Source organism: Bufo gargarizans, chromosome 2 (genome assembly GCF_014858855.1).
Source record: "Bufo gargarizans isolate SCDJY-AF-19 chromosome 2, ASM1485885v1, whole genome shotgun sequence".
In the NCBI taxonomy this organism is placed as follows: Eukaryota; Metazoa; Chordata; class Amphibia; order Anura; family Bufonidae; genus Bufo; species Bufo gargarizans.
Genome location: NC_058081.1, coordinates 413,952,633 through 414,024,721, shown reverse-complemented (window position 1 = coordinate 414,024,721; position 72,089 = coordinate 413,952,633).

Here is a 72,089-nt window from a genome sequence, read left to right as displayed (position 1 = left end):
ACCTTGATGACCTCATAGCCATGTGACCAGTAATATTGCTAGGTTACTGGTCACATGGTGATGGTGTCATCTCAGGTCCTAGAGAATCACAGCTCTCACAGTACGCTGCCTGGAGTGGTGGCAGTGCTAGCAGGGCTCAAGAGGCAGCTGCCTTAGGCCCCCCAGGAGCAACTGGGCCCGGAGCAGCTGCCCCTTTTGCCCCTTGTTAAAGACGGCCCTGTCCAGAGCATGCGCTCTGTAGTTTACCACACGCTAAGGGTACTTTCACACTAGCGGCAGGATGGATCCGACAGGCTGTTCACCCTGTCGGATCCGTCCTGCCGCTATTTTGCTGTGCCGCCGGACCGCCGCTCCATCCCTATTGACTATAATGGGGACCGGGGCGGAGCTTCGGCACAGCACGGCAGTTCGCAGTGAGAGGCCGCCGGACTAAAGAGTCGGACATGCAGTACTTTTAGTCTGGCGGCCTTTCGCCGTGTACTGCTGTGCTGTGCCGGAGCTCCGCCCCTGTCCCCATTATAGTCAATAGGGACGGAGCTGCGGTCCAGCGGAATGGCGAAATAGCAGCAGGACGGATCGACAGGGTGAACAGCCTGTCGGATCAGTCCTGCCGCTAGTGTGAACATAGCCTAATGCCGCCATGAGTGCATGATGGGGATCGCAATATTTCTGGTCAGTGTGTTTACATGTAGTGCCTTTACTTCCCTGCAATAGTATGTTCGATCACTTGCACATGATTTTATTAACCCTTGATACAACGTACTCCAGATTTGAATTCGATTTTATATAATAAGTTATGACACAATCATGTATTGTATTTTTATCAATCATGTCTATCTGTATTTGGCACAATATTTGGCACAATAATCATGTGATTCTGGACTTTTTTATATATTTTTAATTTGATATGTATTATACACAAAGTGTAATTTTGTGGAACCTGTTGATCATGTGACACTATGATGTAATCACGTTTGGATATATATTGCCCACATTGTCCTGTTACTATTGTGCTGCTCTATTTTGTACAAGGTGGATACCAGGTAAGCTTATTCCCACTGAGCCTGCACCCAGCCTTCCCATTTTTTGAATCAGTGCTGTCCTTTTTGATATACTGTGTATATATATATATATATATATATATATATACAAACCGGATTCCAAAAAAGTTGGGACACTATACAAATCGTGAATAAATACTGAATGCAATGATGTGGAGGTGCCAACTTCTAATATTTTATTCAGAATAGAACATAAATCACGGAACAAAAGTTTAAACTAAGAAAATGTACCATTTTAAGGGAAAAATATGTTGAATCAGAATTTCATGGTGTCAACAAATCCCCAAAAAGTTGGATAATATAATAATACAGGCCTCTAACTGTTCAATCGTCTTGGGCCTTCTTTGTTGCACCTTCCTCTTTATGATGCACCAAATGTTCTCTATAGGTGAAAGATATGGACTGCAGACTGACCATTTCAGTACCCGGATCCTTCTCCTACGCAGCCATGATGTTGTGATTGATGCAGAATGTGTTCTGGCATTATCTTGTTGAAAAATGCAGGGTCTTCCCTGAAAGAGATGACGTCTGGATGGGAGCATATGTTGTTCTAGAACCTGAATATATTTTTCTGCATTGATGGTGCCTTTCCAGACATGCAAGCTGTCCATGCCACACGCACTCATGCAACCCCATACCATCAGAGATGCAGGCTTCTGAACTGAGCGTTGATAACAACTTGGGTTGTCCTTGTCCTCTTTGGTCCTTTGATCTTCTTTAGTTTTGGGTGTCTGGACGGGGTGGCTTTTGGGTCCGACCATCCAAGCAGTATCTGACAGGACCGTTGTTTTGAAATGACTGCAAGCACTGGTAGGCATCGCGCATGCGCGATCCTTCACAGGAGCCTGGCCAGCAGCAAGATACAGAGAGAGAGGGTCAGGTACACATGCTCTGATGTCTTGTGTACAGAGCAGAGCCACTCCCTCAGGTAGGGATAAGTCTGTACACGAAACGTCACCACAGGAGCCTGAAGAAACCTAATGATATTGATGAAAACACTACATTACAAAAGTATTATGTGGTATGTTATAAGGCACGTTGTAAGAAATATATATAACTTGGATAACCTCTTTAAGAACGCCGACAAAGGTGGTGGAATCGTCAACATGGACCGTGACTATTACATGGCTAAAGCAAGTAGAATACTATACAATCTCAAATACTATAAGGTACTTGATAATGATCCCACTGGGCTTTTTGAAAAAAATCCCTTAGAGAACTCATTGATTCTGGGTACACACTCGGTATTGTTGACAAAACAGAGAAACAGTTCCTTTCAATACCACATCCATCCATATCCCGTTTTTATTTTCTACCCGAGATCCACAAGTGCGTATACAACCCCCCGGAAGGCCCATTATATCTGGCATTGACTCTCTGAGAGACACCTCTCACCTTATTGATCTTCTAGATTCATTCCAATGGCAAGAGGGGTTTCTATGGGTGACTTTAGATGTATCCTCCTTATACAGCAACATCAGACACGAGCTAGGTCTCCCAGGCATAAAACACTTCCTTGAGACTGATCCCACCATGCCCATTCTTCAAAAATAATTAATTTTGAGAGCTATCACATTCATCCTACACCACAACTACTTTATTTTAAGGGAACTGCGATGGGGACAAAATTGGCCCCCTAACACGCTAACCTCTTCATGAGGCTTTTTGAGGAGCAATACGGCCTACTATCCCAGCTCAGGTTTTTTCGTCACTATATCGATGACGTCATCCTTATCTGGGAAGGCAATCTGATGAACTTCAATTGTTCATCGAAAAACTCAACACCAATGATTGGGGACTCAACTTCAGCCTAGAATACAGCCCTACTGAAGCTATCTTACTTGACATACATCTCACTTCCACATCCGACAGAATCACTACGAATACCCATTTTAAGAAAGTCGACGCAAACAGCTATTTAGATTGCACCAGCTGTCACCACTTAAAATGGAAAAGAAACATCCTGTATAGTTAGATCTAAAGGATCAGGAAGAATTGCTCTGAAAAATTCCACTATGAAACAACTCCAGACCCTCCAATATAGGTTCAGAGAAAAGGGAAATCCAAAAAAAAAACTCATCAGCGATTCTATGCAAAGAACCATGAAGGAAAGCCAAAAAGATGCGTTAAAAAACAAAAATGGCAGACCCCAAAAAACAGAAAAGCACGAAAGACCCCCAATTCAATCTGATCACTAGATATGATGCAAAAAACACAGAGATCAGACAGGTATTGATGAAACATTGGGGGATACTCTGAAAAGACCCCATTTTGAAAGATACAATACCCCTCGTCCGTTGCACCTTCCTGCCCCAAGGTCAAAAACGATAGTAAACATACACATTGCTCCCTGAAGGTGAATGTTACTGTCACAAAAGGGGCTTTTAAATGTAGAATTAATAGATGTAAGTGTTGAGATATGATCACCCACAATAGAAAATATGTCATTATTCCCTCTTCCAAGGAAATATTCACCCTAAAACACTAGATGAACTGTGGCACTAGGAATGTCATTTATTTGTTACAATGTTGATGTAATTTACAGTACATGGGCAGAACAACCCAAACCCTCCAAGAGAGGATGAATGAGAATTGCTCCAGCATCAATCGTGGAGTACTCACACATAGCGTCTCCAGGTACTTTTCAGAACACCACGACAATAATCCCTCTCACCTGGAGTAGATTCCACATTCTTACCAACAGTTATATAGGAAGGAGATGTACTGGATTTACCGATAGAATACCCTATTTCCTTTCGGATTAAACAAATCCCAAGACTATGTCAACTACTAGTCGCTAGTCGCTAATAGCTCTCCACCGGAAATGCTAGCTTGACTCTTATCTTTTTTTAAAATATCACAGTACAACAAAAAAAAACTAAGCCGACATCTTATGTTTATATGTACATACATGTATAATATAAATATAAATAAATATTAACATATAATACACTGGATTTTATTTTTATATCTGTATATCTATATTTATATACATTTTTAAAGTGTCCTTAATGGTGATCAATTTCCCCCAACCAAGAATTATATTTTATTCATTTACATATTTATATATCTATATTTAAAAAATGTTATGTAGTCTCAACGGTGATCAATTTCTATCAGTCAAGAATTACCCCACTGACCAATCTGCATGTACTGTTATAGATTTTATATCTTGAACATAAGGTTGTACATAAATGTTCAAGACAAAATATTACATAAATAATGCTGAGACTTTGTATATACATATCTAAAAAGTATGTATATGTACATAAATCTATATTTATATTTTTATCCTAAGGTCCCCCCCCCCCCCCTCTGTTTTTACTACCACAATCTCTTTTATCACACTAATCTTTATTATACCAATCCTAATTCCCTAACTTAAGGTATATCGCATTGAGACTCACAAACTCCCCACATGTCACAAAATCACATTTTTCCATTCGATCAGTTATTCATTTTTTCATCAGTACATTTATTTATTCATTTATTTATTTTATACGTTTTATTCTCATTTGTATCTCCTTTTTATTATATATTTTTGATTATTGTAACAACCATTATTCCATTATCTCACCATTTTTCCAAAGTTCCCCAATTGTAAACTGAACATCTACTCCAACATCGATTTATATACAGTACCCATTCATTCTTAGCTATATTTATATTTTCATTATTTTATTAACTAATCCAGGCAAGGGAAATTCGTTTTTGTGGGTGTCTTGAGCTTATCTCACAAAACACCTCCCTGGTGAAGTGAGTCATTGGTTCACAATTTTAATTACAGTGATTTTAATACTTTTAATATTTATGGATTTCAGGTGGTAACACATCTCTTTTAATATGTAACCGTTGAGATATAAATGAGGATATATATATATATCCTCATTTATATCACCATTGTCTGTTCCCACCTGTCCTCACATATTGTGCACATTGTATACACAAGTGGGTTGGCATTTACATAGTGTTTTTTTTTTCCTGATATTGCATTCCAAGGGGCAGAAGGAATGAACATTACTATGAACTGTGGGAATGAATATTACTGGGACAGTGGGTGTTATGTCTTCATACATGTTCACACAGTGTGAAGTATGACATTTTTGTACAAACCGGATTCCAAAAAAGTTGGGACACTATACAAATCGTGAATAAAAACTGAATGCAATGATGTGGAGGTGCCAACTTCTAATATTTTATTCAGAATAGAACATAAATCACGGAACAAAAGTTTAAACTGAGAAAATGTACAATTTTAAGGGAAAAATATGTTGAATCAGAATTTCATGGTGTCAACAAATCCCAAAAAAGTTGAGACAAGGCCATTTTCACCACTGTGTGGCATCTCCCCTTCTTCTTACAACACTCAACAGACGTCTGGGGACAGAGGAGATCAGTTTCTCAAGTTTAGAAATAGGAATGCTCTCCCATTCTTGTCTAATACAGGCCTCTAACTGTTCAATCGTCTTGGGCCTTCTTTGTTGCACCTTCCTCTTTATGATGCACCAAATGTTCTCTATAGGTGAAAAATCTGGACTGCAGACTGGCCATTTCAGTACCCAGATCCTTCTCCTACGCAGCCATGATGTTGTGATTGATGCAGAATGTGGTCTGGCATTACCTTGTTGAAAAATGCAGGGTCTTCCCTGAAAGAGATGACGTCTGGATGGGAGCATATGTTGTTCTAGAACTTGAATATATTTTTCTGCATTGATGGTGTCTAATTCTATGACACCGTCACTCACATCACTCATCTTCCACTCGCGTCACTGCAGGTGCTACAGCTATGGGTCACCACAGGAGTACATTTGATTTTATCGCTCCATGACGCTCTATATTACACTGACCATCCGAGTATAATGGAAGTCAATAAGATGACCCTCCCCTCTTACTCTGAAGAGGGGAGGGTGCCTGGTTCATAGAAAAAAAAGTCATAAATTGATGGAAACACCACCAAAATGGTTCTGGAACAGCATGGGGAGGAAGTCTTGATGCATCTTGGACTCCGAGGTTGCTGCTGGGAACGTTGTTGTCTGAGTAGTACGCCACTTTTACAGACTAACAATAATATGCACAAAACAAAAGATAAAATCTTTAGAGAAAAAATTGGTAGGAAACATTCTTTCCTGTATATTTACTTACACTTTATATACAAGTGCTGCAGGAAATTACAAGCAAGAAGCACTCCGATACAACCTGTATATCACATAAAGGAGGGCCTCATTCACATTATGGTACAATTGTTCATGAAGTGGGACTTCTACACTCATAAAGCCTATGCACTAAGTGAAAGGGCTGCCAAAAATTACAAGGAACCGGCACTCCAATACACCCTTTGTGACACATAAAGGAGGGCATCATACACACCCTTGAGAAATTATGATTGATGGCCTGCTGGTGACCCTCTAAAACATTTGGAGCAAGGGCCTCCTAATCTGACCATCTAAAACATTAGGGGCGAGGGCCCTCTGCTGAGCGGATCATCAAAGAAAATTTGGTTGAGGGCCTAATGCTGAGCTAACCCTCTAAAACATTATGGTTGAGGGCCTGCTGCTGAGCTGACCACTGAAAAAATTTACAGCGTTCAAAGTAGGCCGGCTCGCCTGAATACTTCAGCTAGGAATAAATCAATAGGACTCCGGTTCAATTTTGTTTGAAGTGGGGCAATGATTAAGAGGGACGGCCGGGGGCATCCATATTGCGCCGCTAGAGGTGAAATTCTTGTACCGGCGTAAGACGAACCAAAGCAAAAGCATTTGCCAAGAATGTTTTCATTAATCAAAAACGATAGTCGGAGGTTCGAAGACGATCAGATACTGTTGTAGTTCCGACCATAAATCATGCCGACAGGCGATCCGGCGGCGTTATTCCCATGACCTGCTGAGCAGCTTCTGGGAAAGCAAAGTCTTTGGGTTCCAGGGGGAGTATGGTTGCAAAGATGAAACTGCGGCTTAATTTGGCTCAACACGGGAACCTCACCCGGTCCGGACATAGAAAGGATTGACAGATTGATAGCTCTTTCTCGATTCTGTGGGTGGTGTTGCATGGACCTTCTTAGTTGGTGGACCAAACTGTCTGGTTAAATACGATAATGAACAAGACTCCTCTGTGATAACTAGTTAAGCGAACCCTGGCGGTGAGGATTGTGTTGACCAGATTCTTGGATAGTGAGACTGGACTTGTAGGTGAGGGCCTGCTGGTGAGATGACCCTCTAAAAAAATTATATGCCAGGGCCTGCAGGTGAGCTGACCCTGTAAAAAATTATATGCGTGGGCCTGCAGGTGAGCTGACCCTGTAAAACATTATATGTGTGGGTCTGTAGGTAAGCTGACCCTGTAAAAGATTGTAGGTGAGGGCCTGCTGGTGAGCTGACCCTTTAAAACATTATATGCGTGAGTCTGCTGGTGAACTAACCATTTAAAAAGATTTATGATGCGGGCATGCTGGTGATTTGACCCTGTAAAAGATTTTAGGTGCAGGCCTGCTGGTGAGCTGACCCTGTAAAAGATTTTAGGTGCAGGCCTACTGGTGAGCTAACCTTGTAAAAGATTTTAGGGGCAGGCCTGCTGGTGAGCTGACCCTGTAAAAAATAATATGCAAGGGCCTGCTGGTGAGCTGACCCTCTAAAAGGTTGTAGGTGAGGGCCTGCACATTTAAAGTGCCGTTATGTTCATCAGCTTTTCTCTGGTGGAGTCGAGAAATCGTGGTCAATCCAGGCCTTGCTAATTTTAATAAGATTCAACCTGCCAGCATTTTTACCTCACAGGTGGATACGCTTATCTGTTATAATGCCACCAGCAGTACTAAATACCCGATCAGACAAAACGCTGGTGGCAGGGAAGGTCAGCACCCCCAAGGCGTAGAGCGCCAGTTCATGCCACGTGTCCAGCTTGGACACCCAGCAGTTGTAAGGCACTGAGGGATTATTGAGGATGCTGACACGGTCTGCTATGTACTCCTGCACCATCTTCCAAAATGTGACAGTAGGCTGCGCATCAGGGTGAGGGTGCTGGTGGGGTGTCATGAAACTGTCCCAGGTTTTGGAGAGTGTTGCCCTGCCTCTGTTGGAACTGCTGTGTGTTCCCCTTGTCTCCCCACTCGGTTGGCCAAGGAACTATGGACTCTGCCGCCAGAATTGTCAGATGGAAATTTTTGGAGCAATTTTTCAACAAGGATCTTCTGGTATTGCACCGTTTTGCTCGTTCTCTCCACCAGAGGAACAACCAGTAATCCGTGTTGTCTAAAATGCTTATAATGAGCGGGTCGCAGGAAAGGCAGCCTAACATGAAGTCAGCCATGTTTGCCAGAGTACCAACAGGCAAGACTTCGCTGTGTTTGAATGCCTGGGGTAAGGACATTTGGACGTTGTGCTGGGACAGGGAAGTGGTCACTGATGGTGCTTGCGAAGGTCCAGGTGCAGGCTGGAAGGCATCCGGACCTGCATCTTCAACAGAGGATTGGCCAGCATGTAACACAGGGGAAGAGGAGGCAGTAGTGTGACCCGCAGACACAGATTATGGACCTATGCGTTCGTCCCACTTGATGATGCTTGGATGCCATGTGGCAGATTATGCTGGTGGTGGTGAGGTTGCTAGAGTTCACACCCCAGTTTATTTTGGTTTGGCACATGTTGCAAACTACTATTCTTTTGTTGTCCACACTTTGCTCAAAACACCTAGCGCCATACTGTGGAACACCTACCCCTTGCAAGGGAGATTTTCCGCAATGGGGTGCTCCGTGGAACAGTTGGCGGGCCTGTTTGGAGTGGCCCGCTTTCTCCCTTTTGCCAGGGCAGCGCTAAATCCCACCCATCAGTGCCAGTGACATCACTGGCCTTCCTGGCAGCCCCATGGAGAGCCCCGGTACATCACCAGATCCCCCAAAAATGCCTTTGCCCTGCACGATTTAGCGCAGGGCAATCCAGTTGTCTAATCTTCCCTTATGTGAAACTACCCTCCTTACTTTGAGTCCCTGACTCCATTGGAGAGACTCCACCATCCAGTTGCTCTCATACCTCAAAAGATTATTCCCATTTATAGTTTTTTTTATATATAAATCTTTCTCTTCACATAAACTCTCATATCCAAAAATTTTATGTCATCACATAAAACCGTTTTAGTAAATTGTAGACCAGGTACTACCTCATTCAAATATTGATTAAGTATCTCCAACTCGTCCAATGTGCCTTTCCAAATAAAATAAAAAATATTATCAATGAAGCGCCACCAGCACAGGATACCACCCCAAAACCTAGAGTAATATACATACTCATCCTCCACCGTGGCCATAAAGATATTAGCATAGTTTGGGCCACATGGGACCCAATTACCATAACCAGTTTCTGCAACCCTTTTTAACACTCAGTGGGAGTATTGAGAAGAGGAAGTGATAGAGAGAAAATCTTGAGGAGAAAGGAACTAAGTGGATATTTGTTTGGAAATCACTGCAGCCACGAGGTATGAATATTGAATTCAATATAAATTATATTAATTAGATCTTTATATCAGTATATTGCTGAAATAGGAGAATATGGATTTGTTTTTAACATTGTTTTACGCTTCTGTTTACGCTCCAGTAACGGAAGTAAGGATGGCATGTTGTCCTTGTAGCGGGAGATCCAGCAGGGTGGCCAACCAGTAATCAGCATTGGTTAGAATGTGGGCACCCTGGCTGTCATTGCACAGGCACTGCAGTATGTAGTCGCTAATGTGTGCCAGGCTGCCCAGAGGCAACGACAACCTAACCAAGGTGAGTAGCAACCACTCACCCTGGCTAGGAACAAGTAACAACTTTTCTTGTCAACCACCATCTATGAGTGCCTTCTCCCCTTTTCTTTTTGGCCATTTAATCACAGAGGCAACGACAAGCTGTACTGAGTGGTAGGTGTAGTGTCTGTGTCCTCTGTATCCCTCAGCCACGCTCCAGTGATGCCCATGAGCTGATTTGGGTGCCACCCTGCTCCTTCCAAAACTGTGTCTTGGCTGGACAGTTGGATACCTGGTTGCTGTAGGTGCAGGAACCCACCTGTGGACGACTGGCCTGATAACTGTGAGAATGATCCCTGTTCCTCCCCCTCTTCCTACTGTGCCACATCCTCATCCATTTGCGCCTGAAGCATTATTTCAAGGAGACATAAAAGTAGGATAGTAAGGCTGATGCCGCTGTCATCACCGCTGGCCATGTTGGTGGAGTACTCGAAGCAGCGCAACAAGTCCCGCATAGAGGCCCACTCAGTAGTGAAATGTTGCTGTTCCGCCGAGCAACTCACCCGTGCGTGCTACAGCTGAAGCTCCACTATCATCTGCTGCTGCTCGTAGCATATGAGGCAGTGAGCAGGAAGGTCGAAGTTACGCTGCAGACCAGACAGGTGAGCAGCAGCAGGTGAGAACGTCGAAAGTGCACACAGACAGCCCTCACTTTCTGCAGCAGCTCTGACATATCTGGGAAATTCTTGAGGAACCTCTGCACCACCAAGTTTAGCACATGCACCAGGCAAGGGATGCTCATCAAACTGCCTAGCCTCAGAGCTGCTACAAGATTTTGCCCGTTGTCGGACACCACCAGGCCTGGCTTGAGGCTCAGCGGCACCAACCACTCATTGGTCTGTTCTTCCATGCCCCCCACAGCTCCGGCGCAGTGTGTGGTCTTTCCTCCAAACATATGAGTTTCAGAACATACTGATGTCATTTCCCCCTGGCTGTGCTGAAGTTGGTGGTGCAGCTGACGTGATGAGGAGGCGGTAGAGGAGGAACAGGATGAGGCAATATGAAATACCCAAAAACATCCAGCAATCCTCAGTGGCGGTAGGACATGAGCCAAACTACTGTCGCCGCAGGACCAGCCACCACTACATTTACCCAGTGGAAAGATTGGGAGATATAACGTTCCTACCCGCACTTACTGGTCCACATGTGGGTGATTATGTGGACCTTGCCACTAATGGCGTTGCACAGCGCACGCCTGATTTTTTTCCACTACTTGCTTGTGCAGGGCAGGGATAGCCCACCTTGAAAAGTAGTGGTGGCTGGGAACCACGTACAGTGGGACAGCTGCCGTCATTACATTTTTAAAACTGTCTGTCTCCACGAGACGGAATGGCAGCATTTCAAAGGCCATCCGTTTTGAAATGCTTGCATTCAGGGCCAGCGTTGGCGGGTGGTAGGGGGTACTTCCTCTGTCTCTCCAGCATTTGTGGGATGGATTGCTGAACTCTTCCATGGCACAGTGTGGACATGTTGGATGAGGGTGGTGTGGCTGCCACATCGTCTGTTTGCAGGGTGGCAGGTGCCATTGTCGCTCCCGAGGGGGATGAAGAGACCGAGACCGCAGCAGAAGAGGAAACAGGAGGAGACTTTGATCTTTTGTGGTTCTTGAGGTGTCTACTCCACTGCAGCTTGTGCTTTGCAGTTAGATGCCGGATCATGCCTCGCTTCCGGCTCTGACTGCACAGCGTGCAAACCACCTGTCCTGTCGTCAGCACACTGCCTGAAGAACTGCCACTCCAGGGATTTCCTTTGTGCTGGCTTTGGTGTGCTATGTCTCTTGGTGCATTGGGCAGTAGCAGGCGCACTGACTGGGGGATGACCGCTCTGCTTTTGCACCCTGCTCGCTCTTTTGCTGTGCGGCTAGAGCTGAGTGCCCCCCTCCTCTTCCTCTGAACTGCACACATCACTGGCATAAGATAACAATAAAAAGTCAGTCCTGTGTCCCAACACGGATGATTACTTGCGCTGCTGCTGGTTTCGGAGTAGTGTGGTAGGTAATTCACACTGGAGATGCAGAAAATGAAAGTTTTGGAACCGCGCTGCTTGAGACTATGTTCCCCGGTCAACAGTGAATAGCACAGGGCACCGGCCCTTCTCCTCTTCACCCAAAAAGATCCGATCTTCCACAGACCTTCTCCTCTACAGGGTTTAGGAAGATTGGCAGAATGGTGAAGCACCCTTTTGCAAGATGGTTTAAAAAGTTTTATTCTACTCACAAGAGTTGGTAGACAAAAGGCATATAGTAATATTAAGACTGTCACGTTCCTGCCTGACTCGGGTTTCGCTGCCTTGCTTCTTCAGGGGCGACAACTGCGCATGTCCGCAGTGGGGCCCTTTAAATAGCCCAGCTTATCTCATTATATGAGCCGATATTTATCCGGATCATATCCCAAGAATACAAAGCAATGTTTTCAAATCATACATATTACAAATACAGTCATGATCTTATTATACCTTCAAATTAAAAGTCTCTTGCTGTTATGAACAGCATAAACCGCATAAACACTTGTTCACATATTCACCCTTTCGGTTTACCGCAGTCCTGTTTAATAAGTGTAGTTCTCCGACTCCCTACTACACATTTTTATCTCACATCATAGTATTAACAGTCAATATCATAAAATAAATTCCTCCAGCTCTACCTGTATTGTTCATAGACCCGTCATTTAGGCTCCGCCCACTCCTGGGACGTCATTCAGGTATTCCTGACCTCGCCTCCCCCCTCCGACGCCCACATCACAATGTGACACCGCCCTATTGAGCGGTCCAACCCTCATGACGTCGCTCAAAGGTCCTCAAGAAGCAAGGTAAAGAAAACCTGAATAGCGCTACCAGTAGAGATACTTTACAATATGCATGGTTTCAAATCAAATTCTATGTTCAGCCCGCCTGGTTGTAGGGTCCCTAGCTGGTAGATCCACTCTACCTCTTTTTTATTAATTTGTGCCAACGAGTCCCCCCCTCGCCAGTGTGGCTTAATAATTTCTACTCCAGCAAATTTCAAGCCCCGCAGATTTTTTCCATGCGTGAGCTTGAAATGGGCTGATACACTATGGGTCATCAGACCTTTTCTGATGTTCCGTAGATGTTCTTGTAGTCTAATTTTCAGCTTCCTTACCGTCCTACCCACGTACTGGAGCCCACAGGGGCACTCCAGCACGTATATGATACTCTCCTTCTCACAAGAGCAGTTTCCTCTTATACGGAACTCCACTCCATTCTTTTTGGATAATATGCAGTTAGTATTTTTCTGCCGTTCTGTTGTATTCCGATTCTTGCACCCTGCGCAGAACCCACACCAGGTGAATTTTCCTCCTTCCTTGATTGGCTTAATATTCGCTGGGGGGATAGCGCTGTGTACAAGCTTTGTTCTAATACTAGCCGCTTTCCTAAAAATAAAGGAGGGATTATCTGGTATAATTTTTCCTAATACTGGATCGTTCTTTAGTAGCCCCCAGTTCTTTTTCACAATTTTTTTAATGTTGTCAGACATCGAGCAGTATTTTGTCACGAACGAGAACTTGTAGTCCCTATCATCCTTTTTCACTTTTTCTCTCATATGCTCATTCTCTTCCCTTTTTTCCACCTCCACAGTTTTTATACACACGTCCAGATTTGCCTCATCATAACCCCTTTCAACAAATCTACCTTTTAACACTTTGCTTTGTGTTCTATAATCTTCCACTGTTGTGCAATTACGGGCCATTCTCTTAAATTGTCCCTTCGGTATATTCTTGAGCATGGCCCATAGTGGCAACTCTTCATATCGATGTAGGAGTTAACATCTGTCTCCTTAAAATATGAACTGGTTATGAAGCGGCCATCTTCTATCCGTATGCTCAAATCCAGAAAATTGACATTACTGATCTCCCCCACAAATCGCAGGTTCCAGTCATTATTGTTCAACTGGCAGATGAAAGACTCAAGTCCCTCTCTCCCTCCTTCCCACACTAGGAGACAGTCATCGATATACCTCCTCCAGAAGGTCAACTTATGCCCTGGGGTGTCCGCTCCTAGTGTGGGAAGGATGGAACTCTCCTCCCATGCCCCCATAAAAATATTAGCAAAACTGGGGGCGAATTTCGCCCCCATCGCCGTCCCAATGCACTGTACATAGTGCGAGTCCCTAAACCAAAAGTAGTTGTGGTCAAGACAATAGCTGAGGCATTCCAGGATAAAGTTTCCCTGTTGATCTCCTATTTTTGCATCTTTTTTAAAGATTAAAAAAGATGCATTGGGACGGCGATGGGGGCGAAATTCGCCCTCAGTTTTGCTAATATTTTTATTGGGGCATGGGAGGAAAGTTCCATCCTTCCCACACTAGGAGCGGACACCCCAGGGCGTAAGTTGACCTTCTGGAGGAGGTATATCGATGACTGTCTCCTAGTGTGGGAAGGAGGGAGAGAGGGACTTGAGTCTTTCATCTGCCAGTTGAACAATAATGACTGGAACCTGCGATTTGTGGGGGAGATCAGTAATGTCTCTGTCAATATTCTGGATTTGTGCATACGGATAGAAGATGGCCGCTTCATAACCAGTTCATATTTTAAGGAGACAGATGTTAACTCCTACATCGATATGAAGAGTTGCCACTATGGGCCATGGCTCAAGAATATACCGAAGGGACAATTTAAGAGAGTGGCCCGTAATTGCACAACAGTGGAAGATTATAGAACACAAAGCAAAGTGTTAAAAGGTAGATTTGTTGAAAGGGGTTAAATCTGGACGTGTGTATAAAAACTGTGGAGGTGGAAAAAAGGGAAGAGAATGAGCATATGAGAGAAAAAGTGAAAAAGGATGATAGGGACTACAAGTTCTCGTTCGTGACAAAATACTGCTCGATGTCTGACAACATTAAAAAAATTGTGAAAAAGAACTGGGGGCTACTAAAGAACGATCCAGTATTAGGAAAAATTATACCAGATAATCCCTCCTTTATTTTTAGGAAAGCGGCTAGTATTAGAACAAAGCTTGTACACAGCGCTATCCCCCCAGCGAATATTAAGCCAATCAAGGAAGGAGGAAAATTCACCTGGTGTGGGTTCTGCGCAGGGTGCAAGAATCGGAATACAACAGAACGGCAGAGAAATACTAACTGCATATTATCCAAAAAGAATGGAGTAGAGTTCCGTATAAGAGGAAACTGCTCTTGTGAGAAGGAGAGTATCATATACGTGCTGGAGTGCCCCTGTGGGCTCCAGTACGTGGGTAGGACGGTAAGGAAGCTGAAAATTAGAATACAAGAACATCTACGGAACATCAGAAAAGGTCTGATGACCCATAGTGTATCAGCCCATTTCAAGCTCACGCATGGAAAAAATCTGCGGGGCTTGAAATTTGCTGGAGTAGAAATTATTAAGCCACACTGGCGAGGGGGGTACTCGTTGGCATAAATTAATAAAAAAGAGGTAGAGTGGATCTACCAGCTAGGGACCCTACAACCAGGCGGGCTGAACATAGAATTTGATTTGAAACCATGCATATTGTAAAGTATCTCTACTGGTAGCGCTATTCAGGTTTTCTTTACCTTGCTTCTTGAGGACCTTTGAGCGACGTCATGAGGGTTGGACCGCTCAATAGGGCGGTGTCACATTGTGATGTGGGCGTCGGAGGGGGGAGGCGAGGTCAGGAATACCTGAATGACGTCCCAGGAGTGGGCGGAGCCTAAATGACGGCTCTATGAACAATACAGGTAGAGCTGGAGGAATTTATTTTATGATATTGACTGTTAATACTATGATGTGAGATAAAAATGTGTAGTAGGGAGTCGGAGAACTACACTTATTAAACAGGACTGCGGTAAACCGAAAGGGTGAATATGTGAACAAGTGTTTATGCAGTTTATGCTGTTCATAACAGCAAGAGACTTTTAATTTGAAGGTATAATAAGATCATGACTGTATTTGTAATATGTATGATTTGAAAACATTGCTTTGCATTCTTGGGATATGATCCGGATAAATATCGGCTCATATAATGAGATAAGCTGGGCTATTTAAAGGGCCCCACTGCGGACATGCGCAGTTGTCGCCCCTGAAGAAGCGAGGCAGCGAAACCCGGGTCGGGCAGGAACGTGACGGTCTTAATATTACTATATGCCTTTTGTCTACCAACTCTTGTGAGTAGAATAAAACTTTTTGAACCATCTTGCAAAAGGGTGCTTCACTATTCTGCCAATCTTCTTAAACCCTGTAGAGGAGGTCTGTGGAAGATCGGATCTTTTTGGGTGAAGAGGAGAGGGGCCGGTGCCCTGTGCTATTCACTGTTGACCGGGGAACATAGTCTCAAGCAGCGCGGTTCCAAAACTTTCATTATACACATCACTGGCATGTTCTGAATGTCATGTGAGGTCTAGGACCTTCATCCTCTACATCATCTTCCACCCATTCCTCACCCTGCCCTCCTGACTGGTCTGCACACTGCAGAAAGCCCCAGCAGTTGACACATGTGTTTTGTCATCAGTGACGTGCTGTGGTGGTTCTCCCATGTCCTCATCCTCAAACATAAGTGGTTAGGCATCAGTGCACTGGCTGAGAGTGCCTCCAGTTCCTTCACACTGTCTTCCACCAGTGGACCAGGTGGAAGACAGTGTGAAGGAACTGGAGGCACTCTCAGCCATCCAATCTATTACCGCCTCTACTTGTTCTGGCATCACCTTTCTTAGAGCGGTATTCGGGCCTACAAAATGTTGCAAAAGGTCCTGTCGCTTGCATGCACGAAAGGAAGGTGCTTCATTTTGGCACATAGCTAACACAGATCGATAACATCCTCTCCCTACAGCAGGAGCTCCACTAACACCAGCAATGCCACAACCACGGACCGTAGTTGATGCTCAACTCATTTTGCTACAGTTACGCACACAATTGCCTGAGAGACGAACAATTGTGTATCCGTGTCACGAATGTAAAAGAAGTGTTTGGAAAAAATAATAGGTAGGACACACCAGCCCAATTAACTAACTGAATAACTATTATATAACTATTATATATTTCCTTTGACGGTGACATGTGTAACGCCCAATAATGGCATTACCACTTCTCCACCCCGCTACTGTCTTTATTGTGCTTATATCATGTCATTTTGTATATTTATTTCAGGTCCTATACACTGTGCATTTCTAATGTTTGAAATTATGTTATAGTGTACTGTGCCTGGTTTACCAACAGGTGTTAGTAAACACGGCAGAGCTACAGTTTTCCATTCCATTCCACGGCAGAGCTACAGCTATCTATTCCATTCTAACCCCCCTCTGTGGAGGAGTGGGCGAGTACCACTTCCTGCAGGAAGGGCGGTGTCCAGTTCTAGTGAGTCTAGCTTACCCCTGCTAGGGGAAGCTAGGGGAATGTCTCTGTCGGACATGCCCAGGCCAAGCCTGCTAGAGCACCTTAAGCTCTGCTGGACATGTAGGCCACAGAGCAGTGATGGCTAACCTTGGCACTCCAGCTGTGGTGAAACTACGACTCCCAGCATGCTCTATTTATTTATACAGAATTCTGAGAGCAGCCAAGCAAGGGGGGCATCTTGGGAGTTGTAGTTTTACCACAGCTGGAGTGCCAAGGTTAGCCTTCACTGGCCTAGAGCCTCAGGAGCCAGGAGGAAAAGTTCCCTGGCCTAATCAAGAGACTAAACAGAGAAGTCGCATCATAAAGAAGCAGTTAAGTTATACAGCTAACCTATCAGTACAGCAGAGCCAGAGAGCAACAGATGTAGCAGAGTTGAGTTTGCCTGCCAAGTTTAATGCTAAAACCTGCTGAGACCAAGATCAAGTTTAAAGACTGTATTGGATGAACATTTACCAAAGTAAAGCTGTTATTCAACTTCATCACAAGGTCTGGACTCAAATTATTTCTTCATATCCCTCAACTCTTACCCCCTATTTGTCTGCTTCGGAGCCAACGCTTTGGGTTCCAGGTAGGAGCACAGCGACACCCATACAAAACATTAAGGGACATTTTAAGCCACCCTATACCACTCAGCCATTCCTATACCTGGGCACTCGGGTCTTCCTTTAGGGCCCCAGGGGGCGGCCCGCTGCAGATGTACAGTGTGTTTTAAATTTTAAAAAAGTAGGACACACCGACCTAATTAACCGGCTGAATAACTGTTATATATCCCTTTGACTTTGACGATGGCAAGTCAGTCAGGGGCGGATAAAGTGCATGATAGGTCTGGTGCTGTCTACCCAACTTTGGCCCCTCCCTCCATTTTAGTTCAGGTTTTTGGATGAAGAGGCTGCGGTGCTTTGTGAGCGCCACAGTCTCTTCCTAGGCCATATGACATCTTCAGACTTAAAAAAGGATTTTACTACCGCATAAGCTTCAGGCCTACTAGGTCTGAAGCCAATGGCGGTGATCGGCGGTGGGCCATGGAACTATGCGCACCCATGCCGCACCGCAGTATGTGGGCGTTCAGGTAGGCGTTGGGCCCCCCAGCTGTGCTGAGCCTGGGGCTGCCGATTTGTACATCCCTATTGTAATCCGCTATTGCTGAGTACAGTGTATTTTAAACAAAAAAAAAGGTAGGACACACCGACCCAATTAGCCAGCTAAATAACTATTATATATCCCTTTGACCATGGCAAGTAAAAGTTTTTTTTAACAAAAAATAAGTATGTCTTAATCAGTCTGTTAATTGGTTGGGTAACTATTATATCTCCCTGTCACTGATGTAAAGGTGTAGAATTGCACCTAAAAAAATGCCAACACATCACTCTTAGAATGAACAGCATGATTAAGTATGGCATTTCTGTCTCACTGGTGCAAATGAACTGTATGCCATTAATGATGCCTACAGGTCACCAGCAAACTTTTTGAAACCAATAAAAGCCTAACACTCTCTCTGCCTGCAGCAGCGTCCTGTCCCTCCACTAGTCAGAGCAGAAAGGCGGCGTACCATGTGATCCAGCATTTATGCGTTCATGGTCACATGGTGTGTCAGCCAATCACAGCTATGCCAATACTAGGCATGACTGTGATGGCTTCCAAGTACCAACTGCTTAATCGCTTGTTGATTGAATAAAGCTTGTTGAAAGGCTGCAGCTCAGCCAAAGTACGAACAACGAACCCAGACACTGACTTTGGCGCCAAAGTCCGGGTTCGAGTTACAGAGTTACCCAAATGTCTGGTACGGTTCTGAACGTGCTAGGGATCAGCAAACTTGTGTTTCTCAAGTTCCGCTCACAAGGTTCAGGTTATCTAAGAATTCTGTTATGGATTTCGCTACCACGGACCATAACTTATGATCCGTAGTAGCAGAATCCATAACGGAATTCTTAGATAACCCAAAGCCAAACTTTAAAACACAAGTTTGCTCAACACTACTCCTTGCAAGTGGGCGAGTTGGAGTGAAGAAGTGCCAACCCAGCCAGATTGCTTCTATGGAAACATGGGACGCGCTCTGGAGGAGGTGTGAACAGAAGGGTCTTGGGAGGATGATGAATCAGTCACGTGAGATGGGAGGAATCACGTGGTGCCAGTGAAGCGAGCGGATGATGACTAGAAGGTGTGTCATAGAATTGGGGCATGGGTAATTAGATTGTGGAGACATGTGCAACTAACTGGGAACCCGTCCGCCCACCTCCATCTGGGTAAATTTGGTAGTTTTAATAATGATTGGCCGAATGACACAGTGATCATGTAGACCCACTGTGGTATTGATGAGAACATCACTGATCTTGATAGTGATTATGTATTCAATGATGATTGGCCAATGTGGGATTAGGGTGTTGCTGTTTGACGTTTTATATATATGTAAGATGCTTCGCTGTATTAGACTATGTATTAATTGAAATATTGCACTATTTTTGCACTTTGTACTTTTTGATGGCCCACTATGAATAAAGAATCATGGAGGATATGCTGCAGTCTACTTTGTATTTGAGCTATTGATGTGGAGCAGTCATTGCAAGTCTGCGACTGCTGACTGGCGTGTGCATTCCTTGTGGAGGTCTGGAGGGAACGGTGGTGCTGCTCTCATATTTGTGTTTTATTCATAACTGAATTGGTCCTTTAAAAATGGGTTTTGGAAATTTTCTTTAAATTTGCTTCTAAATTTCCATGTATTTGGATTGCCTCCAGGGGTCCCAGATTTTGAGGAAGGATGTTCTGGTCATAGCTTCCCAATGGGCTAGCTCCGTTAGTCAGAGTATTTGGTTGACCTTATTGGCCCAATCTTGTAGGGATGGGGGCTGTGCCGGCATACATACATAATTCCTCTGGGTAGCCATCTTATATGCTTCTGGCCTATGTAAAAAACCAGTGAACTCTCATCTTCTTGAAGCCTGGGTTACCTATGATATAGATGGACACTTTTATTACCACTACTCTGTAAGGCCAGCAATAAAAGGTCATAAAGGCTATACCAGGCCCAGCTCATCCTATAAGATAAGATCAGCTCGCTGTCAAGCCTGGCTGGAGCGTGACGTCATTAATTTCCAGGTCTGGTTTGAGGAGAGCTAATAGCCCTTAATTAGCTCTGGCCATAAAACCAGTCCACTTTCATATTTCATTTATGAATCAACTTATGCCCTTTCTGACACCAGATCCAGGCTCTACAGAGTATTGTGGTTAATTGGGTATCAAATATGACTAGAGGATGTGATTCCTTAGCTGACCTATGGGTGGTAGAAGAACTACAGGTCCCAGCATTACCGTGTGTGGTCTCATTCTGTAGGTAAATAAATAAGGATCGCAAATATGTATTCTGTATAACAATATGCTGATGTATCAAGGAGATACGGGCTTAAGTATAATCCTCATTGTAGGAACTGAACTTTGATGGGGTCATAAAACACTTGGGGGCCAATCCCTAGGCTTCACAGTCACTCTGCTGCCATTGGCTGACAGGAGTAAGTCTCCTGCCCATGGCAGAGTTCATAAAAATCCATGCAGAAGGACAGATGAGAGAGACCCATGGACATCACCAGACACTTAATTGGACATTGACGGCATATCCCTGTATCAGAAGAACTTTGAGGGTCTCCCCTGATACATACTGAAAAGGGGTTTGCAAGGATTCAAAAAGGACATATGAACGACCATCTGAAACCCTGCAGAGAAACTAAGTATTCTTTCATCTTTTTCCCTTTCATTTGAACTGTCGTGATTATTTATATTGTTATTATTATTCTGTAGTTTTATAGTCATTTTCATTAGACTTGTATGCACTGCTTTTTACCGCTTATTAAAGATTATAAAATCTAAGTAGCCAAGTCTTCCATATTCTAAGCTGCTGAACAACGTACCTTGCCTTTGAAGAGACGTTACCAGGTAGTTAGTTAAATTGCATTTAGGAATTGTAGCTGGGGGTGATTGACTGCGGTTGGTCAGTAAGTGATATCCGGATCATCCACTAATCTGTGTGATAGTGAATGACCCGGATAGTCGGCTCGTGGACCGGGAACCCACGTGGTGGCAGTTACCGAAGTATAGTGGGGGGGTGTTAGCCGAGTGGTAATACCCACGGTCACGTGAGGTCTCTGTGTGTGCGCAGACTCCGTCACAGACCACTACGTCAGAGCTGTGGGATCTGGAGCGATCGGATCCATAGTTCGTGACAGGGGCCTTGGGTTCCGCCAAAATGTTGGGATAAATAATTTAGCTGCAGATAGTAATAATGTGAGTAGATTGTGTTTACGAGGTGTGAAGGAAGAGTTTGGGCACCACAATAGAACCAATTGAGGAGTTAATGTGATCTTGCTGGAACACACTTTATTTATGCTGTTTTCAATAACTTCCCAATATTTTTTTATAAGGGGGCAATGCCACCAAAGATGGGATAAGGTGCCTCTTTCAGATCTGCATCTCCAACAGGTATCCGGGAATTGTATGAAGAAAAACCGGGGTTTTGTACCAACGCGTTAGTAATTTAAAGGAGTTCTCTTGAAGCTATACACAGCGTGAAGGGCTTAATAACAATCTCTCTCTCTTAGGCCGAATGCACACGTCCGTTTTGCCCCCTATATGATCTATACCAGTGTATTACTGTACTGTGGCGTCAGCAGGGAGCGCACGGCGTCATAGCAACCAATGACGCTGTGCGCTCCTGCTCTCAGCAGGAATCCAGGCCGCGGTTCCTCGGACCGCTCACGGCCGTGAAAAACGGCCGTGTGCATTTGGCCTTACCAGAAGTGAAGGAGAGCTGTTTCATGCTGCTACTACTACTGGCGTCGACTGTGCTGCTACTGCCGTTTGTACTAGTACAACTGCCCACCCACATTCTCACTCCAGCTTGACATTTTAATTAAAACAATTCAAAGGTTTGGTTCAGAAGGATTGTAACTGATATTTGAAAAAATAAATAAAATAACTGGTGCAACAGGATATCCTCTGGCTACAACAAAATATAAATCTTAAAAAGAGTCTCCAGCACATCCATCAGCTGCAAATTCAGAAAAACATTCCTATATTGTTTGAAGATAAAAATATAAGTATCTGCCTCTATGTTACATATAGCTTAGCCATTGAGGCCGAAAAACACATTAAATGAAAAATGGGCCACAACGACTCTTTCATGAGGAATGGCAGTGTATAGTAATAGCAGTCACTGGTACATGTGATACCATCTATAAAGTGTAAAAGCGGTTTGCTGTTCTATATGTAACCTAGCGTATTGCACAATAGGCTGGAAGCATTTGTCTACCCATAGGCATAGTGATTACCACCTGTTCTGTAGGGGCCATAGTATCACCAAATTTGTATTTATCTAATTCTAATATAACTAATTCAGACTGACTGTGGTTCAAGGCTAGTTTCACACTTGCGGCAGGGAACTCTGGGATGCTATTCCAGTAACGAACAGACTGCCAGAGTTCTCCAGATCCAGCATTGCAAGATTCTGCCGGCTTCCCGCTGGATCCACTGATATAATGGGGTCCGACAGAGATCAGCTGCTATGGAGCCAATTTGCAGAAAATAGTCTGTACAAAAACCGCTGCATACTCACAAAACATGTCAAATACCATCTTTTATGTCATGTTATACCTATACGATCTGCGCAAATGTATTTATGCACAGACTAGCACTTATAGAAACTAGACATTGTGCAATGTAAAATGATAGACAACAAGTTCATTTCTACACAGATTATCATTCTTGGAAAAAAATGTCCATATCTGCTTGTAGAGGGGATATTCTGCACATTTTGTTTATCATATTACACTGCATAGACAGAAGAAATAGAATCGCAATGAATTCTCCCATTAATTGTGCCATTCCAAAACCACTCATTATAGAACAAACGCATTTCTTATAAGAGTATTTCATCTAGCCTACTACTAGTAGCTCTCTACTATTCGTGCTCTCTGAATGGAAAGAGATCCGTTCGGGATGCATCAGGATGTCTTCCATTCCAGCAGCATTCCATTTTGGGAATAGACAAAACACTGCTCCAAGCTGCGGTTTTGTTTTCAGTGCCTAAAAAATAGCTGCAAGCTTTCATTGTTTTCAGTGCCTAAAAAATAGAATTAGGCACTGAAAACAATGAAAGTCAACGGTGAAAGATCAGTTTTTACGCAGCTTATAAAACCGGATCTGTCACCCATCATTTCAATGTATTTAGTGGCGGATCCGTTTATTTCTATTTTGATTTCATATAACCACATTCTAACAGATTTCAATACCAGAATTAACAGCGCAAATGTAAAAGTAGCCGTATATGTTGTGCTGACAGCTTGCTACTAAAATGCACATATAGTATATTACACATAGAGATGAGCAAAGTTTAGAAAAATTTGATTCGGCCAATTTGCTGAACTTTAACAAAAAATTTGATTCATTATGAATTAAATCTTCACAAATTGAGAAAAATCAGGTATACCCAGGCCACTCTGCCTAATCATATTCATCCCACTTGGTGGCCTAATCTCAGTGTGAAGGCTTGGAAGTTAAACTGAAGTTAGACCACCCTTTAATACTGAAGGTACCTCTACACGAGTAGATGACTGGAACCATTGAGTGACGAACAAGTGGTTTCTTGGTGTAGTGAACATTTCAACAATGACCCTTTAGACACGCCGATTAACGTTAAAATCGTAATTTTAATCGCATATTCCATCATTTGTAAAGCAGACAGTTGCATTTACACAAAGTGATAACTTGAGTGGTGTACTTAAACATCGTATGTACCTTGTGTAAAGGTACCTTGAGGCATAGTAAGTCACAAAGCGTGAGGAAATTTGGATTTGTGGCAAATTACATTTTTCATAAACTTCAGATGAATTCCACTTTGCATGCTTCGATTTGCTCAACACTAATTACAAGAGAATGTTTTTCAGTGAGATTTTCATACATTGCTGTGAGGGTGTTGTGTAACCTGTGATTACTCACAAAAACAGCACATTTTATATGGTTTTAGGATGCTTATATTTATTACTTTACATTTCTATTTTAAATATATATATATTTTATTACTGACTTTAGTATGAATCATTTTCATCAATTGAATCAACCACATTTTCAAAAGCAAATATCAATTTGTGTTCATGACTCTGAGCAGATGTATGTGAGTAGGTGAAATAAGGCTACTGCTTCCTTTAACTCCTACCATCATATTTGCATAGGCTTTGAATAAAATAAATCAAGTGGATGCAAAATAGGAAATTAATAATATCACATTGTAGATATAGATCTCTGCATGTCTAGTTTAATATTTTTGCAAAAGAATGTTATGGATATTTTGTTTATACAGTATCTTGCCTTTTATATCTTATTTTCTGTTCAAATAAGTATCATGTTTTCAATTACAGCCAAAAAATCTGCTAACAGGTGCATAAAATACACTCTCCATAAATGTACAAACTAGTAGACTAGCCATACTAAAGGCTTTAGCACCTAATGCATATGGCACTATTAGGGCACCCTTCATATGTCCTCAATTTCATACAAAGGCATGCCATACAGGTTTTTTTTAAAATTTTATTTGAATCTAAACTATGGATACTGTGTCACTTTTTCCCCTAGAAAAATTACATCCGGGGAAGAGCGTCTTTCTCTTACGGAAAACCAAACAAAGAATGAAATGGAATGTTGTGGGTCGAAAGCAAACTCTAAAACACAGTCATACTGTACACCCCCGCCGATGAGCTGTTTAAAAAAAATGCAACACTCATATGAATAGGAGAACCCCTTTTAGGGTCCATTCCCAAAATAGGTCTTCATCCGTTCCGCAATTTTGCGTGTGCAGACCCATTCATTTTCAATGAGGCTGCAATGTGCTGTCCGCATCCGCATTTGCGGATCCGCACTTCCGAATCCATGCTTCTGTTTCTGCGAAAAAATAGAACATGTCCTATTCTCGTCTACAATTGCGGACAAGATTAGGCATTTTCTATTATAGTGCCGTCGACGTGCGGTCCGCAAATTGCAGAATGCACATTGCCAGTGTCTGTGTTTTGCGGATCTGCAAAACACTTACGGACGTGTGAATGGACCGTAATGGTGCATACACATGGCAACCCTGACAGAAGCAGTGAATAACCATTTGTGCAGGCGGTGCAACTCTCCAGGGACACCATGGTTCTCTTGGTTCAAAACTAGTGATGGAGTCGGATTCATCAGATGAAGGACTGACTACAGAGTAATAATAAGGAGCACTATGATTAGCCCCATTATCATTTTTAGATCAAAATGCAATAAAAATAACGCAAAATTAAGATGTAAAAAAAGAAAGTCCATGACTAAATCCACAAGTAGAAGAAAGCAACATAGCACACCATAAAGATAATATTCTTTCATTTATTGCATATTGTGCAAAAACAGGATGGGGGAAGGAAGCAGGAGAGCAGACGGCCTTAGGCTGTTCCACATCAGCAGATGCTTTCTCAATGACCACTGTCCTATACTAACTAGTGTAGAGCGAATAGAAGTGCAACAAATTGACTTTGATCTGAATTTCAGGATTCATGGTGAATCAAATTTTTCCTATTTCCTCTTCCTTCATTGTAACAAATAGTTTATTTTCCTAAAATGGCAGCTACATGTTGTCACGGTGGGCAGTGGGGGAAACTCCCCACCGAAGGTAAACGGGAATAGAAACTAGGCCAGGACACCCAGAAAAGGGAGCAAGAAACCTCCTAAAACATCCCTAATCCTCTGCCTGACTTCTATCCGTATGAGCGGACCCAGGTGGTAGGAGGGCTCATACACAGAAACCTCGGGCCCTACAAACCCTAAAGATCCGTGGAATAGTGACAGGACTGAGACAACCTGTTCTTCTAAGACACAGATGAACAGGAGTCTCCCACCAGCCTAGATGCAATGAAAGGGGAAGACAAAACAAACTGTAATGTTCCAGAGTGGGTGCACCTAACACGTAGAACATTCCACAATAAAAGGAATTCCCAAAACATGCACATATAAAGAGAAGACAGTGATAGGCAAAACTGGCTCGGCAGGTAAGAACTCAGTGGCAAATAATACCCACTGGATCAAGGCCGTGCCGTGGCTGCTGGAAGGAACACCAGCAGTCTACACCACAACAGCTGGAACCCATGAATATGTATTGGAACACAAACACCATACAGGACACAGTACAAACAACAAACACAGAATCCAGCACACCAGTAACTGCCTGGACCCCCATGCGGACATGATGCATGGTGGCCCCGGGCAGAGCTGCTCACTGAATTGTTGTTCCCCCTCCGAAGAACCCAGGGAACCTATTAACTGAATGCACAGACAGACAGGGGAGTGTCTAGCATACATGCAGGACCGTACACACCAAAATAGACCAGACATGGAACAACTAGACATACAACACAAACCCTAAACATAAACCACACCATACATAGAAACGGGTAAGGTAGGAAGACATGGTAACAACGGGATGACATTGATGTCTCACTAGGTGGCCCTCAATAACTGGGCAGATGGAATACCCAGGACTGGAGCATAGCTCCAGCACCAACTGAGGCTGGAGGACAACTAAAATCCAGGCTACTACCCACAGACAGTATAAGCAACTAGTGACCACACCCAGCCAGGTAGTTAACCCCACAAGCACCAGATAGGGAAGGGAAACAAAAAAGATAAGTGTACACACATGTTGAATAAACTACACGTTGCCCTAGGCAACCAGAATGCACGGAAAATGTGTCACGGCAAACAACACAGAGACCGAGACAAAGCCATGACACATATGGTACAAAGTGAAAGGAAGAAGCCTGCCAACTACTGCCATATAAATTGGTGGACTCGGAGTACTTTAGAATTTGTAGTCATTGGAACACTGCAGTGGAAGGTCCCCAAAAGGAAATATTTCTGCCAGAAGGGAATCCCTGAACTATATGGCCACGTTCAGCGTCAAGTTAATATATCTCTGGCACACAGTGTTGGTGCCAAGATACATCTGACCACTGTAAGAAGCAACAAGGAGCTGTCATTGACGGAAGATACGTGTCACCGAGGTTCCTGGCCTCGGTGAGGTAAGAAACTGATTTTTTTCCTGAAGTGTCAGTTCTGTAGTGAAGTCTGACACTTCAACTGTTAGTATGGCTGTAAAGCCGATCCGGGCCGGTTCTTATTGGGAGCAGCCAAAAAGCAGGATGGCTGGCTGTTCCCCACGGTTCCAGGCCGGGTTTTGGCTGGAATATAAAAACCCAGCCAGCACATTCAGCTGGTGTGGATTATTCTCCATGACAGAGGAGCTGAGGAGTCTGTGGTTTGAGAAACTGAGGATTCTATTTGTGAGAGCCATAGGCTGGGGAAATAGGCCTCTAAAGCCTGCTGCGGACTGTGGGTGAATAATCATCTGCTGAGCAGGTGAAGTCTTTTTGCACTGTGAACTTTCAGTGGTGTGAACAGGCACCAAAACGGAATGCTTGTTTTCTTTCTATTCTACGCTTACCCTGCCTACCAGAGCGAATCCGCACACCATAGACATGTGGTCTAGCAAACCCGGGCAGGTAAGGTACATAACTTTTACTGCCCACTGGAAGAACTTTCTGACGGCCGTCAAGCATGTAACCCGTGGCACCCGTGTGGATTTGGTGTTACCGCGACGGATTGCATGCAGGCCTGCCTCTTCTTCTCCTCCCGCTACTCAATCCTCCATCTCCTCCTCGGCTGACTCCTCCTTTTCCACTGCTATCGCCTCTTCCGCTGCACCCCCAAGCTCCCCAGAACATATTCGACGTGCCAGGTGAGACATTGTGCCTGGAAGCCAAGAGCCACACCAGTCCTGCACTTCTTTCAGGTCTGAGGCAGAGGCTGATCAGTGGCTAACCCCACTCAATTTGACAGTTGGTAATGTGGTGTGTGACAATGGTGCCAATAGGCTGAGCGCACTAAAACAGGGCAAAATGACACACATGCCGTGTATGACACACATACTGAACTTTGTCATGCAGTGATTCGTTGCTAAATACCCCGAGGTCCAGGACTTCTTGCAGCAGGCCAGGAAATTCTCTGGTCATTTTAGAAGATCTTACACGGCTGTGGCTCGCCTTGCTGATGTTCAGCGGTGACACCACTTGCCCGTCAGATGTCTGATTTGTGACTGCCCGACGCGCTGGAACTCCACCTTGTATATGCTTAATAGGCTGCTCCAGCAGAAACGTGTAGTTAACGTCTAACTGTATGAACTCTGCGGCAGGACAAGTTCTGGGGATCTTGATTTTTTTTCACTGTGCCAGTGGCTGCTCATGAATGACGCATGCAGACTTCTGCGACCATTTGATGAGATCACCAAACTGGTCAGTCGCAGCCAGAGTGCCATTAGTGACATCATACCTTATGCCTTCTTTCTGGAGCGTTCATTGCATCGTGTCATTGATCAAGCCATCGAGGAGCAGGAGCTGGAAGATGAGAAAGTCGCAATGCTGAATTAATTCCATGGGGGGACTACTCCATCTGAGACAAGTCAGCAGGAGTCTGAAGAGAAGTCAGAGGAGGATGGTGGCTGGGGGGGAGGAGGAGCAAGAAGAGCAGGTTTTAAACTTTTCTGGGATCCCTGGTGTTGTTCGTGGCTAGGGTCAGGAGACCAAGGACGACATTCTCCTAGGTGATGAGCAGGATCCAGGGCACTCCACCGCTTCCAATTTAGTGCAAATCGGGGCCTTCATGCTTCAGTGTTTAAAGAGGGACCCCCGTATAAAAAGCATAAGGGGCAAGGACCAATACTGGGTAGCAACGTACTTAGACCCCTGGTACAAACACAAAATGGTAGACATGTTACCAGCATCACAGAGGGCTGTCAGAATGCAGCATTTCCAGGCCTTTGCTGCGAGAGATGCTGCATTCTGCTGTTACGTGCACTGGCAGAGGAATTTCCACCCACAGCAAAACAGGTGCTGGTACCAATCCTACCACGCCTTCAGAAAGAGAGCGGCCTGAAGATATGTTGGTCACTTCGGATATGAGATTATTCTTGCAGCCAACCCATTGACAGCCGCCCTCCGGATCCAGCCTCAGGGAACGCCTAAAACAACAGGTGTCTGACTTCATCGGGTTAATGGCCGATGTGGACGCTCTGAGAAGCGAGGAACCCCTTGACTACTGGGTGTGCAGGCTTGACCTGTGGCCAGAGCTGGCACAATTTGCCATGGAACTCTTGGCTTGCCCCTCGTGGAGTGTCCTGTTAGAAAAGGACGTTCAGCGCAGCAGGGGGGATCGTGACCGATAAAGCACTCACCTAGCTCACGACAGTGTGGACTACCTCACATGTCTAAAAATTAATGAGGCGTTGATCTCAGAGGAATTCAACACCTATGATGACCACGTGCAATTCAATTTCCTCGTACCAGCTCACACATATCCGGCATGACCCAGAACAAAGAATGGTCCTTGCCTTATGTATATACAGCGACATAAAAGGCCTTTTATGTCAGATGAATTCCTAACTTTTGGTGCCTTTACTGGCCGACAGTTACATATTTATCCTGTGACATCCTAATGCACTTCCAGCCACAGATTCCAAAGTTTTGTGCTGTCAGGTGAATGCCTATTGGCTAATGATTGGGGCCTGTACTGGTCGACAGTTACATTTCTATCCTGTAACCGCCTAATGTACCTCCAGACACAGAATCCAAAGTTTTTAGCTGTCAGGTGAAGGCCTATTGGCTAAATTTTGGGGCTTATACTGGACAACAATTTAAATTTTTTTATATCTAGCCACATAATCACACCCCTGTCTCACTCCTCTGCCTCTCATTATGGTGGCATATGAACTACATTCACCATAAGGACCTTCTAATGTCACAGGGTCATGGGACTGTGCCCCCCACCCCGTACTGTGCCCACTTATACAGGGCTGTTTCTACAGCCAGGCGAGGTGTGCGACCAAACGGGGGGTGTGTGTCTCCAGCCTGAAGAGGCCAGTGCAGGCGGCGCAATGACATAATTGGACGCCTGAGCCGTACAGCGCTGGGTACTGGCCGGAAGAGGCCTAGAACGCATCGCTTCCATGGAGGTAATATAAGTGTTTTTATTTTTATACGTGTTGTGGAAAATTATTGTTCGCCGTATGGTCGCCATCTATCCTAGGGAGATGCGCAGATTCGTTTGCATTCACATTTGCATCGCGCAGAAACTTTCGAATGATGGTCTGGTCGTCTCGACTTGTAGCTGATTTGTGCCTGGCCTGGTATTACTGCAGGATACCTGCTGAGGCAGGAGGGATAGGGACCGTCGAACAAAGGTTTCTTCATTCGCGAGGATAAGCGCGGCAACGAAAAGGGCTCGAATAAGTGTGCTAACGCGCAAGCATAATTTTGCGCAATCATTCACATCTTCGCCGGGCAAACACTTCATACCATAACCTGTCTCCCCATTGGTCATGATTGTAAGACAGCCTTCCAGCCAATCACCTGTCTCCCCATTGGTCATGATTGTAAGACAGCCTTCCAGCCAATCACCTGTCTCCCCATTGGTCATGATTGTAAGACCGCCTTCCATCTTCTGGTATAAATAAGCCTTGCCTAGCTGTTGGAAGCAGGCACATTATTGGATCCTACTTGAGAACGTCTCTGTGAGGTTATTTTGGAGGAATTGCGCACACATCGACGCACACTACACCAAGGATTTCCCGATTGTACTTCTGGCGGTCGTCTTCAGTTGTGAGAATGAGACAAAGGAGCAAACTGCGATAACAGCCGGTGAGCCAGGTAGGAGGCCGTCGGCCAAAATCATGAGAGCATTTGAGTTGATTGCCCAGAGAAACCATCCTAGGCAAAGGAGAAACAAAGGGAATAAATATCATAGTCCTGTCTGTTTCCTTTGCCGTCAGAAACGTCATGTAGCACGCCACTGTCCAGAGTATCAGAATGAGTAGGATCAGGATTCTCCCAAACCTTATAAGACCACCCGACCGGCCCTATGCACATAAACCAAACCCAGGGAAATCGTACAGCAATACGGATGGCCCTCCGGGAACCTACCATTTCATCCCTGATCCTGTACCTACCCAGAACATCGGAGCTGTTACACAGTCCAACAGCTCAACCTGCTAGGGAAACGGCAAACCGGTGTCAGCTCATGTCAATCAGTTTTTTGAGGAAATGCCATACCCTCTATCCTGCCTCATTGACATCGGCGCAGCCAGAACTGTTTCTGGCAAGACTACCCCCACCGTTGGACTTACAGGTCAATCAGTGACTCTCAGAGAGACTAAACCATTGCACTGTAAGTTAGGCCAACACACAGAAGTAATTAGATCTTTGTTGATCTCAGATGATGTCCCTATTAACTTTTGAGGGCAGACATTGTTGGAAATTCAGGCCTAAATCTCCTATACCCGGGAGGGTGTTGTAGTTACCAGTGCACTCACAGACGAGCTGCTGTGTGCAGTGGTGGCAGTTCCGTATACTGGAGAACCTGGCAACTTTGTGTCCCTGGACGTACCGACCGAGATAGATCCTAAACTTTGGGCGGTTGACAAGTATGATGTCGGCCTATTGCCAGTACCTCCAGCAACTATATGGATTGCTCCCGGTTGCATATTATCAAGATTACCGCAGTACCCGCTGAGTGTAGCGCAGATGGACAGTCTCAAAATCCAGATCGACAGGTATCTACAAATCGGGGTCTTGACCCCAACTGAATCCCCATGTAACACTCCCCTATTTCCGGTGGCAAAGAAATCAGCCAAGGGCCAGGAAGTCACTTACCGACCGGTCCATGATCTCAGAGCCATTAATAAAATCATTGTCAGTGATGCCCCGTTAGTGCCTAATCCTCACACATTACTTGCTTCCATCCCTCCTAAAGCTTCATACTTTAGTGTCATCGACTTGTCCAATGCCGTTTTCTCTGTACCACTGGATCCCCAGTGTCAATATCTCTTTGCTTTTTCATTCCAGGGTAAACAACTTATATGGACCCGGTTACCACAAGGGTCCATGACTAGCCCGTCAGAATACAGTTGTGAGCTAAAGGTGGTATTAGATCAGCGGGTGTCAGAGGATCCGGAGTCATGCTATAGTCATACCATCTCGTTGCTTAACTAACTGGCATTCACTAGGAATAAGGCTAGCAAGGAGAAATCATAGTTTTTTTTATGGAGAAAGTTGCTTTTCTAGGTCACTGTATCTCAAAAGGAACCCGACATTTGACAATGCAATGGATACAGACTCTCAAAAACTTTACTCGACCTCGTGAAGCCCACCAGTTGAGAGCTCTTCTAGGTCTAATCAATTATAGCAGAGATTGGATCCTTAACATCTCATCCAAACTGGGTCCTCTCTATACTCTTCCATCACAAACACCATTTCAATTAGTAACATAGTAACATAGTACATAAGGCCGAAAAAAGACATTTGTCCATCCAGTTCGGCCTGTCATCCTGCATGAAAACTGGTCTGTTTAACTGATGAAAACTGGTCAACCCTCCAGGATCTGATCCAGGAACTTCTAGAGCCCCGACACTATTCCCAACTACAACCTACCCTTTTCCCTTTTCTGTCACAAAAGTAAATGGCATGCCACTGGGGTACTGACCCAATTACACGGATCCAGGTATAGACCCATCATGTACATTTCAACTGAACTGGATCCGGTCATCAAAGGCTCACCTGGGTGCGTCCGAGCTGTAGCCGCCTGCGCTGTACTATTGCGCAAAGTAGGTGATATGGTTTTAGATTCCTCTTTGACCCTTTTGACCCCACACTCTGTCCAAGAGATCCTTTACCAGGTCCAAACCAAACATCTTTCGGACGCCAGTTTGACCAAATATTAAGTGGCTCTCCTCACCCCTACTAACCTTACACTAAGATGATGTACCATGCTCAATCCTGCATCTCTTCTCCTGACCCAATCAGACTCGGAAGAAGAGAGGGGGGATGAAAGGATTGTGACCGACGCTAACATGACCATGACTGAAAACTCAGATGATCACAACTGTCTCGAGCTCATGGAGCTTGAGACAGACCCCAAAGCAGTGGCAAGGTGGAGAGACTAAACGGTACTATCAAGAACAAGATCTCTAAGATCTCCGCCGACACGGGTAAACTGTGGCCCGAGTGTTTGTCCATTGCTCTCTACTCTGTGCGCAATGCACCAAGACGGCCTCATGGGCTGTCCCCATATGAGATTCTGTTTGGGAGTAGACCAAAGACCGGGTTGTACTTTCCCCAGCAGCTGTCATCTTTACATTCTCAGCTGACAGGGTATGTGCAGTCTCTTCAACGGGAACTCCAAAAGATACACCAGAGAGTTTATGAATCTATTCCTGATCCAGAATCTATAACCAGGCGATTGGGTGGTCGTTAAAAAACATCAACGCTAGGGACTGGAGGCGAGATATAACGGGCCATACCAGGTTCTTCTTACAACACCAAGCTCCCTCAAGGTCGAGGAACGTGATGGGTGGATCCACGCCAGCCATTGCAAGAAGCTACTGGACCACAAAGCGCAGTGATCAGGTACCTAATATTCCTTTATTCTTTAGTCTGAGGCACTTTGGAAAATGTTATGAGGCGTCACATCCAAATTTGTTATTCAGAATGCATTTGCAGTTAGCAAAGACGGCAAATAGATCCAATTGCTGGGTGTGCTCCAAATCACCTTCGGGTCAGAGCCTCCTGACCATGGCGGCAGTTCATGCCTTTTATGACATCAGGGTGGGCATGAGGAAAATCAACCCTTTAGGTAAATCTGTGGAGAGTCACCTATCCATGGAGTTTAACCATACATTCTTAGATGGTAACGTCACTTATGGTCTTGATTTCAGCCCTGAGACTTGTAGTAGGCTTTGTAGACCCGTGTGGGTATCCGGTCAATTAGGGCAACCCCAGATTTGTTTTACTATCAGCTCTGGATTTGGAGCTAACTTCATGGGTCGGACCGAATGCTCATCTGGGATCACTGTCCAGATCGACCATAGGATCCCTGACTGTAACAACCTAACCACCAGACATTACTATATCTGCTGGGAGGGAGGGTGTGACATTCAGGACAGTGCAGCAATCCCTTTATCCATCCAGCTGTTGCTAAACTCCCATAATCGGAACCCTAATGACCTTTGTGTCTCTCTAACTGGGCCCTTTTACTTGTGTGGGCCTGCTGCTTACAGAGTAATTCCCACGAATGCTAGATGGTCATGCTCCCTAGGTAAGTCCCCGCCTCCTATATTGCTGATGGTCATGAGGATCTGATGGTGCAGAGGAGGGTGAGTATGGAAAGAAGGACTAGGAGGGAGCTGTTCTCTGTAGGGGCATGCTTGGGCATGGTTTCTGGTATGGACCGGATGGGGTATAGAACTTATGATGCGGCTGAACAAACTTTCTACCATAGTGGATGAGATGTTCAACGAGACAGTCGAAGCCATGAGAGAAGTCTCCTCTGAACAGCGACAGTTAAAAGCTCTTCTCCTCCAGGAGAAGATAGTCCTCGACTCTCTTTTAGCTGAAAAGGTTTTTTTTGTTAATTCATCGGGGAGGATTGCTGCACCTGGGTTGAGGATATTGGTGACAAGGTTCAGGCCCATCTAGATAGAGTTAAGGCGTTACAGGGGCAAGCACGTGTGATTGCAGATGAAGGATGGAACCCCTTTAAAGGTCTGGGGGGCTTCGGTGATATGTCGTTTTATATATGATCGTGGCTTAAGGAAATAGGAGTGTATGTCCTGTTACTACTGTGCTTTCTATTTCTTTTCTATGTGGCATTCTAAGTGAGAACTGCTTGATGAATCGAGTTGTGAAGAGCCGTTCAGAGGACCACGTTATGATCGCAGAGAACCATCGCCCGGAGCAACCGGATTCTTACTCCAGGAGGACCGACACAAGAATAACCACAGCATTTTAAGGAACCGTCATGGAGAATCACCCTGCCTTTTGAAGGCATTTCTTTATTAGAGACACTTTAGAGACTTTTCACTGTCATCACCCTTGCCGGACGTCACGGTCAAGCAACTGACGAGGCCCAAGAATGCTAGGCCAGGTTTTTCTTATTAGTTCATCTGTAGTGCAGCATGTTCCCCCTTACATGTTTATTCCCTTTAGAGGTCTGGTTTGAATGATTGTAGTGTCAGGGAGCCGCTGAAATTACGACATATGGCAAAAAAGGGGGGAACTGTTGTGGAAAATTATTGTTCATCATATGGTTGCCATCTATCCTATGGAGATGCACAGATTCATTTGCATTGTGCAGGATGCACGATGGTCTGGTCATCCCGACCCCTAGCTGATTTGTGCCTGGCCTGGTATTACTGCAGGATACCAGTGTCATGGTGCCGGCTGAGGCTAGGGATGAGGACCACCGAACAAAGGTTCCTTCATCCGCGAGGATAAGCGTGACAATGAAATGGGCGCGGATAAGTGTGCGATAATTCACATCTTCGCCAGCCAATCACTTCATACCATAACCTGTCTCCCCATTGGTCATGATTGTAAGACCGCCTTCCATCTTCTGGTATAAATAAACCTTGCCTAGCTGTTGGAAGCAGGCACATTATTGGATCCTACTTGAGAACTTCTCTGTGAGGTTATTTTGGAGGAATTGCGCACACATCGATGCACATTACACCAAGGATTTCCCGATTGTACTTCTGGCGGTCGTCTTCGGTTGTGAGAACGAGACAAAGGAGCAAACGGCAATATTATATGGGACAATACTTGTGGCACATGATGGGGGGGGCATGGAGAAGCACTTGTTACTGGCACATGATTGGGGGAGCATGGAGAGGCACTTGTTACTGGCACATGATTGGGGGCATGGAGAGGCACTTGCTACTGGCACATGATTGGGGGGCATGGAGAGGCACTTGTTACTGGCACATGATTGGGGGGCATGGAGAGGCACTTGTTACTGGCACATATTTATGTGCCAGTTATGTGCCATTTATTTATATAAGGAGATATATAACGCGAGTTTGACCGTGACGCGTGGTTGATTAAGTGTGGTTGCGTAAGTGTGTGACTTAAGATTAAGTGACTTTAGATTCAGGGAGTTCAGTGGGGGACTGTAATTACCCAGTTTCTTAGTACTACATTATATTGTATTTTTTGCTTTGCTGGTGTAATCCCCATTTAGTATGTGTTGCACAATTGACAACGCAGTCCAGTGCACATCTTGCATGATGTATGCAGTCCTGGAACAGGAGTTCAAGGGTGCATATCTTTGTTCAAGATGTGAGCAAATTACTTGTTTGGAATCGCTAATCGAGTCTCTAAATGGGCAAGTTGCAAAACTGAGAGGCATTGACAATTTGCAAAAGAGTTTGCTTCTCACCGAGCAAGCACTCTTTGGGGTAGATGAGGGGGAGGGTTACAGAGAGGAGACTGAGGAAAGTGAGGTAGCTAGCTGGGTAACAGTTAGAAAGCAGGGTAGAGGGCAGAGTGCCAGGGAGGCTAGCCCTGATCTGACACACCCCAACAAGTTTGCACGTTTGGCAGATGAGGGGGATGGCACTGCCGCAGCCAGACACTTCCTCTGCCAATCAGGGGAATGCCAGCTCCGGTAAGCAGGGGACCAGGAGGGCAGGGCAGGCCAGACAGGTGCTGGTAGTGGGAGACTCAATTATTAGGGGAACAGATAGGGAAATCTGTCACAAAGGCCGTGATCGGCGAAGAGTGTGCTGTCTTCCTGGCGCTAGAGTTCGACACATCGCGGATCGGGTTGACAGATTACTGGGAGGGGCTGGAGAAGATCCAGCGGTCATGGTCCATATCAGAACCAATGGAGAGTGGAGAGTCCTAGGGGTAGGTGGAGAGTCCTTAAAAATGATTTCAGGGATTTAGGTCAAAAGCTGAGGGCAAGGACCTCAAAGGTAGTATTTTCCGAAATACTACCTGTACCACGGGCCACACAAGAGAGGCAGCAGGAGATTAGGGAAATTAACAAGTGGCTCAAGAACTGGTGTAGGAAGGAGGGGTTTGGGTTCCTGGAGAACTGGGCTGACTTCTCTATCGGCTACAGGCTCTATCGTAGGGACGGGCTGCACCTCAATGGGGAAGGGGCAGCTGTGTTGGGGAAGAAGATGGCTAGGGACTGGGGGGGAGGGCAATTATGTTATAGAATGGGAAGATAGTGCAGATAGAGAACGGGGGCAAGGTAGTGAGACTGGGGGAGGAATGGAAGGAGGGACTAGAACAGTTCAGAAGGAAAGGTGTAGAGTAAAAAATATACATAAACCTCTCAAATGTATGTATACTAATGCCAGAAGCCTGACTAATAAAGCTGGTGAACTGGAATTAGTGATGTGTGAGGAGGACTATGACATAGTGGGAATAACTGAGACATGGCTGGCTGATAGCTATGACTGGGCAGTTAATGTACAGGGTTACAGTCTGTTTAGAAAGGATCGTCAAAACCGGAGAGGGGTCTGCCTTTATGTAAAGTCCAGTCTAAAGACCACACTCCGTGAAGATATAAGTGAGGGACATGAACATGTGGAGTCACTGTGGGTAGAGATACATGGCGCTAAAAACAATAATAAATTACTAATAGGAGTTTACTATAAACCACCTTATATACCAGAGTCCACAGAAAATCTACTACTAAACGAGATAGATGAGGCGGCAAATCATAGTGAGGTGGTTATTATGGGGGACTTCAACTAGCCAGATATAGACTGGGAAACTGAAACTTGTATATCTCATAAAGGAAACAGGTTCTTGGCAATAACCAAAGACAATTACCTCTCCCAACTGGTTCAGGACCCGACTAGAGGGACGGCCATACTGGACTTAATATTAACCAATAGGCCTGACAGAACAACAGACGTGCAGGTTGGGGGACACCTGGGAAATAGTGACCACAAAGTAATAACCTTCCAATTATCATTCAAAAGAGCGTTTCTACAGGGAGGAACAAAAATACAAAACTTCAATAAAGCTAAATTTAGCCAACTAAGAGAGGCAATAGGCCTAACTAAATGGGATAAAGTCCTCACAAATAAAAATACAGCCACAAAATGGGATATCTTTAAAAGCATCCTAAAATCTCATTGTGAGAGGTACATACCGTATGGGAATAAAAGGTTAAGGAACAAAAAGAAACCAATGTGGATAAACAGAACTGTAAAGAAAGCAATAAATGACAAAAAGAAAGCATATAAAACACTAAAACAGGAAGGTAGCACGGAAGCACTGAAAAACTATAAGGAAAAAAATAGAACATGTAAAAAACAAATAAAAGCGGCCAAACTAGAGACTGAGAGATTAATTGCCAAAGAGAGTAAAACTAACCCTAAAATGTTCTTCAATTATATAAATGTTAAAAAGTATAAATCTGAAGGTGTCGGCCCGTTAAAGAGTAATGAGGGGGGAGTCGCAGAGAGCGACAAGGAGAAATCAAAGCTGTTAAATATTTTTTTCTCCAATGTATTCACTGAGGAAAATAAACTGTCAGATGACATGCCCCATTAAAAGAGTCCTGTCTGACCCAGGAAGAAATGCAACAGTGACTTAAAAAGATTAAAATAGACAAATCGCCAGGACCGGATGGCATACACCCACGTATCCTAAGGGAATTAAGTAATGTCATAGCCAGACCCTTATTTCTGATATTTGCAGATTCTATATTGACAGGGAATGTCCCACAGGATTGGCGCATGGCAAATGTGGTGCCAATATTCAAAAAGCGTCCAAAAACAGAAACTGGAAACTATAGGCCGGTAAGTTTAACATCTGTTGTGGGTAAACAGTTTGAAGGTTTTCTGAGAGATGCTATGTTAGAGCATCTTAACGGAAATAAGCAAATAACACCATATCAGCATGGCTTCGTGAGGGATCGATCACGTCAAACAAATTTAATCAGTTTCTATGAGGAGGTAAGTTCTAGACTTGACAGCAGCGAATCAATGGATGTCATGTATCTGGACTTCTCCAAAGCATTTGACACTGTACCACATAAAAGGTTAGTATATAAAATGAGAATGCTCGGACTAGGAGAAAACGTCTGTAAGTGGGTAAGTAACTGGTTCAATGATAGAATGCAGGACTTTTGTCTCCGCTCCAAATCATTTTCTGAGCGTAAACCTAACGGACCCCATTATAGTCTATGGGGTCCGTAGTCTATGTGCCCAATCCGTCCTTTCCATTCTCCTGCTCCTATAACGGAGCAGGAGAACGGAAAGGCTGAACGCTGATGTGAACGAGGCCTTACTGGCACATGATTGGGGGGGGCATCTATGGGGGCACCTCTTACTGGCACATAATTGGGGTAAATCTATAGGGGCACCTCTTACTGGCACATAATTGGGGGGAATCTATTGGGGCACTTCTTACTGACACATTATTGGGAGGCACTATGTGGGCACTTCTTACTGGCACGTTATTGGGGGGCACTATGGGGGCATCTACTGAAGCCACAAAGAAGGGGTATTTTATATGGGTGCTCTGTGTGGTACTAGTATTATCAAGGGGTTTATCGGTTTCTACAGTATAATATTGGGCAGCACAGCGGCACAGTATTGGGGGTAGTAGGATGATTTGTCCAGAAGATGGGAGGATGATGGAAAAGTAGTAAACTAAGATTTTTTTTTTGTCAAACTGCAGAGATGAAAAATGGCTGAAAAATGATGGTCTGTTCTGAAGGTCTGAAAGGAGAAGATGAGGAAAGAGAACATCTACATCAAAGGAGACGTCACTGGATGTAAGAGGTATGTGGGGCTGTATAGCAAGTACAGCAAAAGCGGTGTGGGGGAGGGGGGACTTAGAGAATTAGGCCATATTCATTGGGGCTTGGGACCTGGATCTTTTTCGACCCTAGCAAAGCCCCTAACCTCCACCCATTCCACTACGCCCCGCCCACGGACGCCGTGACTGGCATTTTAACAGCAGAAAGTGACGTCATGTTCTAAGTGGTTGATAGACCGGCAGGCTTAGCGGCTACTTCCTGCCAAGCTAAACCTGTCTGCAAAGATCGGCCTTGATGAGAAGGTCAAAATAGCATATCTATGTGATGTAATCATGTGCTGGGAAGGCTGTTACTGGAAATGCAGTGGTAGATTAAAAGGAAAAGATTACTGATAGCAGCCAAAGGCTGCGTTTGATACTGCCGGCTGAACCAATGTATCTTAGCTTATCATGTGTACTACTGATACATCATGATAAATGCAATCACTGAAGTGAGACAACTCTCTTAAGGAGGGGGGGGGGGGGCTTTTTTAATGTACTCCCTGTTGGTAATTTACCTAATTGAATCTAGTTGCGGCCTTCAATATGTTCGGCACACGACACAAGCACTATATTGTCGTGTGAACCAGCATAGGCATAACATTCAGAGGCATTACCAAAATCACAGTGTTTCCAGACGCTGTGAGTCCATGCCCGAAAAAGAGAAGCATCCTTTAAAAATTACTTCTATTGAATATATATCTGAAAAACCTTTTAATAGATTCAGTAACCTCCATAAACGAGAGGTGTACTGTATCTATCAATTAGATACCCTTACGCCACAAGGCTTGAACGAATTCAGGGAAACTATCTTTTAACACATGCTTTAATTTTATTTTTATTTTTTCTTCTTCTATTTATTATTCATTAACCATTTATTTATTAATTTATTAATCATTCATTCATTGATTAATTGCAATTATGATTGGTGATAGTCTAAGATAAAAAAATAACCTCATCATTATTTATACTGGAATACCAACTGCTCTATAACACCTGATTTTACAATACCTGATTTTTTACCAGCTAAAAACCAATTTTTTTTTTAATTTTTATTTTTTAAACCAATAATTTTTATTTCAGTTTTTCCAAAAGAGTGTTACATCAGCTCATTTTACTTTTGTTACATTTTTCTCACATTCGTGTACATTACATAAACAATTGCAGTGTAAAAGTTAAACATTTAGTACGTTTTGCAGTACAACCTCTGTACAAACACATTTCATTTGCTTAGCTGTGGAGTGTCTTTAGTAAGTATCATAGCAAGCATTTTGATGAACTTTCTCATAACAAACTATCCCCCCCCCCAACCCTCCCCATCCATGCTACCGTTACGCCTTCTTCTGTATATGCAAAAATGTCACGATCCACACATCAGGACACTCTGAGGTTCTCAAACCATACATTTCCAAGGGTTTCAGTAGACTAATGGTATTCCTATCATGAAAATAGAGAGTGCCAAGGATCTGATGGGCTTAGTTTCAAAAACCATTCAGTATGTTGGAAAGGCCGCACCAACTCTCGTTTTTCCTCTAACAAAAAAAAGGCCAAAATTTATGGTCTCCATTTCCAAAAAATGAGCTTGTTAGTTTGGATTTTTGGTATTCTGTCTCAATTTTCTCCAGGTTTAGGCATTTTTTTGTATCTTTAAAGGGTTCTGAAACCGAAGGGGTGTTATCCTGCAACCAGTGCCTCAAAAGGCTTCTCTTGGCTGCTAAAATCACCACGTGTAACACAGGTAGAAATTCTTTTTTAGTTGTTTCCGTTTGCTTATGAAATAAAACTAATGTTGGTTCTAAAGGGAGTGTTACCCCCATTTTGTGTTTGAGTTCCTTGTCGAAGCTCTCCCAGAATTCCTTTACCTTCGGGCAAGACCACAAACAAGGCAGAACATCCACATTTGTTAGCTGACATTTTGGACAGTGCGTGATCCTGCCCGCGGTTATTTTCATTGGATCTCTAGGGGCATGAAAACCATATATTGCTTTGTGTATTAGTTTATATTGGGTCTCTCTCCAGGGTTTGACCATGTCTGCCTCAATGGATATTACTGAGTAGTGTGATGTGTCTTTTAGCCAGTCTATATATTGTGCCTCATTAAACCTGCTAAATTATATTTCCTAATGTCTGGCATGCCAACTCCCCCGTTACTTATTGTCCTAGTTAACTTGTTGAATGCTATCCTTGATTTTTTTCCTTGCCATATGAACCTTCTAAACTCCCTTTTGAGGGTTTGTATATCTGCATGCTTAATTAAGATTGGTAGTGTTTGCATTGGGTATAGTAATTTGCTAAAACTCAGCATTTTTATAAGGTGGCAGCGGCCCAAGAATGACAAAGGTAGGTTTTTCCCCATTTAGAGTTCCGCTATAATTTTACTGAACAACGGGGGGTAATTTAAGGAGTAAAGTTGTTGTGGTGTTTTTCCTATTCTGATTCCCAAGTATTTTATTGAATGTGCTGCGACAGTCACTGGACATGTCTCTAATGTGTGATTATTGCAGTATTTAGTTGGGGATAAGTCCTGTAGTTCACATTTGGTCGGGTTTATTTTAAAACCTGAAAGCTCACCAAATTGTGCTAATAATTCAAAGATCTTGGGTAAGCCCTCCTGGGGTTGAGATAAAAATAGTAGTAGGTCGTCAGCGTATAATGATTGTGTCAGCACAATCTCCCCTATTTTGATTCCTGAAGTGATTCCGGGCTTTGCTAGTTTTCTGGACAGTGGTTCCAGGGCTAGGTTGAAAAGTAACAGCGATAGCAGGCAGCCTTGTCTGGTACCTTTCTGCAATTGGAAAGGTTGTGATAGATAGTGTTGAGCGCGAATATTCGAATATCGATTTTTTTTCGCGAATATCGGCACTTCGCTAATTCGCGAATATTTCGAATATAGTGATATAAATTCGATATTTCGAATATTCGTTTTTTTTTTTTTTTTTTTTGTGTTATATTTTTTTCTTTCCCACTTCCCTAAAGTTGTTCTTACCTGTCCTTTGGATTCCTGTCTTCCTGGCTGCTCCAGTCAGTGCCCGTTGCCGCTTCTGCCGACTTCCATGCTCATGGAGCGTCCCCATCACCATGGGAACATCTCCATATACTAGAATGTACTGTCGGATTTGAGAATTACGTTGAAATCGCAATTCGATTTTTTCAAGTTATAATAATCGAATTTCGATTTTAACTTAGCACTGCTATATGCCATATTAGTTAGCCTAATATGGCATATAGCAGTGCTAAGTTAAAATCGAAATTCGATTATTATAACTTGAAAAAATCGAATTGCGATTTCAACGTAATTCTCAAATCCGACAGTACATTCTAGTATATGGAGTCGTTCCCATGGTGATGGGGACGCTCCATAACTAAGCATGGAATATGGCTTCAATGGCTTGGTAGAATTAGCGAATTGACGAATATATTCGTTATATTCCACAAAACGAATATAACGAATGTATTCGTCATATTCCACAAAACGAAGATAACGAATGTATTCGTCATATATCACAAAACGAAGATAACGAAGTATTCTGCATCTTCATTTTAGCTAACTATTCATCAATTTCGCTAATTCTAGCAATGATATAGGAAAGTTGACTATAGAGACAGCTAAGTTTAATTCGCTATGCGATTATATGACTGCTTTTTTTTATAAATAGTATAATTATAATAATTATCAGGTATTATAATTATTCTATTTATTTAAAAAAAAAAGCAGTAATATAATCGCATAGCGAATTAAACTTAGCTGTCTCTATAGTCAACTTTCCTATATCATTGCTAGAATTAGCGAAGTTGATGAATAGGTAGCTAAAACGAAGATGCAGAATACTTCGTTATCTTCGTTTTGTGGAATATGACGAATACATTCGTTATATTCGTTTTGTGGAATATAACGAATATATTCGTCAATTCGCTAATTCTACCAAACCATTGAAGCCATATTCCATGCTTATGGAGCGTCCCCATAACCATGGGAACGACTCCATATACTAGAATGTACTGGCGGATTTGAGAATTACGTTGAAATCGCAATTCGATTTTTTCAAGTTATAATAATCGAATTTCGATTTTAACTTAGCACTGCTATATGCCATATTAGTTAGCCTAATATGGCATATAGCAGTGCTAAGTTAAAATCGAAATTCGATTATTATAACTTGAAAAAATCGAATTGCAATTTCAATAGGAGAGTAGCCTTTAAGTTAAAATCGAAATTCGATTATTTAAATCGCATATTAATCGCGATAACAAGAATAATGACGAATATTCGATTTCGACGAATATAAAACGAATATTCTATCGAATATTCGCGAATTTCGTCGAAATCGAATATGGCACCTGCCGCTCATCACTAGTGATAGATACCCTGGTATATGTATTCTAGCTGTGGGGTCTTTATACAGGGACGATATATACGTTCGTAAAGGTCCCACAAATTTGATGGAATCTAGTACCTTGTTAAGCCAGCTCCAGTTTACGTTATCAAAAGCTTTTTTAGCGTCTATTGCTAATAATGCTGGTGCTGGGTACATACAGCTGTGTTCAAAATTATTCAACCCCCGATGCTGTAAAGGGTTTTAGGGAATTTAGTGTACATTTGTAATTGTGTTCAGAATGAAATCTTACAAGGACTTTTTAAAGAACCAAATGCAACTAAAATGACATCAATTGTTTTTGTAATACAGTATTAAATGTTTTTTTGTGATTTCTTCATTGACACAATTACAAACCGGATTCCAAAAAAGTTGGGACACTATACAAATTGTGAATAAAAACTGAATGCAATGATGTGGAGGTGCCAACTTCTAATATTTTATTCAGAATAGAACATAAATCACGGAACAAAAGTTTAAACTGAGAAACTGAGAAAATGTACCATTTTAAGGGAAAAATATGTTGAATCAGAATTTCATGGTGTCAACAAATCCCCAAAAAGTTGGGACAAGGCCATTTTCACCACTGTGTGGCATCTCCCCTTCTTCTTACAACACTCAACAGACGTCTGGGGACCGAGGAGACCAGTTTCTCAAGTTTAGAAATAGGAATGCTCTCCTATTCTTGTCTAATACAGGCCTCTAACTGTTCAATCGTCTTGGGCCTTCTTTGTTGCACCTTCCTCTTTATGATGCGCCAAATGTTCTCTATAGGTGAAAGATCTGGACTGCAGACTGCCCATTTCAGTACCCGGATCCTTCTCCTACACAGCCATGATGTTGTGATTAATACAGAATGTGGTCTGGCATTATCTTGTTGAAAAATGCAGAGTCTTCCCTCAAAGAGATTACGTCTGGATGAGAGCATTTGTTGTTCTAGAACCTGAATATATTTTTCTGCATTGATGGTGCCATTCCAGACATGCAAGCTGCCCATGCCACACGCACTCATGCAACCCCATACCATCAGAGATGCAGGCTTCTGAACTGAGCGTTGATAGCAACTTGGGTTGTCCTCTTTGGCCCGGATGACATGGCGTCCCAGATTTCCAAAAAGAACTTTGAATCGTGACTCGTCTGACCACAGAACAGTCTTCCATTTTGCCACACTCCATTTTAAATGATCCCTGGTCCAGTGAAAACGCCTGAGCTTGTGGATCTTGCTTAGAAATGGCTTCTTCTTTGCACTGTAGAGTTTCAACTGGCAACGGCGGATGGCACGATGGATTGTGTTCACTGACAATAGTTTCTGGAAGTATTCCTGAGCCCATTCTGTGATTTCCTTTACAGTAGCATTCCTGTTTGTGGTGCAGTGTCGTTTAAGGGCCTGGAGATCACGGGCATCCAGTTTGGTTTTACGGCCTCGACCCTTATGCACAGAGATTGTTCCAGATTCTATGAATCTTCGGATGATGTTATGCACAGTTGATGATGATAGATGCAAAGTCTTTGCAATTTTTCGCTGGGTAACACCTTTATGATATTGCTCCACTATCTTTCTGTGCAACATTGTGGTGATCCTCTACCCATCTTGGCTTCTGAGAGACACTGCCACTCTGAGAAGCTCTTTTTATATCCAATCATGTTGCCAATTGACCTAATTAGTGTTAATTGGTCTTCCAGCTCTTCGTTATGCTCAACTTTACTTTTTCCAGCCTCTTATTGCTACTTGTCCCAACTTTTGGGGGATTTGTTGACACCGTGAAAATTAGAATCAACGTATTTTTCATTTAAAATGATACATTTACTCGGATTAAACATTTGATCTGTCATCTACGTTCTATTACCAATAAAATATTGACATTTGCCATCTCCACATCATTGCATTCAGTTTTTATTCACAATTTGTTTAGTGTCCCAACTTTTTTGGAATCCGGTTTGTATTCAACCCCTTAAAGATTACCACTCTTAAGAACAGAGGTTCATTCAAGTGTTTTCGATCAGGTATTGAAAACACCTGTGGATATCAAGGAGCAGCAATCAAGCATAATAAGCACCAATTAGGCAGATTTAATAGGACTGTGATACTCAGCTCCTTCTAGACATTTACTGGTGTGTTTACAAACATGGTGAAGTCAAGAGAATGGTCCAGGAAGACAAGAGAAGAGGTAGTTTCTCTTCAGAGGAAGGGCAATGGCTATAAGAAGATTGCAAAGATGTTAAACATAACAAGAGACACCATAGGAAGCATCATTCGCAAATTCAAGGCAAAGGGCACTGTTGAAACGCTACCTGGTCGTGGCAGAAAGAAGATGCTGACTTTGACTGCTGTGCGCTACCTGAAGCACATAGTGGAGAAATGTCCCCGTGTGACTGCTGAGGAACTGAAAAAAGATTTGTCAGATGTGGGTACTGAAGTTTCAGCTCAGACAATAAGGCGCACACTGCGTAATGAAGGTCTCTATGCCAGAACTCCCAGGCGCACCCCCTTGCTGTCTCTAAATAATAAGAAGAGTCGACTGCAGTATGCCAAAAGTCATGTGGACAAACCACAAAAGTTTTGGGATAGTTTTCTGTGGACTGATGAAACAAAATTAGAACTGTTTGGGCCCATGGATCGACGCTATGTTTGGAGGAGGAAGAACAAGGCCTATGAAGAAAAGAACACCTTGCCTACTGTGAAGCATGGCGGGGGGTCAATCATGCTTTGGGGCTGTTTTGCTTCTACACCATGAATTCTCTTCAGTACCAGGAGATATTGGATAAAAATGTGATGCAATCCGTCACAAACCTGAGGCTTGGGAGACGTTGGACCTTTCAACAGGACAATGATCCCAAGCATACCTCCAAGTCCACTAGAGTATGGTTGCAGATTAAAGGCTGGAACATTTTGAAGTGGCCATCACAGTCACCAGACTTAAATCCGATTGAGAACCTCTGGTGGGACTTAAAGAAAGCAGTTGCAGCGCGCAAGCCTAAGAATGTGACTGAACTGGAGGCTTTTGCCCATGAAGAATGGGCGAAGATACCCGTACATCGCTGCAAGACACTTGTGTCAAGCTATGCTTCACGTTTAAAAGCTGTTATAACTGGAAAAGGATGTTGTACTAAGTACTAAGATTGAATGTCACTTGGGGGTTGAATAAAACTGATAATGATGTGAGCACAGAAAATACATTTGTGGTTATTTCATTATAAATGTTATGTTATATTTGTCTGACTTACAAGTGCCTCTTTGATTTAATTGTAAACAAGATGACTGAAATGATCAAAATCAATGTCAAACTGGCCAAAACACTCAATTTCAGTGGGGGTTGAATAATTTTGAACACAACTGTATTTGGTGAAATCTTTATGGCGTCTAAGATTGCTAATACTTTTCTAATATTGTATACTGCTGACCTTCCCGCTATAAACCCTGTTTGGTGGCTGGATACCAGTTTAGGCATGATCATTGAAAGCCTGTCCGCCATTATTTTCGATAAGTATTTCATGTCATTATCTATTAGCGAGATTGGGCGGTACGAAGATGGTAGAGTTCCGTCTCTTCCCAGTTTCGGTAATACCTTTATATATGCTGTGTTCATATCTGCGGGTATTGGGAGCCCTTTCAATATTTGGTTATGCAGCATCGTGAGTGTGGGGACTATTTTGGTGGCCAATATTTTATAAAATTCATTGGTATAGCCATCTGGGTCTGGAGCTTTACCATTTTTAGACGAGCGTATGACATTTAAAACCTCTATCTCAGTAACGGGTTGGTTAAGTTTCGTGATGTCTTCTTCAGATACACACGTTAACAATGATAGGTACTCTTTCACCTCATCACTTTGATTTTCTTGATCTTTGTTCTCATATAGGGCATGATAAAAACTGCGTAAAACCTCCACTATCTCTTTGGAGTTATGACACATTTTTCCTTTTGAATTCTTTAGTACAGGTACTGTGGATGTGTATCTCTGACCTTTAGCCAGGTTCGCCAGGAGTTTACCTGATTTGTTTCCAAATTTAAATAAATGGGCTTTTCTTTTTAGGCCATAATATTCCTCTTTTTGCTTTAGTCACTTTTCATAGTTTGCTTTGGTTCCCATCCAATGTTTTCTATTTAGTGGAGAAGGATTTGCACTAAATTGTGTATAGCTTTCCCTCAATTCTTTTGATAATTCCTGAATTTTAGACTGAATTGTTTTTCTTGGACCCCTGGTGAAGGTCATAATTTGGCCTCTCATAACAGGCTTACCCGCTCTCCATATCAGGTGAGGGTCCCCACTGTCTGAGTTAGTGTCCCAATATTCGATCCACCAATGTGTGAGCTTTTCCACAAATTGTTCATTTTTAGCTAAGTCTGAGGGGAATCTCCATACATACAGGTCCTTCTAAAAAAATTAGCATATTGTGATAAAGTTCATTATTTTCTGTAATGTACTGATAAACATTAGATTTTCATATATTTTAGATTCATTACACACCAACTGAAGTAGTTCAAGCCTTTTATTGTTTTAATATTGATGATTTTGTTCAGTTATGCACTCAATACTTGGTCGGGAATCCTTTTGCAGAAATGACTGCTTCAATGCGGCGTGGCATGGAGGCAATCAGCCTGTGGCACTGCTGAGGTGTTATGGAGGCCCAGGATGCTTCGATAACGGCCTTAAGCGCATCCAGAGTGTTGGGTCTTGCGTCTCTCAACTTTCTCTTCCCAATATCCCACAGATTCTCTATGGGGTTCAGGTCAGGAAAGTTGGCAGGCCAATTGAGCACAGTAATACCATGGTCAGTAAACCATTTACCAGTGGTTTTGGCACTGTGAGCAGGTGCCAGGTCGTGCCGAAAAATGAAATCTTCATCTCCATAAAGCTTTTCAGCAGATGGAAGCATGAAGTGCTCCAAAATCTCCTGATAGCTAGCTGCATTGACCTGCCCTTGATAAAACACAGTGGACCAACACCAGCAGCTGACATGGCATCCCAGACCATCACTGACTGTGGGTACTTGACACTGGACTTCAGGCATTTTGGCATTTCCCTCTCCCCAGTCTTCCTCCAGACTCTGGCACCTTGATTTCCGAATGACATGCAAAATTTGCTTTCATACGAAAAAAGTACTTTGGACCACTGAGCAACAGTCCAGTGCTGCTTCTCTGTAGCCCAGGTCAGGCGCTTCTGCCGCTGTTTCTGGTTAAAAAGTGGCTAGCCCTTTTCCTGCACACGCCTGTACACGGTGGCTCTGGATGTTTCTACTCCAGACTCAGTCCACTGCTTCCGCAGGTCCCCCAAGGTCTGGAATCGGTCCTTCTCCACAATCTTCCTCAGGGTCCGGTCACCTCTTCTCGTTGTGCAGCGTTTTCTGCCACACTTGTTCCTTCCCACAGACTTCCCACTGAGGTGCCTTGATACAGCACTCTGGGAACAGCCTATTAGTTCAGAAATTTCTTTCTGTGTCTTACCCTCTTGCTTGAGGGTGTCAATGATGGCCTTCTGGACAGCAGTCAGGTCGGCAGTCTTACCCATGATTGCGGTTTTGAGTAATAAACCAGGCTGGGAGTTTTTAAAAGCCTCAGGAATCTTTTGCAGGTGTTTAGAGTTAATTAGCTGATTCAGATGATTAGGTTAATAGCTCGTTTAGAGAACCTTTTCATGATATGCTAATTTTTTTAGATAGGAATTTGGGGTTTTCATGAGCTGTATGCCAAAATCATCAATATTAAAACAATAAAAGGCTTGAACTACTTCAGTTGGTGTGTAATGAATCTAAAATATATGAAAGTCTAATGTTTATCAGTACATTACAGAAAATAATGAACTTTATCACAATATGCTAATTATTTGAGAAGGACCTGTAGTCACTACCTCTTGGTACCACATCCAGCATGTCTAAAATGACCAGGGAGTGATCTGATATAACAAGTTCTCCTATCTCTATTGACGATGTTTTTTGCAGTACATTTCCAGATACAAAAAAAGAATCCACTCTCGACCAAGAATTATGGACTGCAGAAAAGTGTGTGAATTCTCTCCCTTCTGGATAAAAGTAGTGCCAAACGTCAGATAGATTCATATTTGGCATTACCTTTTGCAATGTCTTATCTCTGTCTCTGGGGACCACTACCTGCCCCTCATGTGATTTTCTGTCTTCAATGTGTGACATGACTGTATTCATGTCTCCTGCTACTATTTTAGTAGGTACTGTGTCTTTTAATAACATCTCTCTCAATTCCCCGAAGAACTCGGTGTTGTTAACATTCGGTCCGTATATGTTGTATATGCTCCACGTGTCCAGCGGTGAGCTCATACAAATATGTGCTATACTACCGTCTCTGCTACCTAGACATTGTACTGTCATGTGTGTCAATTTTTTAAAATTAATATCCATACTCCCCCTTTCCTCTCTACTGCTGGTGCGCCCACTACCCGGCCCACCCACAGTCTCTGCATGCGACTATAATCCGCTTCATGAAGATGTGTTTCTTGCAGTAAGGCGATATAGGCGCCCAATCTTTTTAGATGCCTTAATGCCATTAATCTCTTCTGTGGGGACTTCAGCCCCTTAACATTTCACGTGATAAACCTGGGCATTATATAGGTTCCCTATGGTACCTGTGGATCTTAACCTTCCAGTGCCCGTTTTTCTCATCCCTTCCTAGGTAGCATGTATTTTTATTCCCCAACTTATTGTCACGAGGGTGTCAAGAGCCACGTCTGACTCCGTTATACCCGGGGTCAGGAAGTCGCAGCGGGTGGCTGCGCGCTCTATGTCTAAAGATCACGTTGTTTCTTAGTGATTGTTTTCTGTGTTTGCCTTGCAATCCTTTTTGTCTCACTCAGGGATCCGTAGCTTCTCCTCCTCAGCTGTTTCTTGTCTGCCACTCCCAACCTCCTTATATTCTCCTCTCACACTTCTCTAGTTGCCAGTTATAGAGCTTCCTGCCTGGACTTCTATACTGACCCACTGGAGCTGTGAATCCTGGTTGTTGTTCCAGAGTGCTACCCTCCGGATCCCTGTTGGGCTTTTTGTTGTCTCCTGTTGTCGCCCACCTGGGATTATATGTTGAGTCTGTATTGTCTGTCCTCCCCTTGGTGTTTTCCTTTAGAGCTAGTGGTGCGGACTAGTGTTCCCACCGCCCTGTTCACTATCTAGGGCTCATGAATACTTCTGTTCAGTTTTTACAAAAGAAAAAGGAGAAGGACCTCCACTAGAAAGGATGACTATTAAATCGTTTGATGCATGTGTCTTTACAGAGGAAGATGTTCTAAGTTTGCTGTCTAAAGTGAAGACAAATAAGTCACAGGGGCCTGATGAGATACACCCAAAATTATTAAAAGAGCTTAGTGGTGAGCTGGCAAAACTGTTAACAGCTTTATTTAACCAATCATTAGTAACAGGAGTCGTCCCGGAAGATTGGAAATTGGCAAATGTCGTGCCCATTCACAAGAAAGGTAGTAAGGAGGAATCGAGCAACTATAGACCAGTGAGTCTGACATCAATAGTAGGCAAATTAATGGAAACCCTATTAAAGGATAGGATTGTGGAACATCTAAAATCCCATGGATTGCAAGATGAAAAACAGCATGGGTTTACTTCAGGGAGATCATGTCAAACAAATCTTATAGATTTTTTTGACTGGGTGACTAAAATAATAGACGGTGGAGGTGCAGTAGACATCGCATATCTAGATTTTAGTAAGGCTTTTGACACTGTCCCACATAGAAGACTTATCAATAAACTGCAGTCATTGAGCATGGACTCCCATATTGTTGAGTGGATTAGGCAGTGGCTGAGTGACAGACAACAGAGGGTTGTAGTCAATGGAGAACATTCAAAACAAGGTCATGTTACCAGTGGGATTCCACAGGGATCTGTACTGGGACCAATTTTGTTTAATATCTTCATAAGTGATATTGCAAAAGGCCTCGATGGTAAGGTTTGTCTTTTTGCTGATGACACAAAGATATGTAACAGGGTTGATGTTCCTGGAGGGAAATGCCAAATGGAAAAGGATTTAGGAAAACTAGAAGAATGGTCAGAACTCTGGCAACTGAAATTTAATGTGGATAAGTGCAAGATAATGCACCTGGGGCGTAAAAACCCAAGGGCAGATTATAGAATATTTGACACAGTCCTGACCTCAGTATCTGAGGAAAGGGATTTAGGAGTCATTATTTCAGAAGACTTAAAGGTGGGAAGACAATGTAATAAAGCAGCATGAAATGCAAGCAGAATGCTTGGATGTATAGGGAGAGGTATAAGCAGTAGAAAGAGTGAAGTGCTTATGCCACTGTACAGATCACTGGTGAGACCTCACTTGGAGTATTGTGCGCAGTACTGGAGGCCATATCTCCAGAAGGATATAGATACTCTAGAGAGAGTTCAGAGAAGAGCTACTAAACTGGTCCATGGATTGCAGGATAAAACTTACCAGGAAAGGTTAAAAGACCTTAATATGTATAGCTTGGAAGAAAGAAGAGACCGAGGGGATATGATAGAAACTTTTAAATACATAAAGGGAATCAACTCGGTAAAGGAGGAGAGCATATTTAAAAGAAGAAAAACTACCACAAGAGGACACAGTTTTAAATTAGAGGGGCAAAGGTTTAAAAGTAATATAAGGAAGTATTACTTTACTGAGAGAGTAGTGGATGCATGGAATAGCCTTCCTGCAGAAGTGGTAGCGGCAAATACAGTGAAGGAGTTTAAGCATGCATGGGATAGGCATAAGGCTATCCTTCATATAAGATAGGGCCAGGGACTATTCATAGGATTCAGATATATTGGGCAGACTAGATGGGCCAAATGGTTCTTATCTGCCGACACATTCTATGTTTCTATGTTTCTATGTTTCTCATCTTAGGGAAAGCCAGGGTTTTAGGCACGTGATCGGCGTACGGGTGAGGAACCCGTCTAGGGACGTCAGGGCAGCCAGGTGCCAGCCGCAAGGTGAGTCAGGGGTCACCACCTTCCCTCTCACTTGGGCAGGGTCTTCCTCTTTCCCTCCCTCTGTGTCACGTATGTGATAGTCACGCCGATCGTGATATTATAACTGGCCCTTATTTTTTGGGAGAAAGAAGAAAACATTTTTTATTTATTTTTTCTCTCTACTTAGAATCCAATATGGATCCTATTGCTGCTTTGGCAAAACAGCTTCAAGGCCTGTCTTTGGAGGTGGCAGGATTGAAGGCGTCTGTCCTCCAACAACAGCAGCAAATGCAGCAGACCGCAAGCCCAGCAGTTGCTATGGGTAACCAGGTTGTTACAGAACCCAAGGTTGTTCTTCCTGACAGATTTTCTGGGGGAAGGGACAAATTTGCGACGTTCCGTGAGGCCTGCAAATTATATTTTAAGCTGCGCCCTTACTCCTCAGGTAATGAAGAACAGCGGGTGGGGATTGTTATTTCCCTGCTTCAGGGGGACCCGCAATCCTGGGCGTTCTCGTTACCCCCTGGTTCCCAGGCTCTCCGGTCAGTGGAGGGATTTTTTGGGGCTTTGGGTCTCATATATGATGAACCTGACCGAGTCGCCCTGGCTGAGTCGAAGTTACGGAGACTCCTACAGGGAGATCGGCCAGCAGAGGAATATTGCTCAGAGTTCCGTAGGTGGGCTACGGATACTCAGTGGAACGACCCGGCTCTCAGGAGTCAGTTCTGCTCTGGGTTATCTGAAAGGGTTAAGGATGCGCTGGCGCTGTATGAGACCCCCCTTTCCCTTGATGCTGTTATGTCCCTCTCTATCAGAATAGATAGACGTCTTAGGGAGAGATTGAAAATTCCTGAGTAATTGGTAACCCCTCCCAAGCAGCAGTTAGTCTGTACTGACTTAGATGAGCCTATGCAGCTAGGAGGAACTTCTCGTCAGGTCCGTCCTCCTGAGGTTCGCCGCAGGCGTGGGGCTTGTTTTTTCTGTGGGGGGAGGGGTCATTTCATTAATGTCTGTCCCTCCTTTCTCAAAAACCAAAAGACCATCGGAAAACTACTAACCCCAGGCTGTGCGGAGGATGTCAGCCGGGGGGTATACGTTTCCTCCATATGAACATCTCAATTTGTGTTGCCAGCGGTTATTGTTTTTGGTGTTAAGACGGAGTCTATTTCTTTTTTTCTAGACAGTGGAGCAGGGGTAAATTTGATAGATGCCCATTTTGCCCGCACTATGGGTTTGTCTCTCTGTACGCTGCAGAGACCTATTCCCATATTCGCTATTGATTCTGCTCCTCTGTCTCAGAGAAACCTCACTCACATCGTCCATAACTTACACCTTCGGGTAGGGGACCACCATAATGAGTGTCTTTCATGTTACGTTCTGGAGGGCCTTCCCTCTCCTGTGGTATTGGGTCTTCCCTGGTTGGTAGCGCACAATCCAGTGGTGGATTGGCAGGCCAGGGAGATATTGGAGTGGAGTGAGCATTGCAGAGAGAATTGCTTAAATAACAATTGCTTAATCGCCTCCATAGCTTCCCTACCTACATTTATTTCGGACTTTGAGGACGTTTTTTCTGAAAAGGGTTGTCAGAAGCTACCACCTCATCGTCCTTATGATTGCCCGGTTAACCTGATTCCCGGTGCAAAATTACCCAAGTCCAGGTTGTATAATCTTTCGGGTCCCGAGAGACAAGCCATGAAAGATTATATCTCCGAGAGTCTGGCTAAGGGACACATCAGACCCTCTTATTCACCCGTGGCTGCAGGGTTTTTCTTTGTTAAAAAGAAAGATGGGGGCCTGCGTCCTTGCCTAGATTTCTGTGAGCTAAACCGGATAACCATCCGAGACCCATACCCTCTTCCTCTCATTCCTGACCTTTTTAATCAGATTGCGGGTGCTAGGTGGTTCTCCAAACTTGATCTTAGGGGGGCCTACAATCTGATTCGTATCAAGGAAGAGGGCATTATGAAAATTTAGTCATGCCTTTCGGTCTGACCAATGCCCCTGCTGTCTTCCAACATTTCGTTAATGATATTTTTAGTCATCTCATCGGCAGGTTTGTAGTCATATACCTAGATGATATCTTAATTTATTCGGCTGATCTGAAAACACATGAAGTACATGTCAGGCAAGTACTGCAGGTCCTACGGACGAATAAATTATATGCGAAAATTGAAAAATGTGTCTTCGCCGTTCAGGAAATACAGTTCCTGGGATATCTATTATCTGCTTCAGGTTTCCGTATGGATCCTAGGAAGGTCCAGGCAATTTTAGATTGGGATCTTCCTGAGAATCTTAAAGCTCTACAACGGTTTTTGGGTTTCGCAAATTTCTATAGAAAGTTCATTAAAAATTACTCAGTGATCGTTAAACCCCTTACTGACATGACTAGGAAGGGGACTGATTTTTCTAAATGGTCTGACGCCGCTAAAATTGCATTTTCCTCTCTAAAAGAGAGATTTACCTCGGCACCTGTTCTAATTCAACCTGATGTCTCCCAGCCTTTTATTGTTGAAGTAGATGCGTCAGAGGTGGGAGTGGGGGCTGTATTGTCTCAGGGTCCGTCTCCTGGCAAATGGCGTCCTTGCGCTTTCTTTTCCAAAAAGTTATCTACTGCAGAAAAGAACTATGATATTGGAAATAGGGAACTGTTGGCGATTAAACTGGCGTTTGAAGAGTGGCGTCACTTCTTAGAGGGAGCAATCTACCCCGTCACGGTGATTACGGATCACAAAAACCTTCTGTACCTAGAATCGGCTAAGCGTCTCACCCCTAGACAAGCTAGGTGGTCGCTATTCTTTACCAGATTTAACTTTGTAATCACCTATCGTCCTGGAGCAAAAAATACCAAGGCAGACGCATTATCTCGTAGTTTCCCTGGAGGGGGTAATGTTAGTGATCCGGTACCTATTTTACAAAGGGGAGTGGTTGTCTCTGCTGTACACTCTGTTCTAGAGGGAAAGGTGTTAGAGGCCCAGGGGGACGCCCCGGCCTCTTGCCCCTCAGACAAATTGTTTGTACCATTAAACCTGCATCTTGAATTATTAAAGGAACATCATAATTCGGCACTTGCTGGGCACCCGGGTAGTAAAGCAACCTTGGAGCTATTGTCTCGTCGTTTTTGGTGGCCAAGGTTGCGTCAGGATGTAATGGATTTCGTGTCTACCTGTTCTACTTGTGCACGCGCGAAAGTCTCTCATACACGTCCAGCAGGGTCTTTATTGCCACTTTTCATCCCCAATAGGCCATGGACACATCTGTCAATGGATTTCATCACTGACTTACCGTTGTCTGCGGGTAAAACAGTTATCTTGGTAGTAGTAGACAGGTTTAGCAAAATGGTACACTTTATTGCGCTACCCGCACTTCCTAATGCTAAGACTCTTGCTCAGGTGTTTATCAGTGAAATCGTGAAGCTTCACAGGATCCCTTCAGATGTGGTTTCGGATCGGGGAACCCAGTTTATTTCTAAGTTTTGGAAAGCTTTTTGTTCCCGTTTGGGGGTACACTTGTCCTTTTCCTCAGCTTTCCATCCTCAGTCGAATGGACAGACTGAGCGTACCAACCAAAACCTAGAAACATATTTAAGGTGTTTTGTGTCTGAAAACCAAGAGGCGTGGTCATCATATTTACCGTTAGCCGAGTTTGCCATAAATAATCGCTGTCAGGAATCCACTGGCAAGTCACCATTTCTTGGTGCATACGGTTTTCATCCCCAATTTTGTACTTTCAAAGAGGGGGGGGTCTTCTGGGGTTCCCGAAGAGGAACGGTTTTCTTCATCTCTTTCATCGGTATGGCAGAAGGTGCAAACTAACTTGAAAAATATGAGTGGTAAATATAAATGCATGGCCGATAAGAAACGGTCGCCAGGTCCGGACCTAGGAGTGAATGACTATGTGTGGTTGTCTACTAGGAATATTAAGTTGAAGGTTCCCTCTTGGAAACTGGGCCCTAGGTTCATTGGTCCTTATAAAATAGTAGCCGTCATTAACCCTGTGGCTTTTCGCCTGGAGCTACCTCAGACTTTTAAGATCCATAACGTCTTCCATAAGTCGTTACTCAAGAAGTATGTTCCACCTCTAGAACCATCACCGCTGCCACCTCCTCCTGTTATTGTGGATGGTAATCTGGAGTTTCAAATATCCAGAATTGTTGATTCTCGTCGGGTCCGCCGCTCTCTTCAGTATCTGGTGCATTGGAGGGGTTACGGTCCCGAGGAAAGAATGTGGGTTCCAGCGTCAGAGGTAAACGTCAACAGGTTAATTCAGGCTTTCCATGCCTCTCATCCTGAGAGACCTGGTCCTGAGTGTCCAGAGGCCCCTCGTGAAAGGGGGGGTACTGTCACGAGGGTGTCAAGAGCCACATCTGACTCCGTTATACCCGGGGTCAGGAAGTCGCAGCGGGTGGCTGCACGCTCTATGTCTAAAGATCACGTTGTTTCTTAGTGATTGTTTTCTGTGTTTGCCTTGCAATCCTTTTTGTCTCACTCAGGGATCCGTAGCTTCTCCTCCTCAGCTGTTTCTTGTCTGCCACTCCCAACCTCCTTATATTCTCCTCTCACACTTCTCTAGTTGCCAGTTATAGAGCTTCCTGCCTGGACTTCTATACTGACCCACTGGAGCTGTGAATCCTGGTTGTTGTTTCAGAGTGCTACCCTCCGGATCCCTGTTGGGCTTTTTGTTGTCTCCTGTTGTCGCCCACCTGGGATTATATGTTGAGTCTGTATTGTCTGTCCTCCCCTTGGTGTTTTCCTTTAGAGCTAGTGGTGCGGACTAGTGTTCCCACCGCCCTGTTCACTATCTAGGGCTCATCTTAGGGAAAGCCAGGGTTTTAGGCACGTGATCGGCGTACGGGTGAGGAACCCGTCTAGGGACGTCAGGGCAGCCAGGTGCCAGCCGCAAGGTGAGTCAGGGGTCACCACCTTCCCTCTCACTTGGGCAGGGCCTTCCTCTTTCCCTCCCTCTGTGTCACGTATGTGATAGTCACGCCGATCGTGATACTTATTAACCAACATGTTAATGTTAACTTTTTTATAAACCAGCTAACTTTTTTTGGGTGAGTATCTCTGACTTCTCTTACCAGCATGGTCCTACTACCTACCTCTCGGAACGCCTCCCACTCAAACTCCTCCTTGTCCTGCTTATGCAAATCAAAATTATGACTCAGTGATCTGGTTCAGAAACTGGTAATTTACATACCTGCATGAGAGTCTTTTTTTTTTAAATTTTCTGCAAGTACTATACATTACCAGTTTCCTTACTTCAAATCTGCTAGTCTCACTCATCCTTCTCTTTCTACTATTCTTTTCCCATTGCATATAATATTAAATATAATATTTGATCATACCCCATCTGTGTTACTGTTCCCCACTCAATACAATTACATTTTTCACCACCATAGCAGATGTTCTATCAGTCCTATGCACTCTTTATCACAGATCTCGGAGCTGCTGTGTTTCCCGCGGCTCTGTGACTTCCCGTCCCTCGTGGTCTCCAGGTGTTTTCTTGCAGATCGCCATCTTCAAACGCCGATCTAGCTTCTTGCAGTGAGTGGAAAGTAGCGTAAGATCCATCCAAGGAATATCTCCGCAGTATGGCGGGGAACAACAAGGCAAACTTGGTCTGAGAATGATATAGTCCTGAACAAATGGTTGAGAATTCCTTCCTCTTTTTAGCCACGGATGCCGAAAAGTCCTCAAAAATCATCACCCTGTGCCCCTTGATTTCCAGCGGACCTTTGCGACTTTTATAAGCTTTAATAATTGCCGCTTTGTCAGAAAAATCCAGATATCTGGTAATTACTTGTCTGGGACGTTGCTTCAAAGCTGAATGCTCTGGGTCTCTCCCTCCTTGCTGGTAACGGGGGCCCAATTCTGTGTGTTCTCTCCACTTTACACTTCATTGGGAGGGTGAGTGCTTCCGGCAGATCTTTTTCACACAAATAGGAATAAATCCTGTACGGAGAATGACTCTGGCACCCCGACTAGTCGTAGGTTATTTCGCCTTGAGCGATTTTCAAGGTCTTCCACCTTCTCGCTTAATCTTTTGTTGTCTTTCCATAAATCACGGCTTTGCTCGTCTTCCATTTTGGAGATTCTGTCCTCCACCTCACAGAGACGCTGGCTGTGGTCTGCTATTTCTCTCTGTAGATGCGATAGCGATTCCGCCACAGTACTGGACAGTGATTCCTGTAGGTCAGGTAATATTCTGGCCGCTACTTCCAAAGCCAAGCGCTTATAATCAACACTTACTGTGTCTTTAGATGCATCTCCATCTTCCGCATCGTGTACCAGCTTATGTGCCTTTCTCTCGTGCTGCTCTCTCTCGAGGAGGTGGGGTCCGCCATATTAGTAGTTGCAGCGAGCGCGCTGGTGGTCTTGTGCTTATTGCTCCGCCGTGTTCTGCTCCCCATATGTTCGATGTACCGGTCCATATGCTCCGACAGTTGCGGGGAGGTTAGTGGACCCTCTATTTCGGGTATATTGCTTGGTGAGTCGTTCGGTTCTAAGATTTTTGCAGGACAGTGGAGAGGAGCTCTAATCTGCGTGCCGTTCATGCTGGCGCCGGAACCGGAAGTGAATTTTATTTTTTATGAATAGCCTGAGATAAACTAATGATGTTATAACTATCTATACTGAAATATGAACTGTTTAAAAAAATAATAAAATTATGTTCTTACCAGTGAAAAACCAATCTAACCAACCCAAAAACATCTATACTGGATCCAAAATCATAGATAGACGCACACAGTAATTTATCATTTATTATGCCTTCCTTTTAATTCATTACCCTTTTACACATTTTATTCTCCTTGTAGTGTTTTTTTAAGAACAGGGAACTTGTGACATGATAGTAACAAACATAATATATTGTTGCCCCTACAGAGAACAACTAGATACATATACTGTAGGAAGGCGCAAGGGGCCGTCATTGATGGAAGGTATGTGTCACTGAGATTCCTGGCCTTGGTGAGGTAAAAGCCGGTAGATTTAAGTGTCAGCGGCAGCTAGTGCTGGTTAACACTGTTTGCTGTTAGTGTGGCTGTAAAGCCGATCCAGGCCGGCTCTTACTGGGAGTAGCCAAAGTGCTGGGTGGGTGGCTTCTCCCCACGCTCCAGGCCTATATAAAACCCAGCCAGCAGTCTCAGCTGGGTGTGGATTATCCTCCATCTGACAGTGGAGCGCTGTCATTCTTTGTGTGTTTTGGAACTGAGAACTTTTGCTGTGCTAAAGGGCTGAGAGCCGCATGCTGGGAAACAGGCCCTAAAGCCTGCTTGGACTGTGGGTGGAAAAACTGCTGACCAGGTGAAGGCTTTTGTTTTGTGGACTTTTAATGGTGTGAACAAACAGCAAGACTGCAAACTGTTACGTTCTGTTTTTCCCTATGTGTGAATAAAACACTGAACTGTTTTAATTAAATACTTTGTGGTTGCCTCTGTAGTGCATCCACTAGCCTGTCTACAAGAGCAAATCCCCACAATACCCGTATACCGTATCTGACACTACATCTTCATCCATATATGCCCGCTCTCCCAGATGCTGGCATTGCTACATCAGTTTCTTTGCAGTTTATTCCACATAAGCACACCGAATATACACACAAATGAGTGATGCCTGACCCTGCCTCTTGTGTATAGAGCCTCCCCCTCACACAGCTCTTATATGCGGGGTCCCGGCTCCATCTGAGAGCCCATCATTCTGGCCAGTGATTTAAAGGAAACCTGTCACCTCAAAAATGCATCTACACCTGCCAGCAGTACCTCATAGTAGCCCGCAGCTTGTTAATAATTATATATTTTATCCTGCTGTCCGATGCTGCGTAAGTTAAAAAAACACAGTTTTATTCTCCATCAGCTTCAAGTCAAGGTAACCACGCTCCCTAACCGTCCCCTCTTGCCTGTGAGTGACCGCAGGAGTGCATTCCTCAAGTCTCGCGCATGCGTGGTGCGCTCTGTAGTAATGCTCTATCCCCTCTCCTGCTGCCGCTTTCAGCCGGGCTTCAGCGGCGCAATGTGCGAGACTTGGGGAATCATGGCCGCACTGTAGGCTGTCACTCTCAGGCAAGAGGGGACGGTTAGGGGGCATGGATACCTTGACTTGAAGCTGATGGAGAATAAAACTGTGTTTTTTTAACTTACGCAGCATTGGTCAACAGGATGAAATATATGATTATTACCAGGCTGTAAGCTACTATGAGGTACTGCTGGCAGGTGTAGATGCATTTTTGAGGTGACAGGTTCCCTTTAAATCCAGCGCTGCCACAATGAAATATGAATAGCTGCTGGCTCTACTCCTTTCACAAGACTCTGTCTAACATAGTAACTATTTTATTTGAGATAAATACTTAACACTATACAAGTATGCCACTGACATTGAACTTCACTACACACCAATCGTAAATGCCTCCTGCCAAATGAATGAGGCAGGAAATTGCGCTTCACATGTATCATAAGCACATACCGCTGAACTAAAAAATCTAAAGCAAAACAAATTGATTGTTCTTAAAGTATAACTGCCATCTTTTTTTTTTTTTTTTAAGTATTGGATTGTGGTGATTAATATCTCCTTGGTGGCCCTATTTCAACTTTTCACTGTGTATTCAATTACCCCTTATTTCCACATTTTTGTTCCCTGTACTGCCTACTTTTACCTGTGCTTTTACCTGTGCTTATGGTCGTTTATCTGTTGAAGGAGGAGGACGGAGAAGCAGGCTGCGTGCAAGGTCAGATTACAGACAGCCAGGGACAGCAGCTGTTAACAGTGCCTGGGCTGTGTGCACTTCTCCCTGTCCCTGCGCTTGGCAGACGCTCCCTCACTCAGCAGAGCTGGACAATGCAGAGTGGAAGCAGCGCAGAGCAGGGAAGGGAGATCTGCCATCTGCTCAGTGTATAAATGAAAGCAACACGTGGTAAGAGGACCCCTTTGTGCTGCAGGAGATTAACCCTTTAGGGGGAGGGCTGTGGTTACTGACACTTTTGGGGGGCTATTCTTACTGGCTAGTGAGGGCAGGAAGGATTAGCCTCAGGGTGAGGGCAGTGGCAGCCATCTTAACTGAATAGTGAAATTGTAGTTTTATGCAGACTGGTTGCTAAGGGCTGAATCTTATTAAATATGGAGTAAGTCAGTCTAATAGTAACTGAATCTGGAATATCATGTTATTGGTAACTACATATATGAAAATTGAAATTAGGTTCTAAGTGTGACAGTTATCCTTTAATGTATACAAAGCTTCTCTTACAAAATGTGGTTATGTTAAATATTTTAATATATGCAATTATGCAAAAACATACCCCTGCCTGTTCCCCTCCCCTCTCTCCTCTCTTCCTGCGTGCCAAAATAGTGTTTTTAAATCACTGAATGTATATGTCACTAGTCCTACTGTCCCGATGAAGGGGTCGCTCCACCCTTGAAATGCGTTGACTAGAAATAAACTACTATCTGCTTTTACCAATATTCATCTGGTACTACATCCCTGCTGACAGCGCCATTATAGAGGTTCCATTTTTTCCTTCTATTTTCTGAATGATTATTTCACTCCGACGGCAGCAACCAAGACAGCTCAGGCACTCTGTATGCTAGTCGGATAATACCAGCAAAGCGATATATAGCTGTTGTGACTCGTCACAACAGCAGAAGGTGAGCATAATTATTTTAGATATATTCTATTACCAAACAGCACCACACATGAGGCACTGACTCCTATCTTTTTTTCCTCATTTGTATAGGAGCAACAGTGTTGCAAGTCGGATCTATAATATGTTGAGGAGAGGAGGTTCCTTCTGATCTGAGGAGTCAAAGGATCTTGATAAGGCATCCACTTTCACGTTCTTGTCTGAAGGATGGAAATTCAACTAATGCAAGTAAAACGGGCAATGAACAAGGACCAATGTGCCTGAGAAGGATTAGAGAGGTTGTCTCACTTCAGAAAATATCATTTATTATGTAGAGCAGTGTTTCCCAACCAGTGTGCCTCCAGCTGTTGCAAAACTACATTTCCCAGCATGCCTGCACAGCCAAATGCTGTCCGGGCATGCTGGGAGTTGTAGTTTTGCAACAGCTGGAGGCACACTGGTTGGGAAACACTGATGTAGAGGAAGATAATAAAAGCCACTTCCTAATGTATGGTTATTATCCATATTGCTTCATTTGCTGGCTGAATTCATTTTTCCCATCACATTATATACTACTTGTTTTCCATGGTTACTACTACCCTGCAATCCATCAGTGGTGGTCGTGCTTGTACACTATAAGAAAAAGCGTTGGTGGCTAGGACCGTGGGAGTGCACATAGGCTAGTGCGTTTTCCTATATTGTACAAGCATGACCACCACTGATGGATTGCAGGGTGGTCATAACCATGGAAATGAGAAGCGTATAATGTGATGGAATAATGAATCCAGACAGCAAAGTCAGCAATATGGATAATAACAATGCATTAGTAAGTGTCTTATATTAACTTCCTCACTGAAACAGGAGGGTAGCGAGGAAGCATTGAAAAACTATAAGGAAAAAAATTGAATATGTGAAAGACAAATAAAAGCAGCCAAACTAGAGACCGAGAGATTAATTGCCAAAGACAGTAACAGTAACCCTAAAATGTTCTTCAATTATATAAATGGTAAAAAAAGAATAAATCTGAAGGTGTCGGCCCTTTACAGAGTGATGAGGGGGGAGTTGCAGAAAGCAATGAGGAGAAAGCAAAGCTATTAAATAATTTTTTCTCTACTGTCTTCACTGAAGAAAATAAACTGTCAAATTTAATGCAGAATGTAAAAGTAAATTCCCCATTAAAAGTGCTCTGTCTGACCCAGGAAGAAGTACAACAGCGACATAAAAAGATTAAATAACTGTCATATTTTCATAAAAAAAATATTTTTAGCATATGTTACTGCTGCAGCAACATTATGCATAAAGCAATCTTTAGTTTCTTCACATACCACTGTTTTAACCTTAGTTACGACTGTTTTGAATCCTTCATTATGAGGATCATCTCAAGATGGTTCCTCTGTCAGTTCTCTGAGGCCAAAACTGCATTCCCTCAGGTCATATACAAACATGCTGTAGCCAGCAGCTTCCTGCCAGCCAATCAGATTGGATTACTGAGACACGCCTCCTCACTCTGAAGCCTAATGCAGGCCTGCAGTGTGAAGGACCGCCCCTCTGTCTTCCTAGCCAGAGATAGATGAGCCATAGCAATGGTCTATTAGGGCAGCAGTGGAAAGGGACAGGAGACATTAATGAAAGCTGTTATTTTAAAGTAATTACAGATCTTTTGGCAATCATTGACAGACTAACTCAGGTATATGTAGCAGTCAGAGGAGAGAGAGAGACCGCAAAGCAGGTTTCAAGTACAGTACTTGATTAAGGAGCAAAATGAAACTGCCGGAAAACCTGAGTAATACAGTACCAGCGCACCAGCGGCACAATGGGTCAATGACAGGAATGGTAGGTGAACATAACACAACAACAGTGGTAATGAGATTTTGCATAGACACAGAATTAGCTAAACAGCAAACAGTAAGCTTGCAGGCTACTCTCCCTTCCAATTTCCTATCTAACCCTGCTACCCAGGGGACGTTAATACAGCGCACTGACTAGGTCCCTGACTCTATAAGCTATCACAGGTAAACACCGGTGCCACTCACAGTTCTGCAGATTCTCTTGGATCCAATAGATGCAGTCTGGCTCCAGGTCCGGTCAATGCTTGTCTGTCTTTCTCTCTCTGGTCACCACATATGCAGCTCTCCACCTCTGGCAGGCAGGATCCGTCTGGTCTCTTCACACGGTCCCACTTCTCTGGAACACACAGTGCAGTCTCTTTCTCTGGGTCACAGCTGCAGCACTTCAGTTCAGAGTCTATCTTGGCCTGTCTCCAGCACAGCCAGCTTCTCAGGACTCCATGAGTCAGGCTCCATGTCCCATCACTAGCCTTTACTTGGCTCCTAACATGGCAGCCATCCTCTCACAGCTCCCAGGGCACTCCCACCACTAGCCAGGACTCAAACCCCGGGAACTTCTGGCTCCTCCTACCTCTTGGGCATCTCAGAAACAGTTCAGCTGCCTCTTACTCAGAGCCACAGTGACCTCTAGTGGCTGAAATAAGTCATCACAGTCTATGTGCACCATATTGTAGATATAATTGCAAAGAACAGTATTCTAGGGGCTGACCCTTACATATACATGCCTAGCTCTAATAAACTAGCAAATAAAAAAACCTTCAAACAGTTTCCCATGACAGATGTTAAACTTAAAGGATAACTGTAATATTTTTTTGAGAGATGCAATCTTGGAGTACCTCAATGAAAATAAGCAAATAACGCCATATCAGCATAGCTTCATGAGGGATCGGTCATGTCAAACTAATTTAATGACTTTCTATGAGGAGGTAAGGTCTAGACTTGACCGCGGCAAATCAATGGATGTCATATATCTGGACTTCTCCAAAGCACTAAGACTAATGATGAGCGAGCATGCTCAGACGAATATCTGTTCAGCTCGAGCATCGCTATGCTCGGCGCATGTACTCGAGTGCAATGCTCGAGTTTCCTTCCCGCACGTTTTGTGGGTTTTAAGCAGCCAATAAAGGTGTAGGTAAGTACTGCCCTCACTGTAATGCCAGTAGCCATGTTGGCTGCTGGCATTACAGTGATTGGCTGGCCGGAATGCGTCATCGGATGCTATATAGCATCCGATGACACATGTTCGGCTCAGACATAAATAGGGAGAGCAGAGCGTAGGAAGGGAAAGACTGAGTAGGGAGCGAATTTTACAGTTTTTATTCTGAGACAGCTTTTATAAGACCCGAAAGTCCTTTTAAGGACTACTGTCTGTGTGTGTGTGTGTGTGTGTGTGTGTGTGTGTGTGTGTGTGTGTGTTTTAGAGCAGCAATCTATTTACCTGCAGTCTCAGGGACAGTGCTGAGGAACGGACAGATAGTGCAGGGAGATAAATTTGCTGTTTTTACTACCAAAAGCTTTTCAAAGACCCCAAAGTCCTTTTAAGGACTACTGTGTGTATTTGACAGCAGAAAGATATTTTTATTTTATACCTATTAGTAGCACAGTCTGCGGATGATGTACAGAATGTGTCTTTAATAATCTAAGCCACATCTAGTGTCCATAGTGTGTGGCTTTGTGTAAAAAATACTGAACTACATCTGTAAACAGTGTCTGTATTGCAAATTCCAATAATCTGGGCCTAATATAGTGTCCATAATCTGTGGGTTTCTTTGACATATACTGTCCTGCATCCGAAAACTGCGTCTTTAGCGGACAGTAAAACAATCTGCGCCATATCTAGTGAAAAAAAACATTAATATGAAGAAGGCGAGCACTAAGGGACAGGGAAGTGGGCGTGATGCTCATGTTGCCCTCAGAGACCGTGGCCCTGGGCGCAATGAAACTGTGCCTGCTGCCAGTGCACCAGAAAAAAAAAAACATCCACCGTACCCAGCTTCATATCCAGCTTAGCTGGGCAGCGCAGGATAACACTGTCCAAGTCAGGCCAGTGCGAACAGTTGGTCTGTTGGATTGCTGAAGATAATGCTTCCAGTCGGCTAAGAACCACCCTTGTAAGAAACAGTCCTGCAATGTCTCTAAGTTTCATTATCCTGGTAAACTGTGTTAAAATTTAATGTAAAATGTCTGCAGTATTCGTTTGGTCAGTAGATGGCAGCATACGGCCAATTTGCATTGGAGGTTACCATAGAGAGAGTGTATTACTGTGATACTGGCCCTTTAAGGCAGCAGCTGTGTTGAAGTGACACGCCCCTTATGATGTCAGCCTGCCTCAGTGTGAGCAGAAAGAAGGAGGAAGAGAGACTTGAACTGCAGCTGCCGCCATATTGGCAAGATAGAAAACAAGTTCTGTGCTGTGTGTGGAGATACTAAAGGACTTCCCTGTACATCCAAGCTGTGTGAACTTCGCTCTAGAGACGGATGGAGTACAAAGAAATCGTGCATTTAGTGAAGCCAAGTTAAAAACGACTGTGTGCAGCAACTAACCGACATTGGGCTGAGTGAATTGCCCCAAACAGTAAAGAGACTCACAGTGCTGTAGAGGGAACCGGACAGTAACTGTACAATTCTGGATTATATTCAACTGGTTTTCCAGCCTGCTGAGGAAGACTTCTTTGTTGTGGAACCTGTGCTGGTTAAAGGAAAAGGGCGACATCGGGCCCCACCGTGCACTTCCACAAACTGTAAGATGTCCACTTGGACCACTGGAATAAGGGGGGTGCGCACCCGCTTGAAAGTTAGGGTCAGTTAGGGACAGTTTCTGGGACTATTATTTCTTAGTGTCCGCACTGTGAATATGGAGGTGGCGAAGTCAAATCACCTGCCTTGTTCTCGGTTCACAAATTGGCGTAGTTCGGCAGGATCCGCCTACCAGAATGGACGGCGACGCAACCATTAGGAGTGATGGTGCTGGAGGAAGAATGCCAGCAGAGGCTGTAATGAGTCAGTTAGCAAAGTTTGATGGCAATATGTCTGTGAGTGTGTGGGCAGAGCAGATACGAATGGTACAGCACATGTAGATCACACCAGATGTACTAGTAGAGCTAGCCATATTGACGTTACAAGGAGATGCTAAGACTACAGTGATATTGCGGCCATTTGAACAAAGACAGACATTTGAGATTCTAGAAACTATTTATGGAGAAACCGCATCGCTGGGGTCCCTGCAGGCACGGTTCTTTGAGAGGGTACAAAAGGAGAATGAAAGTCTCCCTCAGTATGCAAGTGCCCTACAAGAACTGCTCTGAGATATTCAAGGGAAGGAAAGAGGGGGCTCACCAGCCTTCTGTAACCCTGATCGGACACTCCGTGACCAGTTTGTTCTGGGGATCCGTGATGGCAGTTTGACTGTTGCTATGCAGGACTTTATACAACGGGAGACTGATGCTAAATTTCATGACGTACAGGTAGAGGCCATCTCACGTGCCAATAGTATGGTTCAGAAGCCTCAGACCGCAGTTGGAGTTACATTGTCGCAGGGGGCTAGCTCTGGCCCAGAAACAGTGGAAAAAGGACAGTTAAAGAGATACTTACAGTAATACAGAAATTGCAAGAGCAAATGGAAAACCTACAAACCAATTGTAATGAGAATTCTATGAGAATTGCAGGCCTCCAGAAAACTAGAGACGAAGGGGTGGGCTGTTCACACCAAGAAGGTCAGAATCACCCACAACCCCGCTGGAGGGAAGAGGATAGGACCTATCGAAGGGGTCCCAATAATGTAGTACAACTCCCAAGAGAGACCGATGGGGCTTACCGAAGGGGCCCAAACCGATGGCCTGAGCGACGGGAAATACGCTGCTGGGATTGTGGACGCGTGGGCCACATTGCTGCTAGATGTCCAGAGCAGCGACAAGCTTATGAGAGACCACCGTTAAACTGAAATCCCCCGCTGCAGTAGGGTGGGCAGTAGGGGAAACTGAGAAGGAGACTATGAGGGGAGAATACCCTGAAGAGGATCTGATTGCTGCAATTCCCATCCTACAGATGGAATTGGAAGGTATTCCAGTTACCGGGATGATTGACACGGGTTCCCAAGTAATGATCCTGAGTAGAGACTGTTACGAACGGTACTTTCAGTAACATGTGAAATATGATCCCCATACATTCATACGAGTGGTCGCAGCTAATCAGTTACCAGTACCGGTGGTGGGAGTGTCCTGGAAGAATGTCAGATTATGTGGCCAAGATCTAGGCAAGAAAGGCATTGTGGTGGTACAGGAGTCACATGAAGTAATGGTCCCTGGTATCTTGGGGATGAATGTGTTAAAAGAATTGCATCAGATTCTCTTTGAAAAGAAAGGTCACGGTTATTGGAGAGAAACCACTAGCCATCAGCCTACTCAAACGGCCTTCCAGCGACTGGTTCGAACATGTGGCTTACATAAAAGTTCAGATGCACAGTGTCCTCTTGCTCAAATTTTGGTCCCTCTGCATACAAAAGTTATGTTGCCACCCAGACGGGAGATGATAGTGTCCATGCCTGTAGGCCCCTGTAGGAAACTAGAGGGCATAGCTGTGTTCATAGAACCACTGCTGACAGCCGGAAGAAGTGTTGATCCGCTAGTAGCCCATTCCTTGGCAGTAGTCCGCAATGGGAGAGAGCAGCGACAAGCTTATAAGAGACCACCGTTAAACTGAAATCCCCCGCTGCAGTAGGGTGGGCAGTAGGGGAAACTGAGAAGGAGACTATGAGGGGAGAATGCCCTGAAGAGGATCTGATTGCTGCAATTCCCATCCTACAGATGGAATTGGAAGGTATTCCAGTTACCGGGATGATTGACACGGGTTCCCAAGTAATGATCCTGAGTAGAGACTGTTACGAACGGTACTTTCAGTAACATGTGAAATATGATCCCCATACATTCATACGAGTGGTCGCAGCTAATCAGTTACCAGTACTGGTGGTGGGAGTGGCCTGGAAGAATGTCAGATTATGTGGCCAAGATCTAGGCAAGAAAGGCATTGTGGTGGTACAGGAGTCACATGAAGTAATGGTCCCTGGTATCTTGGGGATGAATGTGTTAAAAGAATTGCATCAGATTCTCTTTGAAAAGAAAGGTCACGGTTATTGGAGAGAAACCACTAGCCATCAGCCTACTCAAACGGCCTTCCAGCAACTGGTTCGAACATGTGGCTTACATAAAAGTTCAGATGCACAGTGTCCTCTTGCTCAAATTTTGGTCCCTCTGCATACAAAAGTTATGTTGCCACCCAGACGGGAGATGATAGTGTCCATGCCTGTAGGCCCCTGTAGGAAACTAGAGGGCATAGCTGTGTTCATAGTACCACTGCTGACAGCCGGAAGAAGTGTTGATCCGCTAGTAGCCCATTCCTTGGCATTAGTCCGCAATGGGAGAGAGCAGCGACAAGCTTATAAGAGACCACCGTTAAACTGAAATCCCCCGCTGCAGTAGGGTGGGCAGTAGGGGAAACTGAGAAGGAGACTATGAGGGGAGAATGCCCTGAAGAGGATCTGATTGCTGCAATTCCCATCCTACAGATGGAATTGGAAGGTATTCCAGTTACCGGGATGATTGACACGGGTTCCCAAGTAATGATCCTGAGTAGAGACTGTTACGAACGGTACTTTCAGTAACATGTGAAATATGATCCCCATACATTCATACGAGTGGTCGCAGCTAATCAGTTACCAGTACTGGTGGTGGGAGTGGCCTGGAAGAATGTCAGATTATGTGGCCAAGATCTAGGCAAGAAAGGCATTGTGGTGGTACAGGAGTCACATGAAGTAATGGTCCCTGGTATCTTGGGGATGAATGTGTTAAAAGAATTGCATCAGATTCTCTTTGAAAAGAAAGGTCACGGTTATTGGAGAGAAACCACTAGCCATCAGCCTACTCAAACGGCCTTCCAGCGACTGGTTCGAACATGTGGCTTACATAAAAGTTCAGATGCACAGTGTCCTCTTGCTCAAATTTTGGTCCCTCTGCATACAAAAGTTATGTTGCCACCCAGACGGGAGATGATAGTGTCCATGCCTGTAGGCCCCTGTAGGAAACTAGAGGGCATAGCTGTGTTCATAGTACCACTGCTGACAGCCGGAAGAAGTGTTGATCCGCTAGTAGCCCATTCCTTGGCATTAGTCCGCAATGGGAGAGAGCAGCGACAAGCTTATAAGAGACCACCGTTAAACTGAAATCCCCCGCTGCAGTAGGGTGGGCAGTAGGGGAAACTGAGAAGGAGACTATGAGGGGAGAATGCCCTGAAGAGGATCTGATTGCTGCAATTCCCATCCTACAGATGGAATTGGAAGGTATTCCAGTTACCGGGATGATTGACACGGGTTCCCAAGTAATGATCCTGAGTAGAGACTGTTACGAACGGTACTTTCAGTAACATGTGAAATATGATCCCCATACATTCATACGAGTGGTCGCAGCTAATCAGTTACCAGTACTGGTGGTGGGAGTGGCCTGGAAGAATGTCAGATTATGTGGCCAAGATCTAGGCAAGAAAGGCATTGTGGTGGTACAGGAGTCACATGAAGTAATGGTCCCTGGTATCTTGGGGATGAATGTGTTAAAAGAATTGCATCAGATTCTCTTTGAAAAGAAAGGTCACGGTTATTGGAGAGAAACCACTAGCCATTAGCTTACTCAAACGGCCTTCCAGCGACTGGTCCGAACATGTGGCTTACATAAAAGTTCAGATGCACAGTGTCCTCTTGCTCGAATTTTGGTCCCTCTGCATACAAAAGTTATGTTGCCACCCAGACGGGAGATGATAGTGTCCATGCCTGTAGGCCCCTGTAGGAAACTAGAGGGCATAGCTGTGTTGATAGAACCACTGCCGACAGCCGGAAGAAGTGTTGATCCGCTAGTAGCCCGTTCCTTGGCAGTAGTCCGCAATGGGAGAGTACCCCTCCAATGTGTGAACACCCAGGATCAGAGTGTAGACCTAGCCCCAGGAAGGCTGCTGGCTAACCTCTATGTGACTCCAGAGGAAGCGAGGAAAGCGACCGTGATGCAGTTGAGGCCGACTGAACGAGGTGAATGGACCATAACCGTGTCTATGGGGGGGATGCGAGAACCCCACCCCTAAATGGAATGGCGATGCAATTCAAGAACAGATGAAGATAGAGACTTCTTTGTGTTCTCTGGAACAGATCCGGAAGGTAGATGAACTGTTATGGGAAAACCGCACAACCTTTGCACGTCATGCTGAAGATTTTGGATGTACAACAGGGATCTACCATGAGATTCCCACAGGAGACACCCCTCCAATCAGAGAGCGCTACCGACACATTCCTCCACAGATGTATCAGGAGGTGAAAGAACTGTTGACCCAGATGCTGCAGAGTGGGATCATTCAAGAAAGCCAAAGTCCCTGGGCAGCTCGTCATGATAGACTACCTAATGGTGGGCCCATCCAACAGTGGGCACCAGTATTGCCTCGTAA